Source organism: Gossypium arboreum, chromosome 7 (assembly GCF_025698485.1).
Source record: "Gossypium arboreum isolate Shixiya-1 chromosome 7, ASM2569848v2, whole genome shotgun sequence".
In the NCBI taxonomy this organism is placed as follows: domain Eukaryota; kingdom Viridiplantae; phylum Streptophyta; class Magnoliopsida; order Malvales; family Malvaceae; genus Gossypium; species Gossypium arboreum.
Genome location: NC_069076.1, coordinates 48,024,233 through 48,096,321, shown reverse-complemented (window position 1 = coordinate 48,096,321; position 72,089 = coordinate 48,024,233). Strand labels below are relative to the sequence as shown.

At 35.4% G+C, this 72,089-nt stretch overlaps 1 long non-coding RNA gene across 1 annotated transcript; it reads left to right on the top strand.

The window, feature by feature from the left end:
- The first annotated feature begins 34,266 nt into the window (after positions 1 to 34,266).
- On the top strand, positions 34,267 to 36,189 carry LOC128295204 (uncharacterized). The gene is made up of 2 exons (XR_008285544.1): positions 34,267 to 34,369; positions 36,047 to 36,189. It is a non-coding gene; the product is annotated as an uncharacterized LOC128295204 (long non-coding RNA).
- The last annotated feature ends 35,900 nt before the right edge of the window (positions 36,190 to 72,089 follow it).

Here is a 72,089-nt window from a genome sequence, read left to right as displayed (position 1 = left end):
AAAGGACGGCATATATGATATTATGTTTTAAATATGTGAATGAGAACTTTACAGAGTAAATTGTATAAATCTGCTAAGTACAACAGCAGTAGCGTGTTTTGGAAAAATTACCATAAATTGTGGTAGTTGAGTTAAAGGCTGAATAAATTATGTAATTAAAGCTTGATGCGTCTAGTTTCGTATAAAAGAAATCGTGTAAGTAAAGGGGTTGTCGATAATGAGATTTTCAAAGTTGTGTGAGACAGAGTCAGAACGGCTCCGAAATCCCCTGTTCAGTATTTGGAAAATCATTATAAATCGTACAAAAATGATTATAATATAAAATTATATGTTTAGACTCCTGAATGAGTCTAGTTTCAAACAAAATAAGCGAAAACATATTTTGAATTCTGTACATTGAGAAATTAAATTCTTAGTGAAGAGTAGTCAGAGTAGTCAAGCAGTAAAATAGGGGAAACTTTAAGAAAAATCTGGTATTAATTGGCCAAACCAAAAATTCTGAAAATTTTGTGGATAGAGGATATACGAGTCTATTTTCATGGAAAATTAACGGCACATAATTTTGAATTTTTTAGCCCCAGTTACAAATAATTTAACGACTGTTGCTCAGGAAAACAGCTTGTAGAGAAATTGTGGTTATGTTGTAAACATGGATAAAACTTGTTTTAGTTGCTCATAAGCTATTGATTAAACCCATACGTGAATTCTAAATTGTGATATTATAAAATGATATATGAGTGTTAGATGGATCTTTGATATTAAAATTTGTGAAATTGTAAGTTTATAAGTATTCGAATATGAAATGATAGTATGGCTTGAAATTGAATTATTCATTGGGAAAATGATAGATGTAGATTCAGCCAAGACAAAGTGTATACATGAAAGTATATGTGGTATGTGAAGTATTTTTGGATAATTGTGATGTGAATACATGAAAATTTATATTTTGATTTAGGATTTTATGTGATGAATGTGAATATGCATATATGTGATAAGGCCGAATGGCCAATGTGATGAATGTGAACATGCATATGTGTGATAAGGCCGAATGGCCAATGTGATGAATGTGAATATGCATATATGTGATAAGGCCGAATGGCCAATGTGATGAATGTGAATATGCATATATGTGATAAGGCCGAACGACCAATGTGATGAATGTGAAACATGCATATATGTGATAAGGCCGAACGGCCAATGTGAGGAATGCGAATATGCATATATGTGATAAGGTCGAATGGCCAATGTGATGAATGCGAACATGCATATGTGTGATAAGACCGAGTGGCCAATGTGATGAATGTGAACATGCATATATGTGATAAGGCCGAATGGCCAATGTGACGAATGTGAACATGCATATATGTGATAAGGCCGAATGGCCAATGTGATGAATGTGAACATGCATATGTGTAATAAGGCCGAATGGCCAATGTGATGAATGTGAATATGCATATATGTGATAAGGCCGAATGGCCAATGTGATGAATGTGAACATGCATATATGTGATAAGGCAGAATGGCCAATGTGATGAACGTGGATGTGTATATATGTGGTATAGCCGAATGGCTAATGCGAAATGTGTATGAGATGGATATGAGGTAAAGCCGAATGGCTAATGCGAAACGTGTATGAGATGGATATGAGGTAAATGAATTACAAATATGATAGTCGATGTGAATGTTGTAACATGTGAATAAATATGCATGAAACTCTATGATGTAAACCCAGGATTAAAGACCAGATGACCATATGTGGTGACTATATGCAGGTTAAGACCCATTGACTCGTGTGGAGAATTCATCGAGCTAAAGGTCTCGTGATAATCCGAGTAGAGTTTAAAGCTATAAGACTTCGCAATAAGAATTGCTTATAAATATATTCATTGCGAAAGGTTAAGCAGTATGTACTCCAAGTTTATATGTGAGCTTGATTTGAACTAAATCACAAGGTAATTATGTGATGCATCGTGAGCAATCTATGAGACTATTCCTATGATTATGTGACATCGGATCGGTGTGAGAGGTTATGTGAAATTATACAATATATCTATGTCACATGAGCTCACTTTTATGTGAAAGTTTATCGCCTATCGTATATGATGAGATGTGCATATTCGGTAAAGGGATGGTTTGCCCAAGGAAGAGTGAAATAAAAATACGAACAACTATGTTATAATTTGATTGTTATCTGTTGACCTTGCTTAAAACTTACTAGGCATTGTAATGCTTACTCCGTTTACTTTGTTTCCTCTGTTTTATAGATCTCATTTGGAAGCTACAGACTCGGGGATCGTCAGCAACTAGTCACACTATCACTATCCTTTGCTTGTTACTGTTATGTTTTGAATTATTTTATGGCATGTATAGAATAGACTAGTGGCCAAAGAATATTTTGGTTAATGTATATAAGCCATGCGAAAATGGCATCTTTTGAATGTGTACTTATATAAGTTTAAATTTGTATCCTTGACTGTCTTTAGTATTTATCTAAAGGAATGTTCTCAAAAAAAATTCTGTTACGATATGAGTTTCAAGTGCGGTAATGCCCTTCACCTATTACGGCGGCGGATACGGGATAGGGTGTTACATTTATTTGGTATCGAGCCACGGTTTAGTCGATTCTAGGACTAACGTGCACGCGTGAGTCTATTTATACATGCCATAAAGTGATAAAATGATAGTGTGATGATTTTTGACTATTAAAATGTGTTTGTTGTATTGTAATGAATCTTGATCCCGATCGAGCTGTAGCAAGCTTCTGACTATGAGAATATGCTATATAACTTCACTTGGACATGCTCGAATTATTAAGTTGATCAGGTACATATCATGTACTCGCATTTGAATTTTGATTTGGATTGAATTATAAGGGTATAAGTGATGCAATTTTGAAAGAGTGTTATGACTATAAATGTAATATCCTGATTTTGGGCCTAGTCGGAATAGTGGTTTCGTGACCAAAAAATCCGAGATAGAAATAATTATTTTATGATTATTTTAAGGTCTATGATATGATTGCATGATTGTATGAAAATTTCGTGAAGAAATTTTATGCATAAAGTGCTTAAATTGAAATTAGGGACTAAAACGAATAATTTGCAAAACTTGCATTCTAGAAGTTTCTAGTATGAAATTGTTTTGAAATATTAATTAGGAGGTCTTAAATAGAAATTTTACCAATTTCTAAGTCTATGGACAAAAATTGGACATGGATGGAATTTATGGAAAGTTTAGTAGTAAGGGCATTTTGGTCATTTAGGGTAAAATGAATTAAAATACAAAATTAAAAGCCAATTTTGCTCATCTTCAACCCCATGGCCGAATATAGCAAGGAGAAACCATGGCTAGGGTTTTTCAAGCTTCCAAGCTCGATTGTAAGTCCGTTCTAGCCTCGTTTTTAATGATTTTTAGGTTTTTGGAGTCCCGTTAGCTCGATTTAGCTTATGCTAGCAATAATTTAACCTAGGGTTTATATTTGGAAAAATACCCATAGGTTAAATTTGTGTATTTTGTGTTTTATGATAGAATATGAGGTTTTAAATTATGTTAGACAACTTGTGCTACTCGGTTTTAAGTGAAAAGCGAGCAAAAAACTTAACCTAAAAATACCTAATAGTCATAAGTACATGTTAGAGTGAGAATTTGATGTTGCCATAGAAGGAAAAATGATCAGCATGTCATAAAACATAAGAAAATAGGCTGAAGTTTAATTTACGAGCCTTGGGGAAAAAGTATAAATATGCAAAAGTTTAGGGGCAAAATTGTAATTTTTCCAAAATATGATTTTGGGTCAATTTGAATAATGTGAGTCCTAATTAGACTATATTTTAAATGATAGAGCAAGGAAAACTAAAATTCGGGCTAAAATGGGGAAAATACCAAGTTGTGAACGAAATGGTAAAAGTAGCCATTTTCGCATACGAGGTAAGTTCATGTGTAAATGTAGTAACATAATTGTCATTTTAAGCAATTTAATGTTGTTTATATGATATGATGCTGATTATTGTCATGAAATATTATGCTTCGTGGTTATTGTTGAATAACATGTAATTATGTGAATTACTTGATGAGTATGAACTATCACCGAAGTATCAATTTCGATATTCCGTGGAAGATGGCAAAGATGTGTGATCGAGGAAAACGTCCGTTTGAACCTTAGGAATAGATTAGGATACAAGTGACATGTTACTAGGATGTTTAGGCATCTGAACTCGCTGAGTTGAGTCCGAGTTCACTTATGGATGCAAATGTCCGAACTCGTTGAGTTGAGTCCGAGTTCGTGAGATGTAACTAGGCATCCGAACTCGTTGAGTTGAGTCCGAGTTCACTCATGGATGCGAACGCCCGAGCTCGTTGAGTTGAGTCCGAGTTCGTTTATGGGCGGGTTACATAGTAGCTTGGCTACATATGTGGCACTTATGTGCAAACTTTCCATGTATCCGAATTATATTCCGATGTGTTCAACGGGTAAAGTTCTACTCAAATGGAGGAATACTCAAGATGAAAGGGACGTATTGGTAAGTGTTGTGAAATGACTACTTTGAACAGGTATGTACTTAACCCTCGGGTTGAAAATTTGATATAACAACAATATGGTAAGATGATAAATGAAAATGTGATATGAATGTCTTGGTGATGATTATGCAAATGATGTTTTATGTTTGCTTATATGGTTATGTTACTTGCTATTTGCATGTGAACTTACTAAGCATTTATGCTTACTCCTCCTTTTCATTCCTTGTAGTGTTGACAAGCCATTTCGGAAATCGGGAGCGGTTGGAGGCATGCTCACACTATATCCAGTATACCATCTTGGCATAATGGCTTGCATATTTTGAGTATGGCATGTATAGCATTATAATCATTTTGCATATATGGTCTTATGATATTGTTATTGAGTGGTATGGAAATGCTTGGTAATAATTAGCCATTGGAATGGCTAATCATGATCATATTGGTGTTATGTATGCTAAATTACTAGCTAATCCATGGAAAACATGAAATAGGTAAAATTTACCATAAAATAGATTAGAACAGACAGCAGTGACGTGAGTTTGAAAAAATCACTAAAAATAGTAGAAATGGAATTAAATAATGAAGAAGTTATGGAATCGAAGCTTGATGAGTATATTTTCATATGGAAGAAGCGAAACAGGTATATGAGCTATATTTTATGAGATGTTTAAATTTTTGTGAAACAGGGCTAGAGCAATTTCTGGATCCCCTGTTCTGAATTTGGAAATTCACCATAAATTTTACAAAGATAATTAGAAGTCATACTTTATGTGTACAGATTTCTTATTGAGTCTAGTTTTATTAGAGACAAACGGCATAGTCATTGAAGCTCTGTACAGGAAGATATCTGATTCGTAATACACAGAGGTCAGAGTAGTCGAACCCTGAAACAGGGGAGACTTTAACTAATAAACTGTACTAATTGGCCCGACCAAAAATTCTAGAAAAAAATTAGTAGATAGATATATGAGTCTAGTTTCAGGAAAAATTTACGGAAATGGATTTCGAGTTTTGGAACTCGAGATATGATTTTTAAAGCGACTGTGATGCAGTTAGCCAGCTTGTCTCAAAATTTTAAAATGAATTGTATGAGCTGTTTAATTAATGAATTAAGTCCGTTAACACCTCGTGTTCGACTCCGGCAACGGTCTCGGGTACGGGGCATTACAATAAATGTGATCTTTGTATGTGGTTATGGAACTGAAAGTTGAATGGTCGATAAGCATGTTGTGTTTGTATTCAAGTAATGTAAATGATATACTAATGTGTATTGTTATATATGTATATATACACGAGAATTGAGAGTTATATATATCCGGGCTAAGTCCCGAAGAGCATTCGTGCTAGTGATATATCCGAGCTAAGTTCTGAAGAGCATTCGTGCTAGTGATGTATCCGGGCTAAGTTCCGAAGAGCATTCGTGCTAGTGATGTATCCGGGCTAAGTCCCGAAGAGCATTCGTGCTAGTGATATATCCGGGCTAAGTTCTGAAGAGCATTCGTGCTAGTGATATATCCGGGCTAAGTCCCGAAGAGCATTCGTGCTAGTGATATATCCGGGCTAAGTTTCGAAGAGCATTCGTGCTAGTGATATATCCAAGCTAAGTCCCGAAGAGCATACGTGCTGGTGTTATATCCGGGCTAAGTCTCGAAGAGCATTAGTGCTGGTGTTATATCCGAGCTAAGTCCCGAAGAGCATTCATCTGGTGATGTGTATTAAGACGCCGTGCCTAGTAGGCTTCGTGCTGGTAATTTGAACAAAGTTTAAGTGTTCATTACTATACGAATTCAAAGTTAAATGAAAGGATATGTTTAAAAGTGTACATACATGATGTTTATAGACTTGGTTAAGCCATTTCAATGTGTAACAACAAATGAATAGGGGCACTATGTATGCAAATGATTAGAGGCACTGAGAGTGCAAGTTCATCAACCGAGCACTATGCGTGCGAGATCGGTCAGTAGACATTAAGCGAGTAAAACAAGATTCATGTAAGACCTCGTATGGAACGAAGGCATTGATTTAAGATGGTGGATATGTTGTTAAGAAATGAATTCATGTTATGAATGTGTTATGGATTTAGTTTAGGGGATGCTTGGTATATGAAGTCATATGTGCTACTGCTAAATGACCCTTATTTTTGTTAATCATGTTCAAGAAATTATTTCGATTAAGTTCGACATTTGAAAGTCTGTAAGAATTTTTTATGAGTGCTAATAATTTTGGATATATGGGTTATGTGCTAAAATAAATCCCATGCCGGTATACTATATGAGGCTTTATGCCAAATCGATTGTATACGGGTATCGTTAATGATGATTGAATGTGCTAAATGAATTCAATGTTCGGTATGTGGAAGTTGATTTTACATTGGAAATAGGCTAAGTTGAATAGTGAGATATGGTGGAGTTATAAAGGATATTTATTGGGATGTTTGAGTATATGTGTACTTTCGGTCAGATTACAGCTTATACATGAATGAAAATGTGGGTTACAAATATGTGGGTTGATGATGTGAATTATACATGTTAATATGTGCTTAATATGTGTTTGAAATGCATTTGTGAATTAAATTAAGTGATTATTGCTTATGAAATCAAGAAAATGAGATATAGGTGCATACTTGTAGAAATGTTTATGTATTTGTTGTAAGATAAGAAAATGATTTTATAGATCGATGCGAAATCAGTAATGAATTACAATTGCTATCGATGAGCTAATGTTTATATGGATATAATTCAATAAGAGGACGTTATCCTAAACTATGCATCAGTAGAAATTTTTGGGGACGAAAATCCCTAAAGGGGGGGGAGAGTTGTGACACCCCTAATTTGACCCTAGTCGGAAAGTGGTTTCGGGACCACGAAACCGAGTCATAAAAATAATTAACAGTCATATTCGATGAATATTATATGTGAATATGAATGTGTGGAAGTTTCATACTTTAATTTTATCATTTGTTTGCGAAATTATTAAATAGGACTTATGTGAGAAAATTTAGAAATGTGTTAGGCAAATGTTGAAGTAGCTTATTAATGCATGTTATAAAAAAGCTTGGACTTGCATGTCAAATAACCCTTTTGCTAGTAGTGGCGGCCAAGATGATGGACTCATATTAAAATATGTATTAATTTTAGTTAAATGGTTTTATACTTTAAATAAAAATAAGGAAATTTGGTGATGAAAACAAAGTTCTCTCTTTGTTCAACTTGGCGAATAAAAGAAAGAAAGGAGGAGGAATTTCATCACTTGAATCTTTAGGGAGGTTAGTATATTGTGTTAAATTTGTGAAATGTTTACTTGTTTTAGGTAAATTATCATGGTTCTTGCTTAGCCCATGCTAAAATTTTCAATAATGATGGGTGAATGGAGCATTCGGTTATGGCTATAAAGGAAGGAATTTTGATTGTTTTATTTGAATTTTGATGATGAATGTGTTGAGGAAAGAAATTGGTCATTCTAAAAACATGAATGGTTAATGCTTATACTAGTAATAGCCGAAATAAGATGCTTGATGTCATGAATAAATGTTGTTTATATGTTTTGAATTGAGTAAAATTTGAGGTTTAATCACTTAAGGATTCGGCATTGTTTAAGATAATTTATTAAAATGTGAATTTTGAATATTATGAGTATTGGGATGTAAGTATATGTGTGTGCTCGGTCATAGGAGTTTGCTATGAAATTTTGTTTGGTTGAGTGAAGAATGGTCGAATGAACTATAGGCTAGGGTGGATAAATTTTTGTACATAAGTAGTGGGTGTTAAGGTTAGTAGGTTGGCTTAATTCTTGTATTAGAAATCTATTTGAGAAATTAGATAGGCTTTGAATGGTTGAAGTAATGAAATTAGAAACTCATGAACTTGATTTAAATACTTTAAATTTATGGTAGTTAAATGGAATGGAAAGGATCTATTCGGCCATGGAGGTTAAACACATTGTTAAATTGTTGAATATATGCTTTGGTTGTTAATGAATATTCGGTCTTGGTATGAATCTCATTAATAACATTTAGTTATTAGATTTGGTATAAAATACTAGCTTGTGTGGAAAATTTTGTGTATGTTTTTATGTGCCGAATGTGAGTTAAAAAAAAAATGGAGCTCACTATGTGTATCATGGTTAACCTTTGATAACTAATATGTCTTGATTAAATAAATTGAGTTAAAAGATTATATATGTTCGATCTAGCCTAAGCTAGGCTTGACTTGTAACATAGTAATGATTGATTGAGCGTATATGTGTGAGATAGTGAGGATAATTGTATTTCTTGCTTTGATTAAGTGAAGTTTATGAAGTTGATATACTTAATTTACTCAATTAAGCTTAAGAGCACATAGGGACAACTTCGGATAAGGTGAAAGCTAAAGTGACGAAATAGCCGACCCGTAACTACTCAGAAAGATACTAGGTAAGTTCTTAAGTATTTGAGTTTGATTCCTTTGTAAGTTTTAAGTTTTAAAACGGGATGAATATGAATTATGTATATACGTTAAGGTCAATGACTTTTCTAAAGGACGGCATATATGATATTATGTTTTAAATATGTGAATGAGAACTTTACAGAGTAAATTGTATAAATCTGCTAGGGACAGCAGCAGTAGCGTGTTTTGGAAAAATTACCATAAATTGTGGGAGTTGAGTTAAAGGCTGAATAAATTATGTAATTAAAGCTTGATGCGTCTAGTTTCGTATAAAAGAAATCGTGTAAGTAAAGGGGTTGCCGATAATGAGATTTTCAAAGTTGTGTGAGACAGAGTCAGAACGGCTCCGAAATCCCCTGTTCAGTATTTGGAAAATCATTATAAATCGTAAAAAAATGATTATAAGATAAAATTATATGTTTGGACTCCTGAATGAGTATAGTTTCAAAAAAAATAAACGAAAACATATTTTGAATTCTGTACATTGAGAAATTAAATTCTTAGTGAAGAGTAGTCAGAGTAGTCAAGCAGTAAAATAGGGGAAACTTTAAGAAAAATCTGGTATTGATTGGCCAAACCAAAAATTCTGAAAATTTTTTGGATAGAGGATATACGAGTCTATTTTCATTGAAAATTAACGGCACATAACTTGGAATTTTGTAGCCCCAATTACAAATAATTTAACGACTGTTGCTCAGGAAAACAGCTTGTAGAGAAATTGTGCTTATGTTGTAAACATGGATAAAACTTGTTTTAGTTGCTCATGAGCTATTGATTAAACCCATACGTGAATTCTAAATTGTGATATTATAAAATGATATATGAGTGTTAGATGGATCTTTGATATTAAAATTTGTGAAATTGTAAGTTTATAAGTATTCGAATATGAAATGATAGTATGGCTTGAAATTGAATTATTCATTGGGAAAATGATAGATGTAGATTCAGCCAAGACAAAGTGTATACATAAAAGTATATGTGGTATGTGAAGTATTTTTGGATAATTGTGATGTGAATACATGAAAATTTATATTTTGATTTAGGATTTTATGTGATGAATGTGAACATGCATATATGTGATAAGGCCGAATGGCCAATGTGATGAATGTGAACATGCATATGTGTGATAAGGCCTAATGGCCAATGTGATGAATGTGAATATGCATATATGTGATAAGGCCGAATGGCCAATGTGATGAATGTGAATATGCATATATGTGATAAGGCCGAATGGCCAATGTGATGAATGTGAACATGCATATGTGTGATAAGGTCAAATGGCCAATGTGACGAATGTGAACATGCATAAGTGTGATAAGGCCGAATTCATGCATATATGTGATAAGGCCGAGTGGCCAATGTGATGAATGTGAACATGCATATATGTGATAAAGCCGAGTGGCCAATGTGATGAATGTGAACATGCATATATGTGATAAGGCCGAATGGCCAATGTGATGAATGTGAACATGCATATCTGTGATAAGGCCGAATCGCCAATGTGATGAATGTGAACATGCATATGTGTGATAAGGCCGAATCGCCAATGTGATGAATGTGAACATGCATATGTGTGATAAGGCCGAATGGCCAATGTGATGAATGTGAATATGCATATATGTGATAAGGCCGAATGGCCAATGTGATGAATGTGAACATGCATATATGTGATAAGGCAGAATGGCCAATGTGATGAACGTGGATGTGTATATATGTGGTATAGCCGAATGGCTAATGCAAAATGTGTATGAGATGGATATGAGGTAAAGCCGAATGGCTAATGTGAAATGTGTATGAGATGGATATGAGGTAAATGAATTACAAATATTATAGTCGATGTGAATGTTGTAACATGTGAATAAATATGCATGAAACTCTATGATGTAAACCCAGGATTAAAGACCAGATGACCATATGTGGTGACTATGTCTGGGTTAAGACCCACTGACTCGTGTGGAGAATTCATCTGAGCTAAAGGTCTCGCCGATAATCCGAGTAGAGTTTAAAGCTATAAGACTTCGCAATAAGAATTGCTTATAAATATATTCAATGCGAAAGGTTAAACAGGTATGTACTCCAAGTTTATATGTGAGCTTGATTTGAACTAAATCACAAGGTAATTATGTGATGCATACGTGAGCAATCTATGAGACTATTCCTATGATTATGTGACATCGGATCAGTGTGAGAGGTTATGTGAAATTATACAATATTTCTATGTCACATGAGCTCACTTTTATGTGAAAGTTTATCTGCCTATCATATATGATGAGATGTGCATATTCGGTAAAGGGATGGTTTGCCCGAAGGAAGAGTGAAATAAAAATACGAACAACTATGTTATAATTTGATTGTTATCTGTTGACACTGCTTAAAACTTACTAAGCATTGTAATGCTTACTCCGTTTACATTGTTTCCTCTGTTTTATAGATCTCATTTGGAAGCTACAGACTGGGGATCGTCGACAACTAGTCACACTATCACTATCCATTGCTTATTCTTGTTATGTTTTGAATTATTTTATGGCATGTATAGAATAGACCAAAGGCGAAGAATATTTTGGTTAATGTATATAAGCCATGCGAAAATGGCATCTTTTGAATGTGTACTTATATAAGTTTAAATTTGTATCCTTGACTGTCTTTAGTATTTATCTAAAGGAATGTTCTCAAAAAAAAATTCTTTGTTCGATATGAGTTTCAAGTCTGGTAATGCCCCTTCACCTATTCTGGCGACGGATACGGGATAGGGGTGTTACACTAGATAATAAAAAGAAAGTTGATACTAGTACTTTTAGTTCCTTTGGGTTCGATAATCCGGTCTTGCTAAAACTATACTACTATTCGATAGGTACACTTGCCTTCATCGTGATAATAGTTAGTTTCAAGAATGACTCATTATAAATATTTAAAACCTGTCACAAATATCACGTATCAATATCGTTACTCCACCGTCTTCTTCGTCGCATGCTGCTCAACCCTCCTCCGAGGTTAATAGTGCTATTCTCGATGCTATTCATTACTTGAGCAACAACATTCGAGGTCTTACGAAAGATGTTAACTCTCGTCTCTCGACCTTGGAGATGCACATGACATCTCTCTTAGCTCATTTCCCTTTGATGCCTCCTTTCTCCCCTCATCATGATGATTAGACTAGCTCTAGGCCATACGTTTCATTTTCATGACATTAGCACATTTATTTTTATGCTTATGCCTATAACTTGTTCTTGCACTTTATTGTTTTTTTTTGTATCTTACGATATTTTTTTTAGATGCTCAATTCACTTTTTCTATCTTTTGATGAGCTAACTTTTTTTCTCTTTAAGCTTTATTTGTCTTTTGATATAACAAAAAGGAGGAGAAAAAAATGTAAATGGATTGAGATTATTCTTTGTTCATAACTAAATGCAAATTTTTGTGACCAAATTGTTTTTTTGTAAGAATGAATGCCAATATGAATGAAAAATTTTATTTTGGCCTCAAATTTAAAATGTCTTTTATTAAGGGGAGCAATTATTCAAAAATAAATATACCGAATGTTTTATTATATAAAAAGAGGAGATTGTTAAACTAAGTTTTTTTAATAAAAGATTTTGATATAACAAATTAAAGGTGTTTTTGAATATAAGTTGAATTTAACAAAATAATTTCTAAATTTAAATTCTAAGAAATAATTTTTTAATAGTTATAATAAACTCTTAGAAAATTTTGAAACAATTTTCAAACCATGTGAAAATGTTTTTAACCAAGTCAAAATGACCTTAATTAAGTCAAATCATTTTGATGTGTCAAAATGATTTTAAAACAAGTCAAAAATGCTCTAGGCCAAAAAGTATCGATACCATTTGGCCAAGTATCGATAATTTTTTAAAATAATCGATACCCTTAGTAAAATTCAAACCAAAAAGGCACTCTGACAAAACATTAAAAATTATCGATACCATGTTTTCGATATCGGTCCAGTATAAATACCTATTCTAGGAAGTATCGATAAAATATTTTTGAAGTATCAGTTTTTTCATTCCAATGGTCATTGAATTAGCATTTATGAAAATAAATATCAATACCGTTTTTGTAGGTATCGATACTCGAAGTTGCGGGTGAAATAAATCCTCTAGTTTTGCATCCCAACAGCCATATTAACTTCTCCAACATCATCAACGGCTGGAAATCTATTACGGGATATAAATACCATCTTTTAAAGTCCTACAATGTAACACCCTTAACCCGTATCTGTGGCCGAAGTAGGGTTACAAGGTATTACCGATCAATTCACAACATACAACATACATTTAGCAATCATAAAGCATTCATTCACATAAATCATTCAACATAATCACATTGTCCTTTATAAGGGCCTATGAAGCCTTAAACTTGCTTCAGAAGTGTTTTGGGACTAAATTGATAATATATGAAAATTTTGGAAACTTAGAAAAATTTCAATCATACAGGGGTCACACGCCCGTGTGAACAGGTAGTGTGCCTCACACAGCTCCAGACACTCTCATGTTTTAGGCCATGTGGAAACAGGGCATACATACTGACTTGGGTCACACGACCAACCACACGCCCGTGTGCCTAGCCAGTGAGCCCTTCGAAGTGGCCACACACGCCCTTGTGCCAGGTCGTGTGCTAGGCTGTGCCACAACTGTAGGGTATATTGACTTATGCAAGATGGCCAACTCACATGCCCGTGTGCTAGGCCGTGTGCCAATTAGGGAGTATACTGACTTGTACCACATAGCCAGTCACACGCCCGTGTGTTAGACTGTGTAGAGCATACTGACTTCAATTCAATTTCATCATCAGGGGACACACAATCGTGTAACATGACCGTGTCTCTGACCGTGTGGACAAAAATAGGTCATTTACAAGGCCAATTTTCCACCCTTATTCATGCTCACCTAAACAACCAAAATGGTACCATTTCATCATACAATTAGGTAGCCAAAATCATCAACCAAATGCACAATTCATGCCATTATAATTTCATCTATTCCAAATCTCAAATCACTACCATTTACTTAGCCAAATTCATGCCAAAATAATATCAATCTATATAGTTCACTTACCATAATTCACACTTACATAACTTCCTTATAAATAACCACACAACATCTAAAATCATACCTCATCAAGGCATTTCTCAAGCATTTTATACTCCACAAATCAATTAACCATTTGAGCAACTTAAAACCATAACCACATTCATACCAAACATACCAAAATAAGCCATCACTCATGGCTATATATACAAACCAAAACATATACAATTTACAAGCCAAATCTCATGGCTATAATCACAACCAAAATACCACATCTAGCCTATACATGCCATATGCCAAAAATGTACAATCCAAAAGTACCAACTTAGATGTTTGATAGTGTGATGATATTCCTGATGACTCCCGGATCTGAGCTAGCCTTGATTCACTATAAAACATAGAAAAAATAACACAAAGCAAGCTTTATATCCTAGTAAGTTCGTATGATATAAATCTAACTAATCACAAATACAACATTCATCAATATAAACAATTATCATGTACTTTATGATTACTAACAAACCTTTCAATTGCTTAGTCATAAGCTTATATACAAACTTTGTAACTTCTTTGATTTTAATCTCATAATATACATGTACATACCTGTACCAATCCATAACAAGATTACACATACACGGAATGGCGCCGAATACTCAATGTCTCACACAGTAAATGTCATACTCGATATCTCACACACTAAGTGCCGTACATAGCCGAAGCTATCTCAAATCGCACACTAAGTGCCATATATAGCTGAAGCTATGTCGAATTGCACACTAAGTGCCATATATAGCCGAAGCTATGTCGTATCGCACACTAAGTGCCACAAATAACCGATTTATCGTCGAACATATCTGTAGTCCCGTATATACAATTTATGCAATATCAAAGCAGTAAAGCATATTTTTTATAATGCTTAATACATACAAACTTACCTCGGATGCTAAAACAGCGAATCGAGTCGATTAGTTGATAACTTTATCTTTTTCCTGATCCAAGTCTGTATTACGCTTTTCCTGATCTAATTATATTCAAAATTAACTTATTCAATCATTTATTCATTCAATTTAGTCCAAAATACAATTTAAAACACATTTACACTTTTGCCTCACAAATTTCACATTTTTTACAATTTAGTCCTTATTTCACAAAATCACAAATTAATAAAATTCAAGACTAGCGCATGCTAGGGGAATTACCATAATGCCCCTAGTAACCCATAATCTTCATTTATTCACACTTGTAACCACTACATTTCACATTTTCTCAATTTAACCCTGTTTTGACATTTTTGTCAAAAATCACTTTATAAAAACTATTAATCTAACATTAAACCTTCCAAATCTATCATAGACCATCAAATTACTCAAACATTCAACAATGGAAACATGTTAAATCTTTAACAATTTCAAAATCTAGGGTACAAGCTAGCCAGGATATGAAGCAACGATCTCAAAAACATAGAAATCATTAAAAATGGGACAAAAATCACTCACCAATTTAACAATTAAGTGGCCGAACCAAGGAACCCTAAATATGGTTTCTTCTTGCTTCAATTTCAGTGGATCAATGCATGAAAGAAGATGACTATTTTGCTTTCTATAGTTTACTTAAGTTAATTTATTAATTTACCTTTTTAACCTTTAATTAAAACATTAAAATCAGTTAATAATGTGTCCAAATATGTCCACTCACATTAACCATGGTCTAATTACAACATAAGGACCTTGAATTTAAATATCCATAGCTATTTAATACCTTTAACTAATAGAACTCAAGTTTTACGCTTTATGTGATTTAGTCCTCTTTACCGAATTAACCATTCAAACAGTAAAATTTCTTTACGAAACTTTCACACATACATACTATCATACTGTAAACACTTAAAATAATATTAAAATAAAATTTCAACCTCAAATTTGTGGTCCCAAAACTACTATTTTGATGTGACTAAAAACGAGTTGTAACATACAACATCCAAGAAAAGTACTTCAAGCAAAAATCATCAATCAAACAATTTTAGAGTTTAAATTTTCATATTCTTTTTACATACACTTGTGAGCCTTATTTCCCTTATTTTGCTCAAGTGTATTTCATTGGGTTTGTGCTTCAATTTGCAAACAAACTTAAGATTTGGGGTAGAAATCTTCAAAATTTGTAAGGTTAAACATTGTCCTCAAATGTTGTACAAATTAGTGAATTTGGGGAAAATATTTAGTGGTGGAGAGCTAAGGTAGTAGAGTAGAAAATTGAGGCTTAACCACTCTAAATTCTTTGTGTTCTTTGTTTCATTCTTGCCTTTACTTTCACCAAATTTTTTAAAGGCCAATTCACCCCCCTCTTGGCATTTTCTGTTTGCTTCATTGTGCTTTTAGATTCCATCCTAGAAAAATTAAATTATAAATTATAAATTACTAAATTCACCCTAAAGCATACTATAGGTTTTCAAGTTTTCCAACACGGACTTTTTTTACGGTACCAATTCACATTTTTCATTGCCATTTTTTCGCTGTAGATTTCGTGTTGCTATCACCACCAGCCACTACTGGACCACTACCAACCACTGTCGGACCATTATTTGCCATCATCATCAGGCATTACCATTGATATTCACCTCTGGACCACCATCGGTCTCGCGCCGATTTGTTGAGATCGGATTTTTGCCATCACTATCGGCATATATGCTTATCGATTCTTCGCGTTCCATCAAGAACAATATTGCAAAATTTCTCTGTCCCTATTTGACTCACATATTTTATTCTAGAATAACTAATAAAATAAAACCCTACATGGATAAACCTGAAGTGAAGTCGCCACACTCTGGGATAGACCAATGGAGTGATACAACAAGGGTAAGCGCCACAAACCTTATGGCTTGATAAGTTCGATAGTTCAATCAAGAACTAAGAGGGAAGTATCTCACAAATATGATGTATGTTGAATATAGCCTAACCTTATTGACCGCTTCTAGATGTACGAACAGCCAGAGTGTGAATACTGCAATAAAATATAGAGCAACAAGGCGATATCCAGAAGTATATGGGTCGAGTTGTAATATGGTTTTACAACGAAGTAGGTGAGTACTCTGAGAATCATACCCAAGGGAGGTGAGAACTAGATCAATTTTAACCTAAACATTAAAAGATATAATTAGTACTTTAAATAGATTATACTACGAGAACATAAAATGAAGGTTTTTAAAGTTTTTAGAGTAACAAAATAACATAAAATAAATAAAAATTAAGACATAGAAGAGTAGAGTAAACCAAATCTCGATTAAGGGTGATTAGCTCACTTCAGTAATCCCATCAACTATTACTTTGGGTTCCTTGCTAATCAACTAGTCACTGCCTAGCAGGATCTTCCGATCTTCCATTAACATAACGAGTCAGCAAGAACTACTTATCTTCCAACCTCACTGTCCAGACTGGCTTGGGGTAAAGGTGTTCATAAATGGGCAATACCAATTTTACATACCAATAAAGTAATTAATAGATCATACATCCACTAGCTAACCCCTAGAGAGGGATTAGTTCCTCATGGCTTTCACAAACAACATGGAATAGAGGGAAAAATTAATCATAGTGAATGAATTGAAGTAGAGAGTTTAAGAATTTGATATTAATAATAAGCACAAATCCACAAAAGTTGATCTTCTTCACAAATCAAATCTCTTGAAAGAAAACAAAAAAATAGACTAAACTCTAAAAATACCTAAGAAAAAAAGAAAACAAAACTGAATCTAAGGAAAGAATCTAGCTAATGGAATGGTGTCTATAATAGGTTACAAATGAGGCTATTTATTGCCTTCAGGTTTTTGTTATCCTTAACCCTAAATTAGCTGATATTCTCGAGCTTAATCTTTGATTATGTAGACCAAAACAGCCTTACTTCGTGTTTTATTCCCGTCACAGAGTCGATGTCGCAACACACAAGGGCCTGTGTCGAGACATAGCAGTTAATATACTCATCTGCAGCTATCTTTAAGGGTATGTCGTGACACCCTCAGTCTGTGTCGAGACATTGAAGGTAGTCTCAGGTTTTCTCCTTTCTACTGCTTATGTTATGACATCGAGTCATCCGTGTTGCAACATAGCGACATAGGCACTAGGGGGTGTCACGAATCGGTCCTGTATGGGAAACATTTATGATCTAGGGGTGTTTTAGTTTACACAATAAAAGGTTAAATACAAGAGCATCAGTTGAACTAGGGTTGAGGATGATGAAAACCCTAACTCTATAAATAGGCTCTTAAACACTTGTTAAAGGATAGCTTTTTATATTATTGATTTCCTTTGTAAAAATTTATATTTCAATTTATTTTTCTTTCTTTTAGGGTTTAGGCTTCTTTTCAGTTCTTTTCGTTCATGTTCTTAAGAAAAATTTATTTGTAGATGCAATCAAACGTTTAAGGATTTCATCACTTCATATATCAAATAAAAATAAGATTCTTTAAACTCTACTCTTGTTTTATTCTGTATGCATATATTCAACATCAAGTTTATGATGTTTATTGATTCCATGAGGAACTAATCCTCTTATCGGGGATTAGCGAGTGAAGGTTTGAATAATCAACTGTTTTGTAGGGATTTCCTCACAGATCAGTTGTTCAGGAAAGGAAAAACCTAAACCCTAGGCCTAACAACCCTATGAAGTCATCAAGGTAGGAATTAACCTAAATTTGGTATGGCCTATCCATAAACACCTTAACCCCAAATTGGTCTTGTAACACCCCTAACCCGTTTCCATCACCGGAGTAGGGTTACGAGGTATTACCAATCAATTCACAACATATAGCATACATTTTTCAAACATAAAGCAATCATTCTCATAAATCATTCAACACAATCACATTGTCCCTTATAAGGGCTTACAAGCCTGGGCTTGTGCAAAATTTTGATTTTTGGCTTAAGTAAACCCTGTCTCCTGTTAGTGTGATTTTTAAATTAGTGTGGGTTAAGCATGGCATTGATAGCCTGTTGGTCCAGGGGCTAATGGCATATTTCTATTGTCAAGGGACTCGAGTTCGAGTCTTACTGCATGCAAAAGGGTGTTTTATTTTGCTTATTGCCATGTAGGAATTTGGGTGTCAATGGAACTCTATGGCTTGGTACAATTGAGGAGTTTGAAGTGTGTAGGGGAGTGTATAGCCGAAAGTTAGGAGATGAAGAGGGAATTTGAATGGCAATCAGTTTGAGGATGTGGGGAGAGTTTGTAGGAGGAGTGATGGGTGAGAGGAAGTGTTAGTGTCGTTGGTGGACTCTTGGTACTGAAAAGAATTTGGCTTTGAGTTTGGGGAACTCCTGTTTTTCATTTTCAGTTTTGGAAACTTTTGTTTTGTTTTTCACCTTTGTTTCTAAAGCCATTCTTTGCTTGAATTGCATTTGGGTTTGTTGGTTCATCGGTTCTACTCTTTTCTTTAACCCTAGTGCACTGATTTCTGTTCATCAATTCTTTTTCTCTTTTGGGTAACTTACCCTTTTGGCTGAATATCTTTGGTCCCTTTTCTCTCAAATTCGCTTTGGTTTTTAGCCTTGCTTGGGGAACTGATTCTTTTCTTCTTCGCTCTCTTGCTCTCTATGAACTTGTGTTGATCGATTGCTCTTTGCTTCTACTTTGGCTGAACCCTATCAAAGCCTAGATACTGTTCTTCTCTTCTTCTCTTTTCTGTGCTTGACTGTTCTTGTTGTGGGACTGTCGAAATCCCCTTGTGTACTGGTAAGTGTTCCTTAACCGAACCTTATTCAGTTTTTCTCTTAAAGGTTAGGCTTATGTACCTCTTAGGCCGAATGGCTGCTTTTCCTCTTTTTATCATCAAAAGATATCCTTCTTAACACTTCTCTTTTTGTATGAATGTTGCTAGGGATTCAATCTCTTAAAACAAGGTGTAGAGCCGATTACTTTTCCTTTACAAGTGATAACTCCTTTATTGGTAAGTGTTAAGTTCTGGATGTGTTTGTGTGAGATTACAGATTCTCAAGAATCGATTAACTGTTCTTGTGAAGGGTTAAGTGTTGGGGAGAATACGAGGGGCTACGATTGTTGATTGGTAAGTGGTGATGATTTGGTTAAAACATTTTTATTCAATTGCAATATGGTTTTGTGTTAACGAAGGTGTTAGACTAATGAGAGGTTGTGGTTGATCATAGGTTCTCAATCTTACAGGCATTTCGACTACAACTCTATAACATGTTTGTAATCACACTGTTTCAATCGTTAAAAGGCAAAAGCCAGAAAACCATTACCATCGATGCTCCACGGGTGTGCGTGCACCCGTGTGGTCATTTAAATGCATAAGAGTGAGCACGTGATTGTAGAGACCACCGCGAGTGATCTTGTGGGCATAGGTCATCTTGGGCCACGTTGGGCCGAAATGGGCCGAGTGAGCCCCACGAGCACATGTGCCCATACGGATAAACCATACGAATAGGTGGAGTTTTGTGGGTTGGCTGTATAGTGTACACGACCAAGGCCATTATTTGGGCTTATTAGGCCACATTAGCGTTGGGGCCCACATGGGTCATATTATAGGCTTGGGCCCATTTTTGCTGTTAAACTGTTAAGGTTGCACGGGTCAAACGAGACAACTATGGACCTACTATTGGGTCGATAAGTACACTTAGACACTAATTTATGTTATGACTGTTATACCCCTGTGAGGTAAATGATGAAAATACCCCTATGTGATATGTGAACGTTTGAGCATGCCATCTTTATTGTCTGTACATTTATATTTTGTTGCGTTGCATGGGGTGGGACACATGATATTGGAGGAAGTGTACTGAAAGGCTATAAGCCTATTACTGGCAGCTCTGCTACAATTACTGTTAGTACTAGAACCAGTACTAAATTATGGAGTGTAGAGATAGGTTGGTCGATTTTATCCCCACATGGAGTGTAGGGCTTGATGGAGTGGAGTGTAAAGGATGGATGGGTAGGATCTCTGTAGGCATTTTTGATACTGTATTGAAGTGGGGTAAGGCCCACACTGATACTGTTACTGTATTGGGCTAAGGCCCACACTAATATTGCGACTGATATGGGCCTAGGCCAAGACTATTCAACACTGTATGTTTGACTGTTTGATAAATATGGACTACACACTGAGTTTTCATAAACTCACCTTTTCTGCCTATCTGTGTAGGTAACCCTTAGGAGGGTCGGTGCTATGAGGGACTCAAAGATGGCCACACCACTAATTATGTTTTCGTTTTGAAATTAGTAAAATCAGTTTATATGGGTAAATTTTATGTAATAAGGTCATTTTAAAGTTTCATTTATTTGGGGATTGTAGCACCCCTTACCCGTATCCGAAGCCGAAATAGGGTTCGAGGCATTATCGGACTTATATTTTAATATTCATTCACATTCAAAAGATAAATCTTGCATACAATTTAAAATTTTCACACATTCATTCATACCATGAAGACATATTCCTCAAAAATAAGCTTATACCATGCCTGAATATACACAAACATTAACATCATTAACAAGTCATTCTCGCATGGCTACATATACAAATCAAAATGAACCACATTGAATTTAGCCTATACATGCCACATAACCAAAAACTTAAAGCTTTTAATTACCGAAGTGATAACTAGATAGTGTGATGTGGTCTCCAACGACTTCTAAACCGGGCAAGTCTCCGAAACTCTTAGAACATAGGAAAAACACACAGAGTAAGCTTAAAAAGCTTAGTAATTCATAAGGAAATAAATCATTTAAATGATATTTACAAATCATTATCATTAAAACAAATTTAACAAACATCAATCACTTATACAATCTTGTACTCGTAAATTCATATAACCACATTAAGTACCTTCTCTTATCTTATTTATCAATGTATATATATATATATATATATATATATATCACGTTTTCATATTCAAAAGACAACCGTTGACTCAATCATATAAATCAAGTTTGCACATAATCATTACATGAATAACCAAAACATGTAATGGTTCACTAACCACTTCATATTTAACTTATCCATTTGGCTACATTTCAATTTCATTTATATACAGAGCACATATTCACATTATATTTTCTTACAAATCACATATTATCTTACACATATATATATTACTTTCCATTTCCCAAAACCATGTTTCTCATTTCATAATTCCCATGCTCAAAATATAGGACCACAATTCGTATAACAAGCATATATGTATCACACCATTTATTTATACATTCACATCATTTGATGTCATATATTTCACATATTATCACTTGAAACATAATCACCTTTCATTTCTGAATTTCATAATCGAAACACACGTACCTGAATTATATATCCATAGATCATAATCATATTCACTTTCATTACTCAATTTCATAAACATTGCAATATACCTGAACCGGATGCACATTTATATATTCATTTACTTCTCAGAATACCAGTTGAACCATTCGGAAACAAAGAGGATACTCGATATCTCTGGAAGTTCGTACAATTAAATTTTAAGAAACATACTTTCATATAATGACAGACATCTACCAAATAGGTCATGCTCTTATTCGTAGATATAGTAATCATTCACACATATATATCATTCTTTGATACTAATAATTCACCTTAAAAATCAATTCACATGCGAGTATATAATACATACCTGACTATCATAATGTATCATACATAATCAAAAGTAGTTAACCTCGAACTTTCGAATTCATAATCTTACTTGAATCACCGGCGTTAAGCCTGCTAGGTTTAAAACCCGAATCCAATCACCAGCACAAAACCTGCGGGACTTTAAGCTCGAATATAATACCAGTATTAAGATTGCGGGATTTAACCTGGATATAATACCAGCGCGAAGCCTGCGGGATAAAACCTGGATATAATACCAGCACGAAGCTTGCGGGATAAACTCGGATATACATCAAATATCATGCATATTTAATCATATATTAACACATCTTATTCAACATTTCACATTAGTAGCCATTTGCTACATTCGAATACAAGCTCCATATGAACATCATCATTTACATTTCGGTTGAAAAGTCATACATAAATATCACATATCCATTTCACCATTCAAGCTTAACCCATAGTGACCATTCAACTATATGTCATATACATAAATTATTTATCACACAACTTAATTCAAGTTGAACCAAAAGGTCACAATCCATCTAATGTATACATATCAAGGCGTCATCAATTATATACTAAAGGTGACTACTTAAAACTTACCACGGACGAAGACGAACGAACCGGGATGGCTATTTGAAAAATTTAGATTTTTTTTTCTTCCGGTCCAATTCTGATTTCCTCTTTTCTTGATTAATTAAAGCTTGAAGTTGCCGAACCCTAATGGCTTCCATGAACCTTTTTCTTTTCTCATTTTTGGTTGAAAGAACCATGAAAGATGATAATTTCACTTTTATTTTATTAATATATTAACATATATTCATAAATTACTCAAATAACCTTATTTCAAATTCAATATTTCAATAATGCCAAACCAACATTTCCACTAACTAATTAATGGTCCATTTATCACATGAGGACCCTAACTTTTAAGTTCCATAGCTTTTAGACACTTTTAACTTATAGCATGCTGTAAACACATATTAACTCACATACTGTAAACACCAAGAATAATACTAAAATATTTTGTTTACTCGAATTTGTGGTCCCGAAACCACTTTCCGATTTAGGTCTAAACTGGGCTGTTACAACTCTCCCCCCTTAGGGATTTTCGTCCCTGAAAATCTTACTAGAAAGTAGATTAAGGATTTGCTTCCACATAGTATATTTCAAATACACTCATAGCATTGAATTTCTTATCTCTTTAATCCCACGAGTAAGATTATGATCTGTCTTCTGCTATACATCATACCAACCTGAATATAAGATTATGATCTATCTTCCGCTATACATCATACCAACCTGAATCTTCTTATAACTGTATTAAATTACTTTCATTCTCTGCTTAATTTCTCTGATGATATTAATCCCGTGGATCATTTTCCCAAAAAGCTCGGTCCTGAAACAACGGAGTTTGGTAAATGCAACCATACGATACCTCATACAATGTCATTTTTTTATACACACATGATAGCTTATCAAACAGAAATAGCCTCACTTAGTTGCTTCCAAATTTTAAAACACAGTGACAAATAGATATTTCGAGAATTTCTATATAACTTCGTACTCACAGCTTACTGTAATTTCTCCCAGAATTACCATATAAATTTTAGATTTCTCTCTGAAATAATGATTACTGGCACCATATGCAAACTGACAGCCTCTGAGACGAATAACTCAGCTGATTTATCAAAAGAGAAATCTATGCGTACAGAAGGACTTATTCAGACAGATAACAATAATTCAAATAACATCTAGCTTTTTAATGATAAGAAATAATTCCAATACAAGGTTCATTAAATTTCTATTTCATCATTACTACTTTCTCAGATAGAATTGTTCTGATATATATAATTCAGTATCAAGTCCTCAAGATTACGAATCCTTCTTCCAGGCTATCCTTCAATTCACACATGTACGTTCAAAGTTTATTTGCAATCCGGTGGATAGATTCAAACGCATATAACTCAATTAACTTTTCAATCGAATAATTCAGATCAAACAAAACCATTGAATCAGTCTTTTCAAAGAAATCCTTTCTTCCCATTAAAAAGATAATCCAGACATATCATTATACAGAAGCCACAACCGTAAAAAAAAGAAATCATAATGTCATAATAAGACCGACGTCTTAACCGTAACAATAAATAACACACCGACTATCAATAATGCATTTAAACACAGAAAATAATTCAATATGGTTTAAATAGAAATCAATGCAGAAACACAACTTCTATAACTCTGATGATGGTACCACTATACTCTCACATTTCAAGTCATAAATTATAGTCATAATAGACATAATCATCTCTGTCAAATAAATATCTCTTGCTGTTAATCACATGGAATCATAAGAAAACCAAAATAGTGAAATTTCAATGTCTGAGGCTACACAGAATATCAGAAAATTACAACTTATATAAAATGATATCAATTCCGATGATATCCTAGATAAGTTCTGAAAAGAATAATGTCACTCATAAATACTGGAATCCACAGTAATAGAAGTTATATAATCTTCACGTATTTTCAACAGAACAATAGCCAGTAGAAATAAAGTATTAGAATCATACAAATTTTACCGTTAACTTTCATATTCACACAAGGAAACAATTACCAGAGAAAGACATAACTATGTCGAGTATAACCCAAACAGACCAACGATGCTTCCGTCCATTAATATGTTTAGCTAATGTTCTCATACGATAAGAATTCCTTCATAAATTATACAGTCACACATACTTCTAAGGATAAATATACGCATAGAATGCGCAAAAGGAATCATAGTAACTGTCCGACTATAATTATTGGACTTAGCCATCACTATAATTTAATCATTATTGAACTGTCTAATTCTGTCATAATTTTTTTTTCACATTATCCCTTCACTAATAGAAATCTATTTAGAAAAGCTTCTAGCTAAAATTTTCTTTAGAAAACATACCTGAATAGGTCAATTAATCGGAGTTAATTTCTTTTGTAACAATGACTTTGCATAATCTGAATAGTCTTCAAAACTATCCAATATCTCTTTTAGTGCTGCCTTCATTTGCTGATTCATTCTCTTTTCTGACCACATTAGTAATCTTTCAAACACGGATCTCTGTAACTCGAAACTCATGAGCTTATTCCACCCAAATCTTACAGATTTCATTGTAGCATTCACTAATAAGGGGGGTGAGGTTAATAAAGCCTCTAATTCAACTCACACAGAAATGCACATAACACATAATTAATAAACATTTGCTTGTAATCACTTTTCTTCTTAACACGTAATTCTTATGCCAACTCAAATCACTAATTCACAATCGAAATTCTCATATAGCATCATCACTCAAATGTCATAACTCATATTCTCATTTAATTATAACATTTATCACTAACAAAATGTCATGCAATTTGATCCATACCTTTGTGAGTTTCAACTCATAATCAACACATTTTCACTCAAACATTTGAGTATTTACTTCAGTACTATCAGAATTTGCTTGGTTGGAAAACATAGCTGTCTCATAAAAATAAATTTTTGGTCAGAGTCGGGAGATATCACACTATCACAGGTTAAACATTGCATGTATAGCTAGACTCACATACAGTATGGTAGTCCTAGAACCGACTAAACCATAGCTCTGATACTATAAAATGTAGCACCCCTTACCTGTACTCAAAGCCAAAATAGGGTTCGAGGCATTACCGGACTTATATTGTAATATTCATTCACATTCAAAAGATAAATCTTGCATACAATTTAAAATTTTCGCACATTCATTCATACCATGAAGACATATTTCTCAAAAATAAGCTTATACCATGCCTGAATATACATAAACATTAACATCATTAACAAGTCATTCTCGCATGGCTACATATACGAATCAAAATGAACCACATTGAATTTAGCCTATACATGCCACATAACCAAAAACTTAAAGCTTTTAATTACCGAAGTGATAACTAGATAGTGTGATGTGGTCTCCAATGACTTCCAACCCGAACAAGTCTCCGAAACTCTATGAACATAGGAAAAACACACAGAGTAAGCTTAGAAAGCTTAGTAAGTCATAAGGAAATAAATCATTTCAATGATATTTATAAATCATTATCATTAAACCAAATTTAACAAACATCAATCACTTATACAATCTTGTACTCGTAAATTCATATAACCACATTAAGTAGCTTCTCTTATCTTATTTATCAATGAATATATATATATATATATCACGTTTTCACATTCAAAAGACAACCGTTAACTCAATCATATAAATCAAGTTTGCACATAATCATTACATGAATAACCAAAACATGTAATGGTTCACTAACCACTTCATATTTAACTTATCCATTTGGCTACATTTCAATTTCATTTATATACAGAGCACATATTCACATTATATTTTCTTACAAATCACATATTATCTTACACATATATATATTACTTTCCATTTCCCAAAACCATGTTTCTCATTTCATAATTCCCATGCTCAAAATATAGGACCACAATTCGTATAACAAACATATATGTATCACACCATTTATTTATACATTCACATCATTTGATGTCATATATTTCACATATTATCACTTGAAACATAATCACCTTTCATTTCTGAATTTCATAATCGAAACACACGTACCTGAATTATATATCCATAGATCATAATCATATTCACTTTCATTACTCAATTTCATAAACATTGGAATATACCTGAATTTGGAAACAAAGAGGATACTCGGATATCTCTGGAAGCTCGTTGTAACACCCTGAATTTGGGCCTAAAGGTTTTGGGCCTTGAGCATGGGAGCGGTTGAAGGCAGCTTATAATATTTTGTTGTGCATGTAAATTTCACTAATGAAGGCTTGTTTTAGTGGTTAAGTGTGCTGAAAAGTGTTGGAGAAGTCCTCGGTTCAAACTTGGACTCTAGCAAAAATTTTGGTTTAAGGTGAATCAAACCCTGGGTGTAGTAGGTAGGCCTTAAGAATATTGTTGGAGAAATTGTGACACAAAAAGCCTTGTGGCTTAGTGGCAAGTAGCGTGTGGAGCATTTAAGGGGAGGCATGGGTTCGAATCCCATGGCAAGCAAAGAGCATTTATTTTGCTAACAAGGGGATGCAAGAGTTGGTGTTGAATTTAAACTCTGATGATGGAGGGATCCCATATAGGGAAGCTAACATAAGAGTGGATGCGAAGCTGGCTTTAAATAGAGAGAACCATGAGGAGAGTAAAGGTACCTTTCTTGGCTGAACCCTTTCGCTTTATGGCGTGCTCGTTTGGGTTGGGCATCGGCTAAGAGTGCTCGGAGCGCGGATTATGTAACACCCCGAACCCGAGACCATCGTCGGTGTCGGACACGAGGGGTTAACAAGCCAAGTTCACATGTTTTGCCCACCAATTTGACATTTCCAGTCAGGTTGGAAAACTGCGTCACCGTCGCCTTAAAAATCGTATCTCGAGTTTCAAAACTTGGAAACTGGTTTCGTAAATTTTCCCTGAATTTAGACTCATATATCCATCCATGGATTTATTTCTAGAATTTTTGGAGGGGCCAATTGGTACAGTTTATTAGTTAAAGTCACCCATGTTACAGGGATTGACTGCTCTGACCTTCGCACGTTACAACTTGAATATCTCACTGTACAGGACTTTAATTCTAGTGCCGTTTGTTTCTAATGAAACTAGACTCAAAATGGAATCTGTACATATAAGGCATGACTCCTAATTCTTTCTGGATAATTTATAGAAAATTTTTAAAGTTGCGACAAGGCACCCAGAAACCGTTCTGGCCCTGTCTCACAATAGCCTTAATATCTCTTAACATGTAACTCCTATGACCATTTCGTTTCTTCCATATGAAAATAGACTCATCAAGGTTCATTTACATAGCTTATTCACTATTTAATACCATTCCTACATATTTTGGTGATTTTTCACATTCACGTCACTGCAGCTGGCAGCATCTGTTTTTAAGGTAGGTCTTACCTATTTGGTAGTCTCCATGAACCAACTAGTCTTGCCATACATAGGTTCATATATGATCATTTTAACCATGCCAATGGCTGATCATGTGACCAACATTCCCATTTCCAATCCATAGCCACATCATGACACCAAATATATACATACAAACCACAAATAGTCTAAGTTCATGCTTCCTTTTTCGAGCCATTTTCGCATGGCCGTACATATATACATCACAACATATTTAACCAACAAGGGGTAGTCCTATACATGCCATTTCAAGTTCAACCAAAAATTTATACCAAAATGGAGGCTTGATAGTGTGGATGACTTGACTTCAACGATCCCAAATCCGATTGCTTGACGAAATCTAGAAAACGAGAGCCAAAGCAGCGGGTAAGCATTTTATGCTTAGTAAGTCTCAAGGAATATAATCAACTCTAATTACAGCAATACATTCACATAGCCAAATGCATCATTTCATTAATACACATTCTTACTTCACACTTCATCATTATATAATTTCACAAAGTATCAATCAATTCAATAACTGAAATTCATTAGTCGATTGAGCGAATGTTGCTCAAACATGTCGACTTTCAATGCACATATAGACGTACCTCATTCTTTGGGCTTTTCGAGTGTACTCATTGAATTTATTACAGCAACCAACACTCACCTCCAGCCCAAGATTCTTGAATATAACCGGATATAACCATGTGCACAAATGCCTTGGTCTTAGCCGGATAGAATGTCTCGCACGAATGCCTTGGTCTTAGCCGGATGTAGCCACTAGTACAATTGCCTTCGGTCTTAACCGGATATAATTTCCAGCATAATTGTCTTGAGTTTAGCCGGATATCATTCAATTTCCATGAACACATACATCAATTATCATTGGACATACATATTTCATTTTCGTTACTAAGGCTCAAACGCAATTATAGTCACAAGCATATTCGCCTTGGTCTTAGCCGGGTAGAATTCAAATACTCATGCACACATAATCAATAATCAATACACATCCATACTTTATTTCACATAATTCAAGTGGGGTCACTTCTTGAGGACTTACTTGGATGTTGTCGAACGGCTTTTTTGGCTATTCGATCACTTTCTCCTTCCCTTGTCCAATTGTGGCCCTCTAAGCTCTTGAGCTAATTCAAACAAATTCAATTTATTAAAACCTCATTGTGCTAGCTTATGGCGAATATGACAAGGAGTTTAAATGGTCATATGGCCACCCTTTAGCTTGAATACACAATGGTCATGCACATTTTATTCTACATCAAGCAATTCAATACAATTTATTCGAGCATCAAGGAAATGCTAAGGCCTTCAATAGGCTACCCAAGGCCGAATATTCATGTACATGTTGAGGCCAATTAGGCACTTAATACCTCACAAAAACAGCATGCATTTACTAGTTAATGCTTTGCATATTGTAGCTCAAAACTTATAATATAGCATCAAGCACTCATATGTGTGCTAGGCGAATGTGCTTGCAATTTCACAAGCATTCTTCAACATCTTCTTCTTTAAACAAACATATTCATCACTTACTTCATAGCCCAAAACATAATGTGCAATCATATATATACATATATGAGCATGGCGAATTTCAAGGTGTCCATAGCCATCCAAAATACAAATTTTAACTAACATGCAAGAAGCATGAACCATGCTCATGAATGCATCATGGCGAATATGACAATCATGCCCTTTTCAACTTCAATCATGATTAAACAAAAGAAAACTCAAAATCTTACTCAAGAGTAGACAATCCATCATTGCATGCATCATCATCAAGCTTCACCCTTAGCATGCAATGGCTTTATCACCATAACAACTTTGGCCAAATACCATTTCCATGGCATAACAAAGATTTGAGCCATGGCTAACATGCACATCAAGTTAGCAACCAAAACATGCATGAAACTCCCAACACAACCTCATACATACCTTAATCTTGATGCAAACTTAGCCAAATCTCCTTCTAGATCTCTTCCAACTCAAGCACGAAGCAAAAATCCTCCCCTTTTCCCTTAGTATTTTCGCCAAGAAGATGAGAAAGGATGAACAAATTTTTTCTTTTCTTTCTTTAGGATATTCGCCAAGCCTATGGAGAAAGATGAACACTTTTTTTTTGTTTCTCATCCTACTAACACTAATTTTTTTTCCATACTCTTATTTTATTATTTCTAACATCATCCATTAGTAAAACATGTTGGGAACATGTTTCCCCTTATATAATTTGTCATGGCCGGCCATCCACCTTAGGAAATGGGATAATTGACATGCAACTCCATTTATTTCACTTCATGCATTATTAGGCCACTTAAAAATACACCTATCACATTTTCAAGTCCTAGCACATGGGTCCTTTCTTATAAATTTGCACCTAATTAATAAAAATCGAGACACGAAATATTTACGCATACAAATTCCACATACAATAAGCACGGAATATAACACCTAATTATTCTTGTGACTCGGTTTCGTGGTCCCGAAACCAGTCTCCGACTAGGGTCACATTAGGGGTGTCATAGATTAACTCCAGTCTCCTATCAGGTGTGTATTTCTCACAACTCTAGCTGTAGGATAGCTAGTTCGGGCCGTGATGGGCTGAAAGGGGCCATGTGGGCCCAATGGGCCTACGGGCCCAATTGGATAAGTTGTTTGATTGTGTAGTAAATATTGGACTAGGCTAGGTGAATCTCATATCTGTAGCTAGATTTGGGCTAAAAGGGCCACACGAGCGTGTGGGCCGATTTGGGCTGAGAAAGGGCTTTAGGCCCATTCGTATTGTTATCCCTGTTTAAAATACTTTAGTTTACCAAATTACCAAAATACCACTGGTTTGTAAAATTACTAAAATACCCTGGTTTATAAAATCACCAAAATACTAAAAAATTACCAAAATACCCCTGGTTAGTAAAATTACTAAAATACCCTTAGTTTATAAAATTACCAAAATACCCTTAGTTTGTAAAATTACGAAAATACCCCTAGTTTGTAAAATTATCAAAATACCCCTAGTTTGTAAAATTAACAAAATACCCCTGATTTGTGAAATTACTGAAATACCCTCGACCTGTAAAATTATTGAAATACCCTCGACTTGTAAAATTACCAAAGTACCCTTGATTTACAGAATTACCGTTTTACCCTCGATTTACAAAATTACCGAAATACCCTTGTAGGGTAGAAATGCCGAAATACCCTTGTAGGGTAGAAATACCAAAATGCCCCTGTAGGGTAAAAATACTGAAATACCTCTGTAGGGTAGAATTACTAAAATACCCCTATAGGGTAGAATTACCGAAATACCCTTGTAGGGTAGAAAACCGAAATACCCTTGTAAGGTTGAATTATTAAAATACCCCTGTAGGGTAGAATTACCGAGATACCCTTGTAGGGTAAAATTACCATTTTCCCTCTAGGGTGTTAAATGACTGTTTTGCCCTTGTGGGCAAGTGACTGACTTGGACTATGTGGTTGACAGATTTGATTGTGAATATATGTTGGTGATATGAATAACTTGACTGTGATTGTTTGATTCAAATAAGGACATGATATTCTGATTCTGTATGTTGTATGCCATGACATGTATATTTGTTGCATGGGATATGGGTTATATTAATGGAGGAAGCGTTCTGGCAGCCTCGCTGCAATCTGGTGGCCTCGGCACATATATCTGTTCTAGTGACTTCGTCACAATATCTGGCAGCCTCGTTGCAATCTGGTGGCTTCGCTACATATATATACCTGTTCTGGTGGCCTAGCCACAATATTTGTATCTGGTGACTTTGTCACAATATCTGCCAGCCTCGTTGCAAATTCTGTGGTGTGTAGCGGATAGGTGGGTCGAGTTATCTCCCCACATGGTGTAAGGTTGGTACGGGGGTGTATACGGATGGATTGGGTTGAGTTTGCATTCACATTCGATTCGATTACATTACGACATCGATTCTTATTACCTAATTCTAATTTTGGTTACGATTACGATTACATTGCGATACGTCGATATCGATTCGATTACATTACCTAATTCGATTACGATTACGATTTTGATTCGTCACACCGATTACGATTACGATTCGATTCTCATTTTGATTCTAGTTCTGATAATGTTTCTTATTCTGTAATGGGCTAAGGCCCATCTGGTACTGTCTGTTATAATGGGCTAAGGCCTAATTGATACTGAAACTGTAAGTAGGGCTAGGGCCAACTTTTAATTCTTTTATATGACTGACTGTTCCTTTTATATAGTAGGGGATTTCACACTGAGTTTTCGTAAACTCACCCCGTTTATTAACCTTTTAGGTAATTTCCAGCCTTAAATGGATCGGAGCTGCGAGGGGCTCGGAGGAAGCCGCACACATTATTTATGTTACAATTTTGATTATTACTTTTAAATGTTTTTATGTGGGTTGTAGTAAAGCCGTTGTAATTTTCTGGATTTCAAATTTGGAATTTTATTTATTGTTCTTATAATTGCTAGTATTAGAACATGGTTTTCCAAAGCAACTATTGTTGTTCAAAATATCACGTATCCGCAATTGTTTTTAAATTAAGCTTCCGCAACTACCAAAATTTTTACAAAGTTGTTAAGAATGTTATTTAGTGAAGGTTTTCTAACAAGGTTTAAAAAGGGTATATATAAGTTTTTAATTATTAAGAAGGGTTTTTAATGGAAACATGGTTTTCGAAAAACACTTCATTGTGACATGCCAGATTCGAGCCAAACTTCCACGCTGGGTTTGGGGTGTTACATTTAGTGGTATTAGAGTTGGGTTGCAACAACTCGGCTGTGGATTGGGTTTTCAAAGGTTGAAGTTCAGAAAATTGTTTTCAACCACATGCTCAGTTTGAATTATTTCTCTTAAAAAGTGTGCCACACCGAGTCTTCGGCGCCGAATCCGTAAGTCTTCTGAATACTTTTGTCTGTTTAGAAATTGAAATACTATGGATTTTTTAGATATTGGTCTGAATTTAAATTTGGTATTTATTTTATGTGGATGTGATGTTTGGATATAGAAATTGTATATATGTGTGATAAATATGTGGCTGCTTCTGTCAATAAGTGTTGTATGTATGAGATGTTTCAAGTTCTAGCTGAAGTGTGATGGTGATAGTAGGATCAGAGTGTACAGCAATAGCGTAGTGGGTAGATGTTACACATTAACCTGTTAGATGGAAATTTCGGGGATGAAATTTCTTTAAGGGAGGTAGAGTTGTAACACCCAAAATTTGGGCCTAGAAGTTTTGGGCCTTGAGCATGGGAGCAGTTGAAGGCAGCTTATAATATTCTATTGTGCATGTAAATTTCGTTAATGAAGGCTTGTTTTAGTGGTTAAGTGTCTTTGAGAAGTGTTGGAGAAGTCCCGGTTCAAACACGGACTCTAGCAAAAATTTTGGTTTAAGGTGAATCAAACCACAGGTGTAGTAGGTAGGCCTTAAGAATATTATTGGAGAAATTGTGACACAAAAAGCCTTGTGGCTTAGTGGCAAGTAGCGTGTGGAGCATTTAAGGGGAGGCATGGGTTCGAATCCCATGGCAAGCAAAGAGCATTTATTTTGCTAACAGGGGGTGGCAAGAGTTGGTGTTGAATTTAAACTCTGATGATGGAGGGATCCCACATCGGGAAGCTAACATAAGAGTGGATGCGAAGCTGGCTTTAAATAGAGAGAACCATAAGGAGAGTAAAGGTACCTTTCTTGGCTGATCCCTTTCGCTTTATGGCGTGCTCGTTTGGGTTGGGCGTCGGTTAAGAGTGCTCGGAGCGCGGATTAACTCCAGTCTCCTATCAGGTGTGTATTTCTCACTACTCTAGTTGTAGGATGGCTAGTTCGGGCCGCGATGGGCCGAAAGGGGCCATGTGGGCCCAATGGGCCTATGAGCCCAATTGGATAAGTTGTTTGATTGTGTAGTAAATATTGGACTAGGCTAAGTGAATCTCATATCTATGGCTAGATTTGGGCTAAAAGGGCCACACGAGCATGTGGGCCGATTTCGGCTGAGAAAGGGCTTTAGGCCCATTCGTATTGTTATCCCTGTTTAGAATACTTTAGTTTACCAATTTACCAAAATACCCCTGGTTTGTAAAATTACTAAAATACCCTTGGTTGATTAAATTACCAAAATACCCTTAGTTTGTAAAATTACCAAAGTACCCCTAGTTTGTAAAATTATCAAAATACCCCTAGTTTGTAAAATTAACAAAATACCCCTGATTTGTGAAATTACTGAAATACCCTCGACCTGTAAAATTATTGAAATACCCTCGACTTGTAAAATTACCAAAGTACCCTTGATTTACAGAATTACCGTTTTACCCTCGATTTACAAAATTACCGAAATACCCTTGTAGGGTAGAAATGCCGAAATACCCTTGTAGGGTAGAAATACCAAAATGCCCTGTAGGGTAAAAATACTGAAATACCCCTGTAGGGTAGAATTACTAAAATACCCCTATAGGGTAGAATTACCGAAATACCCTTATAGGGTAGAAAACCGAAATACCCTTGTAAGGTTGAATTATTAAAATACCCCTGTAGGGTAGAATTACCGAGATACCCTTGTAGGGTAAAATTACCATTTTACCTCTAGGGTGTTAAATGACTGTTTTGCCCTTATGGGCAAGTGACTGACTTGGACTGTGTGGTTGACAGATTTGATTGTGAATATATGTTGATGATATGAATAACTTGACTGTGATTGTTTGATTCAAATAAGGACATGATATTCTGATTCTGTATGTTGTATGCCATGACATGTATATTTGTTGCATGGGATATGGGTTATATTAATGGAGGAAGCGTTCTGGCAGCCTCGCTGCAATCTGGTGGCCTCGGCACATATATCTGTTCTGGTGACTTCGTCACAATATCTGGCAGCCTCGTTGCAATCTGGTGGCTTCGCTACATATATATATACCTGTTCTGGTGGCCTAGCCACAATATTTGTATATGGTGACTTCGTTACAATATCTGCCAGCCTCGTTGCAAATTCTGTGGTGTGTAGCGGATAGGTGGGTCGAGTTGTCTCCCCACATGGTGTAAGGTTGGTACGGGGGTGTATACGGATGGATTGGGTTGGGTTTGCATTCACATTCGATTCGATTACATTACGACACGATTACGATTACCTAATTCGATTACGGTTACGATTACGATTACATTCGACGATCGTCTCGATTCGATTACATTACCTAATTCGATTACGATTCGATTTTGATTACGTCACCGATTACGATTACGATTCGATTCTCATTTTGATTCTAGTTCTGATAATGTTTCTTATTCTGGTAATGGGCTAAGGCCCATCTGGTCTGTCTGTTATAATGGGCTAAGGCCTAATTGATACTGAAACTGTAAGTAGGGCTAGGGCCAACTTTTAATTCTTTTATATGGTTGACTGTTCCTTTTATATAGTAGGGGATTTCACACTGAGTTTTCGTAAACTCACCCCGTTTATTAACCTTTCAGGTAATTTCCAGCCTTAAATGGATCGGAGCTGCGAGGGGCTCGGAGGAAGCCGCACACATTGTTTATGTTACAATTTTGATTATTACTTTTAAATGTTTTTATGTGGGTTGTAGTAAAGCCGTTGTAATTTTCTGGATTTCAAATTTGGAATTTTATTTATTGTTCTTATAATTGCTAGTATTAGAACATGGTTTTCCAAAGCAACTATTGTTGTTCAAAACATCACGTATCCGCAATTGTTTTTAAATTAAGCTTCCGCAACTACCAAAATTTTTACAAAGTTGTTAAGAATGTTATTTAGTGAAGGTTTTCTAACAAGGTTTAAAAAGGGTATATATAAGTTTTAATTATTAAGAAGGGTTTTAATGGAAACATGGTTTTGAAAAACACTTCAATGTGACATGCCAGATTCGAGCCAAACTTCCACGCCGGGTTTGGGGTGTTACATTTAGTGGTATTAGAGCTGGGTTGCAACAACTCGGCTGTGGATTGGGTTTTCAAAGGTTGAAGTTCAGAAAATTATTTTCAACCACGTGCTCAGTTTGAATTATTTCTCTTAAAAGTGTGCCACACCGAGTCTTCTTGCACGAATCCGTAAGTCTTCAATACTTTTGTCTGCTTAGAAATTGAAATACTATGGATTTTTAGATATTGGTGCAATTTAAATTTGGTATTTATTTTATGTGGATGTGATGTTTGGATATAGAAATTGTATATATGTGTGATAAATATGTGGCTGCTTCTGTCAATAAGTGTTGTATGTATGAGATGTTTCAAGTTCTAGCTGAAGTGTGATGGTGATAGTAGGATCAGAGTGCACAGCAATAGCGTAGTGGGTAGATGTTACACACTAACCTGTTAGATGGAAATTTCGGGGATGAAATTTCTTTAAGGGAGGTAGAGTTGTAACACCCAAAATTTGGGCCTAGAAGTTTTGGGCCTTGAGCATGGGAGCAGTTGAAGGCAGCTTATAATATTCTATTGTGCATGTAAATTTCGTTAATGAAGGCTTGTTTTAGTGGTTAAGTGTACTGAGAAGTGTTGGAGAAGTCCTGGGTTCAAACCTGGACTCTAGCAAAAATTTTGGTTTAAGGTGAATCAAACACTGGGTGTAGTAGGTAGGCCTTAAGAATATTATTGGAGAAATTGTGACACAAAAAGCCTTGTGGCTTAGTGGCAAGTAGCGTGTGGAGCATTTAAGGGGAGGCATGGGTTCGAATCCCATGGCAAGCAAAGAGCATTTATTTTGCTAACAGGGGGCGGCAAGAGTTGGTGTTGAATTTAAACTCTGATGATGGAGGGATCCCACATCGGAAGCTAACATAAGAGTGGATGCTGGTGGCTTTAAATAGAGACCAATAAGGAGAGTAAAGGTACCTTTCTTGGCTGATCCCTTTCGCTTTATGGCGTGCTCGTTTGGGTTGGGCGTCGGTTAAGAGTTTTCGAAGCGCGGATTAACTCCAGTCTCCTATCAGGTGTGTATTTCTCACTACTCTAGTTGTGGGATGGCTAGTTCGGGCCGCGATGGGCCGAAAGGGGCCATGTGGGCCCAATGGGCCTACGAGCCCAATTGGATAAGTTGTTTGATTGTGTAGTAAATATTGGACTAGGCTAGGTGAATCTCATATCTATGGCTAGATTTGGGCTAAAAGGCCACACGAGCGTGGGCCGATTTAATGAGAAAGGCCTTTAGGCCCATTCGTATTGTTATCCCTGTTTAGAATACTTTAGTTTACCAAATTACCAAAATACCCCTGGTTTGTAAAATTACTAAAATACCCTTGGTTTATAAAATCACCAAAATACCCCTAGTTTGTAAAATTACTAAAATACCATTGGTTTACAAAATTACCAAAATACCCCTAGTTTATAAAATTACCAAAATACCATTAGTTTGTAAAATTACCAAAATACCCCTAGTTTGTAAAATTATCAAAATACCCCTAGTTTGTAAAATTACCAAAATACCCCTGATTTGTAAAATTACTGAAATACCCTTGACTTGTAAAATTATTGAAATACCCTCGACTTGTAAAATTACCAAAGTACCCATGATTTACAGAATTATAATTTTACTCGCGATTTACAAAATTATCGAAATACTTTTGTAAGGTAGAAATACCGAAATACCCCTGTAGGGTAGAAATACCGAAATACCCCTGTAGGGTAGAAATACCGAAATACCCCTGTAGGGTAGAATTATTGAAATACCCCTGTAGCGTAGAATTACCGAGATACCCTTGTGGGGTATAATTGCTATTTTACCCCTAGGGTGTTAAATGACTATTTTGCCCTTATGGGCAAGTGGTGACTTAATTTGTGTGGTTGTGGATTTGATTGTAAATATATGTTGGTGATATGAATGACTTGATGTGATTGTTTGATTCAAATATGGACATGATATTACGATTACGTATGTTGTATGCCATGACATGTTTGTGCATTGCATGGGATATGGGTTATATTGATGGAGGAAGCGTTCGGCGACCTCATTTGCAATCTGTGGCCTCGGCACATATATACGATACGTGACTTTGTCACAATATCCGCACCTCGCTGCAAATTCTGTGGTGTGTAGCGGATGGGTGGGTCGAGTTGTCTCCTCACATAGTGTAAGGTTAGTACGGGGGTGTATATGGATGGATTGGGTTGGGTTTGCATTCACATTTTGATTCTAATTACATTACGACATCGATTTTGATTACATTACCTAATTCGATTACGGTTCGATTCGATTACATTGCGATATCGATTTTGATTCGTAAACTAATTACGATTCGATTCGATTTTGATTACACACCGATTCGATTACGATTACGATTCTCATTTTGATCCTAGTTCTGATAATGTTTCTTATTCTGTAATGGGCTAAGGCCTATCTAGTACTGTCTATTATAATGGGCTAAGGCCTAATTGATACTGAAACTGTAAGTAGGGCTGGGGCCAACTTTTAATTCTTTTATATGACTAACTGTTCCTTTTATATAGTAGTGGATTTCACATTGAGTTTTCGTAAACTCACCCCGTTTATTAACCTTTCAAGTAATTTCTAGCCTTAGATGGATCGGAGCTGCAGGGGCTCAGAGGAAGCCACACACATTGTTTATGTTACAGTTTTGATTATTACTTTTAAATGTTTTTATGTGGGTTGTAGTAAAGCCGTTGTAATTTTCTGGATTTCAAATTTGGAATTTTATTTATTGTTCTTATAATTACTAGTATGAGAACACAGTTTTCCAAAGCAACTATTGTTGTTCAAAACATCACGTATCCGCAATTGTTTTTAAATTAAGCTTCTGCAACTACCAAAATTTTTACAAAGTTGTTAAGAATGTTATTCAACTGAGGTTTTCTAACAAGGTTTAAAAAGGGTATAAGTTTTTAATTATTAAGAAGGGTTTTTAATGGAAACATGGTTTTCGAAAAACACTTCAATATGACATGACAGATTCGAGCCAAACTTCCAGGCCGAGTTTGGGGAGTTACACTCGTACAATTAAATTTTAAGTCACATACTTTCATATAATGACAGACATCGACAGAATAGGTCATGCTCTTATTTGTAGATATAGTAATCATTCACACATATATATCGTTCTTTGATACTAATAATTCACCTCAAAAATCAAGTCACATGCGAGTACATAATACATACCTGACTATCATAATGTATCATGCATAATCAATGGTAGTTTACCTCGAACTTTCGAATTCATAATCTTACTTGAATCACCGGCGATAAGTCTACTAGGTTTAAAACCCGAATCCAGTCACCAGCACAAAACCCGCGGGACTTTAAGCTCGAATATAATACCAGCACTAAGCCTGCAGGATTTAACCCGGATATAATACCAGCTCGAAGCCTGCGAGATAAACCCGGATATAATACCAGCACGAAGCCTGCGGGATAAACCCAGATATACATCAAATATCACGCATATTTAATCATATATTAACACATCTCATTCAACATATCACATTAGTAGTCATTTGCTACATTCAGATACAAGCTCCATATGAACATCATCATTTACATTTCGGTTCAAAAGTCAACATAAATATCACATATCCATTTCACCATTCAAGCTTAACCCATAGTGACCATTCAACTATATGCCATAAACATAAATTATTTATCACACAACTTAATTCAAGTTGAACCAAAAGGTCACAATCCATCTAATGTATACATATCAAGGCATCATCAATTATATACTAAAGGTGACTACTTAAAACTTGCCACGGATGAAGACGAACGCACTGGGACAGCTATTTGAAAAATTTAGATTTTTTTTTCTTCCAATCCAATTCTGATTTCCTCTTTTCTTGATTAATTAAAGCTTGAAGTTGCCGAACCCTAATTGCTTCCATGAACCTTTTTCTTTTCCCATTTTCGGTTCAAAGAACCATGAAAGATGATAATCTAACTTTTATTTTATTAATATATTAACATATATTCATAAATTACTCAAATAACCTTATTTCAAATTCAATATTTCAATAATGCCAAACCAACATCTCCACTAACTAATTAGTGGTCCATTTATCACATGAGGACCCTAACTTTTAAGTTCCATAGCTTTTAGACACTTTTAACGTATAGCATGCTACTTTTACATTTAACGCAATTAAGTCTTTTTATAAAATTGAGCTCACAAACGATAAAATTTTCACATGAAAATTTCACACATATTAACTCACATACTGTAAACACCAAGAATAAAACTAAAATATTTTTTGACTAGGATTTGTAGTCCCGAAACCACTTTCTGATTAAGGTCTAAACTGGGCTGTTACAACTCTCCCCCCCTTAGGGATTTTCGTCCCTGAAAATCTTACTAGAAAGTAGATTAAGGATTTGCTTCCACACAGTATATTTCAAATACACACATAGCTTTGAATTTCTTATCTCTTTAATCCCACGAGTAAGATTATGATCTGTCTTCCGCTATACATCATACCCACGAGTAAGATTATGATCTGTCTTCCACTATACATCATACCAACCTGAATCTTCTTATAACTGTATTAAATTACTTTCATTCTCTGCTTAATTTCTCTGATGATATTAATCCCGTGGATCATTTTCCCACAAAGCTCAGTCCTGAAACGACAGAGTTTGGTAATTGCAACCATACGATACATCATACAATGTCATTTTTTTTATACACACATGATAGCTTATCAAATAGAAATAGCCTCACTTAGTTGCTTCCAAATTTTAAAACACAGTGACAAATAGATATTTCGAGAATTTCAATATAACCAGACTCACGACTTCTCGTAATTTCTCCTGAATTACCATATAAATTTTAGATTTCACTCTGAAATAATGATTACTAGCACCATATGCAAACTGACAGCCTCTGAGACGAATAACTCAGCTGATTTATCAAAAGAGAAATCTATACGTACGGAAGGACTTATTCAGACAGATAACAATAATTCAGATAACATCTAGCTTTTTAATGATAAGAAATAATTCCAATACAAGGTTCATTAAAATTCTATTTCATCATTACTACTTTCTCAGATAGAATTGTTCCGATATATATAATTCAGTATCAAGTCCTCAAGATTACGAATCCATCTTCTAGGCTATCCTTCAATTCACACATGTACGTTCAAAGTTTATTTCCAATCCGGTGGATATATTCAAACGCATATAACTCAATTAACTTTTCAATCGAATAATTCAGATCAAACGAAACCATTGAATTAGTCTTTTCAAAGAAATCCTTTCTTCCCATTAAAAAGATAATCCAGACATATCATTATACAGAAGCCACAACCGTAAAAAAAAGAAATCATAATGTCATAATAAGACCGATGTCTTAACCGTAACAATAAATAACACTCTGACTATCAATAATGCATTTAAACACAGAAAAGAATTCAATATGGTTTAAATAGCAATCAATGCAGAAACACAACTTCTATAACTTTGATGACGGTACCACTGTACTCTCACATTTCAAGTCATAAATTATAGTCATAATAGACATAATCATCTTTGTCAAATAAATATCTCTTGCCGTTAATCACATGGAATCATAAGAAAACCAAAATATTGAAATTTCAATGTCTGAGGCTACACAGAATATCAGAAAATTACAACTTATATAAAATGATATCAATTCCGATGATATCCTAGATAAGTTCTGAAAAGAATAATGTCACTCATAAATACTGGAATCCACAGTAATAAAAGTTATATAATCTTCACGTATTTTCAACAGAACAATAGCCAGTAGAAATAGAGTATTAGAATCATACAAATTTTACCGTTAACTTTCATATTCACACAAGGAAATAATTACCAGAGAAAGACGTAACAATGTCGAGTATAACCCAAACAGACCAACGATGCTTCCGTCCATTATTATGTTTAGCTAATGTTCTCATACGATAAGAATTCCCTCATAAATTATACAGTCACACATACTTCTAAGGATAAATATACGCATAGAATGCCCAGAAGGAATCATAGTAACTACCTGACTATAATTATTGGACTTAGCCATCACTATAATTTAACCATTATTGAACTGTCTAATTCTGTCATAATTTGTTTTTCACATTATCCCTTCACTAATAGAAATCTATTTAGAAAAGCTTCTAGCTAATATTTTCTTTAGATAACATACCTGAATAGGTCAATTAATCAGAGTTAATTTCTTCTGTAACAATGACTTTGCATAATCTGAATAGTCTTCAAAACTATCCAATATCTCTTTTAGTGCTGCCTTCATTTGCTGATTCATTCTCTTTTCTGACCACATTAGTAATCTTTCAAACACGGATCTCTGTAACTCGAAACTAATGAGCTTATTCCACCCAAATCTTACAGATTTCATTGTAACATTCACTAATAAGGGGGGGTGAGGTTAATAAAGCCTCTAATTCAACTCACACATAAACGCACATAACACATATTGTCACAATTAGCCAGTTCATTACTGATTTCACATTCCCAAATCATTAATAAACATTTGCTTGTAATCACTTTTGTTCTTAACACGTAATTCTTATGCCAACTCAAATCACTAATTCACAATCGAAATTCTCATACAGCATCATTACTCAAATGTCATAACTCATATTCTCATATAATTATAACATTTATCACTAACAACATGTCATACAATTTGATCCATACCTTTGTGAGTTTCAACTCATAATCAACACATTTTCACTCAAACATTTGAGTATTTACTTCAGTACTATCAGAATTTGCTTGGTTGGAAAACATAGCTGTCTCATCAAAATAATTTTTTTGTCAGAGTCAGGAGATATCACACTATCACAGGTTAAACATGGCATGTATAACTAGACTCACATACGCTATGGTAGTCCTAGAACCGACTAAACCATAGCTCTGATACCATAAAATGTAGCACCCCTTACCCGTATCCGAAGCCGAAATAGGGTTCGAGGCATTACCGGACTTATATTTTAATATTCATTCACATTCAAAAGATAAATCTTGCATACAATTTAAAATTTTCACACATTCATTCATACCATGAAGACATATTTCTCAGAAATAAGCTTATACCATGCCTGAATATACACAAACATTAACATAATTAACAAGTCATTCTCGCATGGCTACATATACAAATCAAAATGAACCACATTGAATTTAGCCTATACATGCCACATAACCAAAAACTTAAAGCTTTTAATTACCAAAGTGGTAACTAGATAGTGTGATGTGGTCTCCAACAACTTCCAACCGGAGCAAGTCTCCGAAACTCTATGAACATAGGAAAAACACACAGACTAAGCTTAGAAAGCTTAGTAAGTCATAAGCAAATAAATCATTTCAATGATATTTACAAATCATTATCATTAAACCAAATTTAACAAACATCAATCACTTATACAATCTTGTACTCGTAAATTCATATAACCACATTAAGTAGCTTCTTTTATCCTATTTATCAATGAATATATATATATCACATTTTCACATTCGAAAGACAACCGTTAACTCAATCATATAAATAAATTTTGCACATAATCATTACATGAATAACCAAAACATGTAATGGTTCACTAACTACTTCATATTTAACTTATCCATTTGGCTACATTTCAATTTCATATATATATAGAGCACATATTCACATTTCATTTTCCTATAAATCACATATTATCTTACACATATATATTACTCTCCATTTCCCAAAACCATGTTTCTCATTTCATAATTCCCATGCTCAAAATATAGGATCACAATTCGTATAACAAACATATATGTATCACACCACTTATTTATACATTCACATCATTTGATGTCATATATTTCACATATTATCACTTGAAACATAATCACCTTTCATTTCTGAATTTCATAATCAAAACACACGTACCTGAATTATATATCCATAGATCATAATCATATTCACTTTCATTACTCAATTTCATAAACATTGCAATATACCTAAATCGGATGCACATTTATATATTCATTTACTTCTCAGAATACCAGTTGAACCATTCAGAAACAAAGAGGATACTTGGATATCTCTGGAAGCTCGTACAATTAAATTTTAAGTCACATACTTTCATATAATGACAGACATTGACCGAATAGGTCATGCTCTTATTCGTAGATATAGTAATCATTCACACATATATATCGTTCTTTGATACTAATAATTCACCTTAAAAATCAATTCACATGCGAGTACATAATACATACCTGACTATCACAATGTATCATACATAATCAATAGTAGTTTATCTCGAACTTTTGAATTCATAATCTTACTTGAATCACCGGCGTTAAGCCTGCTAGGTTTAAAACCGAATCCAATACCAAAGACAAAACTCGGGACTTTAAGCTCGAATATAATACCAGCACTAAGCCTGTGGGATTTAACCCAGATATAATACCAGCGCGAAGCCTGCGTGATAAAACCCAGATATAATACCAGCACGAAGCCTGCGGGATAAACCCAGATATACATCAAATATCATGCATATTTAATCATATTTTAACACATCTCATTCAACATATCACATTAGTAGACATTTACTACCTTCGGATACAAGCTCCATATGAACATCATCATTTACATTTCAGTTCAAAAGTCATACATAAATATCACATATCCATTTCACCATTCAAGCTTAACCCATAGTGACCATTCAACTATATGTCATATACATAAATTATTTATCGCACAACTTAATTCAAGTAGAACCAAAAGGTCACAATCCATCTAATGTATACATATCAAGGCATCATCAATTATATACTAAAGGTGAATACTTAAAACTTACCACGGACGAAGACGAACGAACCGGGACGGCTATTTGAAAAATTTAGATTTTTTTTCTTCCGATCCAATTCTGATTTCCTCTTTTCTTGATTAATTAAAGCTTGAAGTTGCCGAACCCTAATGGCTTCCATGAACCTTTTTCTTTTCTCATTTTCGGTTCAAAGAACCATGAAAGATGATAATTTAACTTTTATTTTATTAATATATTAACATATATTCATAAATTACTCAAATAACCTTATTTCAAATTCAATATTTCAATAATACCAAACCAACATTTCCACTAACTAATTAATGGTCCATTATTCACATGAGAACCCTAACTTTTAAGTTCCATAGCTTTTAGACACTTTTAGCTTATAGCATGCTACTTTTACATTTAATGCAATTAAGTCTTTTTATAAAATTGAGCTCACAAACGATAAAATTTTCACACGAAAATTTCACACATATTAACTCACATACTGTAAACTCTAAGAATAAAACTAAAATATTTTTTTGACTGAAATTTGTGGTCCCGAAACCACTATTTTGATTAAGGTCTAAACTGGGCTGTTATAGGGATTTATTTAAATTGACTTATAACTCCTAGCAGTAGGACTGAGGTTTTCAAAAGGCAATTGGTTTTCAACTACTATGCCACGTAACTGGTTTCAAAAGGTTCTCCAACGAACAATGTTTAAAGAGTAATAACATTTTTGTACGAGGCATGTTTTGGTTAACGAACATGTAATTTAACAAATAAATTAAATAAGATAGCTTTTCATAAAGATCACAAACAAGGTTTTAACACAAGTAGACTTTTGTAATAAAAATACATTTTTTTCAAAACTCACTCTAACGTAACATCATAGATGCAACCATAACGTCTAGGCTGGGTTTGAGGTGTTACAAGTAAGCTCATATGATATAAACTTAACTAATCACAAATACAACATTCATCAGTCTAAACATATTATCATGTACTTTGTGATTACTAACAAGCCTTCCAACTGCTTATTCATAAGCTTATATACAAACTTTGTAACTTCTTTGATTTTAAGCTCATAATATACATGTACATAGCTATACCAATCCATAACAAGTTCATACATACACAGAATGTCGTTGAATACTCAATGTCTCACACACTATGTAACGCCCTAAATTTTGGGCCTAGATGAATTGGGCTTTGGGCTTTGGGTTTCATAAAATTTTTAAGTGAGTAAGAAAATGACAAAAGACATGTTGGCTTCAAGGGTTTAAGGAATTTAAAGTGTCTAGGTTTGTTGGAGAAGTTCTGGGTTTGAGTTTTGTGGTAGAGGAATTTTAATTTAATTATTAAAAGAATCAGGGTTGGGAGTAGTTGGGCTTTAAATAAAGTTAGGGGAAAATGGAATAAAAAAAAGCCTTGTGGAGAAGTGGCTAATTGACGCCACTTAGGGTGTAGGGAGGTGGCGTTAGTGGCTAGTAAGGAGATCCAAGGTTCGAATCCTAGCATAGGATTTTTTAGGAGTTTAATTTTAGCCTTCTAGAAGGTTGGAAGTGACATGAAGATGGACTCTAAATGGAGTATTCAGAAGAGAAAATTTAGGAAATAGATTGGGGAGTTATCAAGGAGAAAACGAGGAGATGAAAAGGGGAAGTGATGGAGCTGAATTGGGAATTGAGGGTCAGGCAATTTGGCTAGAAGCTATAGATATGTGTTGAGTTTGGGGCCCTAGGCTAATGCCAAATTCTTTATTTTTTTTAGTGCCGATTGGCTTTTCCATCTTTGCTAGCTGATTCTTTTACCATTCTTCCTCTCCTCAAATCTTTTTTGATTTACCCTTTGGGTTAGCCGATTTCTTCTTCTACCCTTCTTCTTTAATTTGTGTCAAATAAACCTTATTCACCATATTAGTTTGAAAGACGAAAAGTCAAATCTCCCTTAGGCCGATTACTCTTTTGGGTAAGACCTTATCTCTTTTTCGGCTAATATTGTTAATACTGATTACTCCCCTCCCTCACTCTTTTTAATCAACTTTGGTAGGGAATTGGTATCGGATCTCGAATTTTAGCTTTCTGCCAAATTGCTCCTTAGGTGTTTTGCGATTTTGGTAAGTATTCCTCTCTTATTGGCTAAGGTGGCCGAATGTTCATAGTTAAGGTAAGGGGACTTGTGTTGGATACGGGTCACCTATTATTCTTGTTTTAATAGTTAAGATTGGTGCAAAACTAGGAGTTGATCGTGGTTAGTGATTTAAAAAGGGGCTATTATACTTATCGCGCAAGGTATGGTTAAGGTGAGGTTTCGGTTTTAGTAAAGATATGTATTAAGCATGTGATTAATTGGAGGGTGATACCATTTGTAGGTTGGTGACTAAGGGAATCGCAGCATGCTTGCTTACCAAGTATGTACATACACTGTACACACAAGTAGATCGGCAAAAGCCGAAAATCCGAAAAGCCAAAATGCCGAAAAGTCAAAAAGAAGAAAGTTTGGCTGTGGTAGTCTTGCGAGTGTGTGAACACTCGTGAGGAAGAAATGATAGGTTACCTGAGGCCCCATGGGCGATTACATGGACTTGGGCTATGATCTGGCCAACCGGGCCAGAATAGGCTTAATGGGCTGTTGGGCCCATAATAGGAAAAATTTGATAATTGATGCTATGTGATAGAAAATTTGTGTGTGAGTATGAATATAAAGGTGATTTGGGCCTAATGGGTCATATGAATATGAATTGGGCCTAGTGGGCCATATGAATATGAATTGGGCCTGATAGGTTATATGAATGAGATTGGGCCAAGTGGGCCATATGCATGTATGCAGGGGTTTTGGGCCTAGTATATGATAACTACATAAAACTTAATTAATACATTGCGACTGTGGACAAGTCATCGGGGTAAGGTGTGGCAACGGGAATATGCATGTCTAGATTGGATCTAGGGAGAGCTTGGTACTTAAGCGGTCTTAATGACTCACCTCCTCTTCTCTGGAATCCTACTGGTGCATAGTATTCGTTCATCTTAGCTCACGAGATTTGATAACGAGTCTGATGGGCCATGTGAACGAGATTGGGCCTAAAGGGGCCAAATGAATAAGTGTAGATCTGTTAGTGTTTAGTAAAGGGGTTGTGGACCTAGTTTTTGGTAGCCACTCAAGCAGATATAAAACTTAAATAATTAATTAATCACGATTGTGGATGAGTCATAAGGTTAAGGTGTGGCAATGGGTATATGCATGTCTAAGATTGGATGTAGAGAGAGCTTGATACTTAAGCGATCTTAATGACTCACCTCCTCTTCTCTGGAATCCTACTTGGTGCATAGTGTCTGTTCACTTTATCCAACGAGGACTTGTTAACGGGCCAAGGTAAGTAATAAATCCATAATAAAGAAAATTTACTGAAATACCCTCGATTTGTAAAATTACCAAAATACCCTTAATTTAGAAAATTACAAAAATACCTCTGCTTTACAAAATTATAGAAATACCCTTGACTTCCAAAAATTACAGAAATACCATTGGTTTGCAAAATTATCGAAATACCCTTGGTTTGTAGATTTACCAAAACACCATTGTAGGGTGAAATGACTAAAATACCCTTAATAGGTAAAAAGATCGTCCTGCCCCTCTAGGGTATATGGCTCACTGATAATACAATTTGATTGATTTGACTATGTTTTGACTGAGAATGTATGACTGTGATTGGACTGTTGTGACTGTGATTTGTATGATTTTGTATGCCGTGTGTATATTTGCTGCATTCATATAATATTATGTTTCACATGGGTGGGGATTATGAAACGGAGGAAGAAATTGAGGATTGCATAGTTGTTTGACGACCTTGGATCCATCGATTAAGGATCGTATGGTTGCTTGATGACCGTGGATCCACCAGTGGCTTTTAAGCCCTATATATGGTTATTGGCGACTCTGTGTCGATCATATTTACCCAAGGCTATGTGTCGACTATATTACCGTCGCTGATGGCTATGTGCCTAACATGATACAGCTACCGATGGCTTAAAGCCAATCATTCTGATTATGGCTTTGTGCCAACCTACATATGGCTCTGTGCCAACCTGATTATGGTTGTGTGCCAAACATATTTGCCTAAGGCTATGTGCCAATGTATGATTATTGACGACTCTATGTTGATCACATTTACCTAGGGCTGTGTGCCGATTATGATACTCTAGTTGATGGCTATGTGCCTAACATAATGCAGTTATCGATGGCTTTATGCCATTGTGCCATTCTGCTTACGGCTTCCAGCCGTCCTATTATCTGGCAGTGTTGCTAAGATGTTTACGGCTATGTGCTGTCTTGTTTACGGCCTTGAGCTATCCTGTTGAGGTAGTACCGCAACTGGGCTGCCATTGATGTGTATCGGATGGGTGGGTCGATATTTATATTCCCACATGATGTGTACCGGGGGACGAAGTTGGTGTGTAGTGGTTGGATTGGGTTGGGTTGCATAACTATTTTATGATTATACTGTTTTGGGCATAGGCCCACACTGTCACTACATAGGGCTAGGCCCAGACTGTACTAGTATTGAATAGGGCTCCAGCCTAGACTGATTCTAAATTCTATCTATTTACTGACTGTTACTCTAGTAAGAGGATTACACAATGAGTTTTCGTAAACGCAACCCGTTTATTAACTGTGCAGGTAATCCCTAGCGTTAGGTGGATCGGTGTCACAGAGGGACTCGGAGACTACCACACAACTGCACATGTTTTTCTATGTCATTTATTTAGATAAGAACTTTGGCTTTTGATTTGAATTGTATTAAGGCATCTTTATTTTTTTAACTTTTTATTTAGTATGCTTAATATCTGTTAGAAGTAGGGCATGATTTTCCAAAACAGTAATTGGTTTTCAAAATATCACGTTTTCGCAACTGTTTAAAATAAGCTTCCGTAGCAAGTAAGGTTTTAATAGAATTAACGTTTCACAAGTTTTAACATGGCCAGAGGTTTTGAGTACTAAGAAGGGTCTTCAATTGGAACATGGTTTTCAAAAAAAACTTCAATGTGATATGCCAGATTCGGGCCTAACTTCTAAATTAGGTTTCGGGTTTTACATTTAGTGGTAACAGAGCCATGTTGCAAAACTCGACTATAGAATGGGTTTTAAAATTGGATTTTCGAAAGAATTGTTTCAAAAAGGTTTCAAAAGATTTGAAGTATTTGAAATATTTTTCTGAATGTTTTTCTAAAAGTATGGTTACCGAGTCTCCGGCACCGAACCCTTAAGTTTTCTGAAAAGATTTGAAGTATTTGAAATATTTGAAATATTTACTCAGTGTATGTTCTGGAAATCAGATTTTTTTCTAGTTAGCAATAATACTGTGATGGATTTCGAAGGCAAGCAAGGTCGCGAGGAGTTGCCCGTCTCCCCGAAAAATGAGATGGTTCAGGAAACTGTAGTGAAGGTAAGTTCGCTAACTTTGGATAACAATAACTCGGAGCTTGGTACGGAGGCACTGATCCGGTTGGTAAGGGAAGTACTGGAAGAAGTGTTCGAGCCAAGAGTTAAGGCGTATGGTGAAACACTTCAGGCTAGGCATTTGGAGTGCAGCGGGAAGAGGGATCACAGTTCCTTTTAAGTCAGGTGTGTTTTGTTTGGATATGATGTTTGAATATAGAAGTTGTAGGCATGTGTGGTAAATATCTGGTTGCTTCTGTGGTTAGATGTTTTGGTTGGGTGTGAGAGGTTTTGAGATTAAGTTAAAAGTTTATTCATGTAGTTTGGAACTAGAGTGCACAGCGGGAGCATAGTGGTGTTCATTGAGCTAAGCGCTTGTTCAGATAGTTTGAAATTTCGAGGACGAAATTTCTTTAAGGGGATAGAATTGTAATGCCCCGAATTTGGGCCTAGAAGTATTAGGCCTTTAGTATGGGTCCGTAAGGAGGTTGCATATAAGCATTTAATTGTACAAGAAAATGACACAATTAAATGTCTACTTTAATGGTTAATGGCCCTGAGAAGTGTTGGAGAAATCTTAGATTCAAACCTGGGCTTTAGCAAAAATTTTGGTAATAAGTGAATAAAACCCTGGGTGAAGGCCTTTTAAATTATTGTGATAAATAAATGACATAAGGAAGCAAGTGGTCTAGTGGTTGTGGCGTCATTAAGGTTGCAAGGGAGCTTGGGTTCAAGTCTTGGCTCTTGCAATTTATTTTGGTTTTTCTTTTAAAGGAACTTGGACTTTGGCCTATAGACCTTATATGTAATTGAGGATAAAATATGACATAGAAGGAGCCTATGGTGGAGTGGCAAGGTGGCATGTTGTGTAACTGTGAGGTCTAAGGTTCAAGTCTTGGGATGCGTAATAAAGTATTTATTTTGCTGTTTGAGCTGTGTAGGAGGTGGAGTTGGACTGGAACTCTGTGGTTGAGGTGGTCATTAGAAAATAAGGAATTTTCCTAATGGTTGAAAGTAATCCCACATCGGGAAGCTAACATGGGACTTGGTGAGAAGCTGGCTTTCAATAGAGCGAACTAGATGAGTTGGTGAAAAAGAAAAAGGTGATTAAGACCCAATGCAGGATGTGCCAAGTTGGTGATCATGGACTTCGGCGCATTCTCATAAACATGTATGTATTCACGCCCTTCTTTGTTAGAAATCGACAAAAGCTAAAAGCTGGGACTGTTCTGGGCCCGTGGGCCCACTTGTGTAAATCTAACTATTAGGTGGGAAGTAGTTAGGCCTGATGGGCCATGTGAACGAGATTGGGCCTAAAGGGGCCAAATGAATAAGTGTGGATTTGTTAGTGTTTAGTAAAGGGGTTGTGGACCTAGTTTTTGGTAACTACTCAAGCAGACATAAAACTTAAATAATTAATTAATTGCGACCGTGGATGAGTCATAAGGTTAAGGTGTGGCAATGGGTATATGCATGTCTAGGATTGGATCTAGGGAGAGCTTGGTACTTAAGCGGTCTTAATGACTCACCTTCTCTTCTCTAGAATCCTACTGGGTGCATAGTATCTGTTCACATTAGCCAACGAGCACTTGCTAACAGGCCAAGGTAAGTAATAAACCCATAATAAAGAGAAATTACTAAAATACCCTCGATTTGTAAAATTACCAAAATACCCTTAATTTGGAAAATTACAAAACTACCCCTAATTTATAAAATTATAGAAATACCATTGACTTTCAAAAATTACAAAAATACTATTGCTTTTCAAAATTACCGAAATACCCTTGGTTTGTAGATTTACCAAAACACCCTTGTAGGTGAAATGACAAAAATACCCTTAATAGGTAAAAAGACCGCTCGCCTCTAGTGTATTTGACTCACCGATAATACAATTTGATTGATTTGACTATGGTTTGACCGAGAATGTATGATTGTTTTTGGACTATTGTGACTGTGATTTATATGATTTTGTATGCCGTGTGTATATTTGCTGCATTCATATAATATTATGTTGCACATGGGTAGGGATTATGAAATGGAGGAAGAAATTGAGGATCGCATGATTGCTTGACGACCGTGGATCCACCGGTGGCTTTTAAGCCCAATATATTATTATTAACGACTCTATGTCGATCATATTTACCCGAGGCTGTGTGCCGACTATATTATCATCGCTGATGGCCTTTTAAAGGAACTTGGACTTTGGCCTATAGACCTTATATGTAATTGAGGATAAAATATGACATAGAAGGAGCCTATGGTGGAGTGGCAAGGTGGCATGTTGTGTAACTGTGAGGTCTAAGGTTCAAGTCTTGGGATGCGTAATGAAGTATTTATTTTGCTGTTTGAGCTGTGTAGGAGGTGGAGTTGGACTGGAACTCTGTGGTTGAGGTGGTCATTAGAAAATAAGGAATTTTCCTAATGGTTGAAAGTAATCCCACATCGGGAAGCTAACATGGGACTTGGTGAGAAGCTGGCTTTCAATAGAGCGAACTAGATGGGTTGGTGAAAAAGAAAAAGGTGATTAAGACCCAATGCAGGATGTGCCAAGTTGGTGATCATGGACTTCGGCGCATTCTCATAAACATGTATGTATTCACGCCCTTCTTTGTTAGAAATCGACAAAAGCTAAAAGCTGGGACTGTTCTGGGCCCGTGGGCCCACTTGTGTAAATCTAACTATTAGGTGGGAAGTAGTTAGGCCTGATGGGCCATGTGAACGAGATTGGGCCTAAAGGGGCCAAATGAATAAGTGTGGATTTGTTAGTGTTTAGTAAAGGGGTTGTGGACCTAGTTTTTGGTAACTACTCAAGCAGACATAAAACTTAAATAATTAATTAATCGCGACCGTGGACGAGTCATAAGGTTAAGGTGTGGCAATGGGTATATGCATGTCTAGGATTGGATCTAGGGAGAGCTTGGTACTTAAGCGGTCTTAATGACTCACCTTCTCTTCTCTAGAATCCTACTAGGTGCATAGTATCTGTTCACTTTAGCCAACGAGCACTTGCTAACAGGCCAAGGTAAGTAATAAACCCATAATAAAGAGAAATTACTAAAATACCCTCGATTTGTAAAATTACCAAAATACCCTTAATTTGGAAAATTACAAAACTACCCCTAATTTATAAAATTATAGAAATACCATTGACTTTCAAAAATTACAAAAATACTATTTCTTTTCAAAATTACCGAAATACCCTTGGTTTGTAGATTTACCAAAACACCCTTATAGGGTGAAATGACAAAAATACCCTTAATAGGTAAAAAGACCGTTCTGCCCCTCTAGTGTATTTGACTCACTGATAATACAATTTGATTGATTTGACTATGGTTTGACTGAGAATGTATGACTGTTTTTGGACTATTGTGACTGTGATTTATATGATTTTGTATGCCGTGTGTATATTTGCTGCATTCATATAATATTATGTTGCACATGGGTAGGGATTATGAAATGGAGAAAGAAATTGAGGATCGCATGATTGCTTGACGACCGTGGATCCACCGGTGGCTTTTAAGCCCAATATATTATTATTAACGACTCTGTGTCGATCATATTTACCCGAGGCTGTGTGCCGACTATATTATCATCGCTGATGGCTATGTGCCTAACATGATATAGCTACCGATAGCTTAAAGCCAATCATTCTGATTATGGCTTTGCGCCAACCTACATATGGCTCTGTGCCAACCTGATTATGGCTGTGTGCCAAACGTATTTGCCTAAGGCTATGTGCCAATATATAATTATTGACGACTCTGTGTCGATCACATTTACCTAGGGCTGTATGAAACCCCTAATGTGACCCTAGTCGGGAAGTGGTTTCTGGACCATAAAACCGAGTCATAAAAATAATTAACCGTCATATTTGATGCTTATTATATGTATATATGCATGTGTGAAAATTTCATATTTGAATTTTATTAATTGTAAGTGAATTTTATTAAATAGGACTTATGTGAGAAAGTTTAGAAATGTACTAGGCAAATGTAAAGTGGCCTATTAATGCATGTTATAAAAATGAAGGGTTTGCATGTCAAATTACCCAAAATTTGAGCTAGTGGCCGGCCATGCTATGGGGTAAAACATATTATAAACCTTTTGTGTTAATATGTTGTAGGAAGAATAATAAAAAAATGAGGGGAGTGGGAGGAGAAACCAAAGTTGTTTCATCCTTGCTCCCCCATTTTGCCGTGACTTGAGGAAGGAAGAAGAGAGGAGTTCTCTTGCTTCATGTTCGGCTTGGAGGAGGTTTGGAAGAGGTAAGTACCTTGAAATTCTTGGAAAATTATGTATAAAGAAGGTGGTTAGTTCAAGTTCTAATCATTCAATGGCTTGTTTATTTTGTTAAGTTCGGTTTCAAGGTTTGATCAAATTATGGTTATATTTGACATGGTTGTTAATGATGGAATATAATCGGCCATGGAAGTAGCTCATTTTGGAAGTATGATTTGTGGTATATTTTTTTTTGTGGTTGATTATAAAATTTGGCTTAAGTGAGGTAATTGGTAAAAGATGTGTTTATGATATAATACATATGCTTTCATAAGCTAAGTTATGTATATGTGATATCTTGCATATTGGTTGTTAAGGTAAGGTTTGAGATATTAACGTATGAATATGTTTTGTATACTATTTGATGTTCATTTAGGTACGGTTATAAATGATGCAATTAGTTTTGATTTAAATTGTGAAATTGGTTGAATTATTAAAGAATAAATTTTATGACCTAATATATGGTTAAAAGGTTGGCCATGCATATGTATTTTGGAAATGGTAAAGGGTTGTATATTTATATTTTGCTATCAACTGGTAAAATATGTTTTACATTCCTATGATATGTTTTGTTTGTGGTTCGCAACTAATGGTTAAGTTGTTAAGTTACATGCTTGAGTTTAAAATGTGCCTTATATGTGGTTTATGAATTTGGTAAATGATAGATTGATATTTTGGATATTTCATTAGTCAAGTGATATTGTAACTATGGTATGATTTGATTCGCACTTATGTGTAAAATTGGTAGTTATTATTTTGGTAAAATGTGCAAAATTTGGTAAGACAAAATTTTATACTTAAGCTTAAGTGAAGTTGTTAATGCTATATATATATATATATATCAACGATTAATAAATCATGTGGTTTGGCTTGACTTAGTAAATAGTGAAGAAATGCATATTTATACATAGTGTTTATGAAAGGTAGTTTTATAAATGTGATATGAGTATTTTGTTTGTAAATGAGTAGTAAATATGTTAAGAATGGTTCTAAAATGTATATGGATGCCGTGTGATTGTGCTTGATTGGGAAGTAAATTGTTTGATTTAGCTTAAGAGCCTAGAGGATCAAAGTCGGATAAGGGAAAAGAGAAAGTAAACGAATAGCCGTGGATATCTAGTCGTCGACCACTTCCGAGGTAAGTTTTAAGTGATTAAACGTTGAGTAAATTCAATCATAATAGGACATGATGAGTTGATTTAATAAGATATGATGTGGCCATGTTATGTTCTAAGCTCAAATGGTAAGTTCTTAAGTGTTTGACCTTGGGAATTTAAGTGTAATTTGAAATAGTCTGCTTAGGACAGCAGCAGTAATGTGACTTTAGAAAATCACCATAAATTTATGGACTTGAATTAGAGGCTGAATGAAACATGAAATTAAAGCTTAATGAGTCTAGTTTCTTATAAAAGAAATCGTGTAAGCAAAGGAATTTCCGATAATGAGATATTTAAAGTTGTGTGAGGCAGTGCAGAATGACACTGTAATCCTCTATTCTGTATTTAGAAAATCATTATAAATTGTACACAAAATTTGTAAAAGACACAATATATATTCTAGATGCCTTAGTGAGTCTAGTTTCAAATGAAATAAACTAGAACATATTTTGAATTTTTTACAATGAGAAATTTGATTCGTAGTGAAGAGTGGTCAGCATAGTCAAATAGTGAAATAATGGAAACTTGAAGAAAAATCTGGCTTTGATTGGCCAAACCAAAAATTCTGAAAATTTGTTGGATAAAATATGTATGAGTCTATTTTCAGGGAAAATTAACGGCACTTCATTTGGAGTTTCGTAGCTCCATTTACTTAATAATTTAATGACTGTTTTCAGAAAAAACAGCTTGTGCTGAATTTGTGATTATGTTGTAAACCTTAATAAAACTATTTGAGTTGCTTATAAGCTATCGATTAAATATTGGTAATCAAAGTACCAAATCCATATTAGAGTGAAGCTATAAGCCGTAAATGACTAGTATACCTAGTCAATTTTGTTATGATGAAATTGATGTACAAGGTGTGTATATGTGATAAGGCCTAATGGCTGATGTGATGAATGTGAAAGTGTATATATGTGATAAGGCCGAATGGCCAATGTGATGAATGTGAAAGTGTGTATATGTGATAAGGCCTAATGGCCGATGTGATGAATGTGAAAGTGTATATATGTGATAAGGCCGAGTGGCCAACGCGATGAATGTGAAAGTGTATATATGTGATAAGGCCGAGTGGCCAATGTGATGAATGTGAAAGTGTCTATATATGATAAGGCCTAATGGCCGATGTGATGAATGTGAAAGTGTCTATATGTGATAAGGCCTAATGGCCGATGTGATGAATGTGAAAGTGTATATATGTGATAAGGCCGAATGGGCAATGTGATGAATGTGAAAGTGTATATATGTGATAAGGCCGAGTGGCCAACGTGATGAATGTGAAAGTGTATATATGTGATAAGGCCGAGTGGCCAACGTGATGAATGTGAAAGTGTATATATGTGATAAGGCCGAGTGGCCAATGTGATGAATGTGAAAGTGTATATATGTGATAAGGCCGAATGGCCAATGTGATGAATGTGAAAGTGTGTATATGTGATAAGGCCTAATGGCCGATGTGATGAATGTGAAAGTGTATATATGTGATAAGGCCGAGTGGCCAACGCGATGAATGTGAAAGTGTATATATGTGATAAGGCCGAGTGGCCAATGTGATGAATGTGAAAGTGTCTATATGTGATAAGGCCTAATGGCCGATGTGATGAATGTGAAAGTGTCTATATGTGATAAGGCCTAATGGCCGATGTGATGAATGTGAAAGTGTATATATGTGATAAGGCCGAATGGGCAATGTGATGAATGTGAAAGTGTATATATGTGATAAGGCCTAAGGCCGAGTGGCCAACGTGATGAATGTGAAAGTGTATATATGCGATAAGGCCGAGTGGCCAACGTGATGAATGTGAAAGTGTATATATGTGATAAGGCCGAGTGGCCAATGTGATGAATGTGAAAGTGTATATATGAGATAAGACCTAATAGCCGATGTGATGGATGTGAAGGTGTATATATGTGATAAGGCCGAATGGCCAATGTGATGGATGTGAAAGTGTATAAATGTGATAAGTCCCGAAGGGCATTTGTGTCAGTATTATATCCGGTTAAAACCCCGCAGCTTTATGCGAGAATATTATCTGATTAATGTCCGTGAGGCTTCGTGCTCGTACTATATCCGAGCTTTAAAAACCCGACGCTAAATGCTAGGATTCAAGTAAGACTTTGGTATTGAGTATCTGCAATAAGTTACCATCAAATAAGTATTATGTATTTAAGATGTTCAGTCGTATTACTTACTCATCGGTGGAGTGATTACGAGGTGAATTATCAAGATCAAAGAGGTAGATAAATGTGATTAACATTATAACTCCAAATATGAGAATGATCTAATTGGTAATGGTATGCTTGTATAATGAAGTATGTGATGAAATATTCTTATGTATTAGTGCATATTCTGCCCAAAAGCCTTATGATTTGAGTATGGGTTGGGTTCACTAGATGTGCCAAGACAAGGTAAGGATTATGTCTTGTAAGCTTACGATATGTGATAAGGAATATGTTTGGTTCTTTATGTGCCTACGGTAATTTAGTACTTGTCATGTTGAAATACTTAAAAATATGGATGTGATTATGAACAAGTGGAAAGGATTATTGAAAGTTGAAAATTGATGAAGAATGTGCTTTGGAAATATTTGACCATCTAGGTCATTATCATTCGAAAGTATATATGTGACACTAAGTGATGCGTTTATTGATATTATAGTTCGAGATGAAGCTCTAGATTAACTTCATCGAGCAGGTTGAAATGAATGACCAATGATAGTGAATGAGAACACTTTGTTTTGCTTAAAACTTACTAAGCTTACAAAAGCTTACTCTGTTCGATCATGTTTTGGTTTATAGGTTGTGGATTCGACTACCGGTTCGGGATCATCAAGACTTCGTCACACTATCTACCATTACGGCAACTATGTAATTAGACTTAGCTTATGGCATGTATAGGATAGACAATATAGTAGAATGATATTTTGACTATTGTATATAAGCCATATGAAAATGGCATCTTTTGGATGTTTACTTATAGAAGTTTACATTTTATCCTGGATGTGTTTAGTGTTTATCCAAATGAATGATCTTAAAAAAAAAGTTTTACTGCTTACATCATGAGTTACAAGTCCAGTAATGCCCCTTACTTATTCCGGCGATGGTTACGGGATAGGGGTGTTACAGGCTGTGTGCCAGTTATGTTACTCTAGTTGATGGCTATGTGCCTAACATAATGCAGTTATCGATGGCTTTGTGCCATTGTGCCATTCTGCTTATGGCTTCCAACTGTCCTATTATCTGGCAGCGTTGCTGCGATGTTTACGGCTATGTGTTGTCCTATTTATGGCCTTGAGTTGTCCTGTTGAGGTAGTACCGCAACCGGGGTACCATTGATGTGTATCGAATGGGTTGGTCGATATTTATATCCCCACATAATGTGTACTGGGGGACGGAATTGGTGTGTAGCGGTTGGATTAGGTTGGGTTGCATAACTATTTTGTGATTATACTGTTTTGGGCATAGGCCCTCACTATCACTACATAGGGCTTAGGCCCAGAATGTACTAGTATTGAATAGGGCTCTGGCCCAGACTGATTCTGAATTATGTCTATTTACTGACTGTTACTCTAGTAAGGGGATTACACATTGAGTTTTTGTAAACTCACCTCATTTATTAACTGTGCAGGTAATCCCCAGCGTTAGGTGGATCGGTGTCGCAGAGGGACTTGGAGATGACCACACAATTACACATGTTTTTCTATTTCGTTTATTTAGTTAAGCACTTTGGTTTTTGATTTGGGTTGTATTAAGGCCTCTTCATTTTCTTAACTTTTTATTTGGGAAATTTATTTAGCATGCTTAATAATTGTTAGAAGTAGGGCACGGTTTTCTAAAACAACAACTAGTTTTCAAAATATCACGTTTCCGCAACTGTTTAAAAGTAAGCTTCTACAACAAGTAAGGTTTTAAGGGAATGAACGTTTCACAAGTTTTAACATGGCCAGAGGTTTTGAGTAGTAAGAAAGGTTTTCAATGAGAACATGGTTTTCGAAAAAAACTTCAATTTGACACGCCAGATTCGGGCCTAACTTCTAGGCTGGGTTTGGGGTGTTACACTTATGGCATCATTTTAGTGATTAAACACTCTTTATTAAGACATATTCATAATATTAACATGTCCTCTTACATGTAATGCATCTACTCACGCAATACCAAGTCTAGATTTTTTAATTCACAATCATAAGACTTGTTTTGATAATCACTTTTATCATTATACTATGGTTACCAACTTATCCATCAAGCACTCATGTTCAGCCATTATCACGTTGTTATAACGTGTAATTACTACATGGCTATGACCACTTCAATTGGTCATAGAGAATACATCCAACACACATGTCATATTACCAACCATGCATGGTAAACAAACATAATCACATCATAAACATTAGGCATGACAAGAATAACTAGGTTTACAAGCCATAATCAATATGAGCCACATCCCATGGCCATATACATATAACTCAATATAAACCAATACATTTGGCCAAAGCATAATAACACATGTCAATAAACTAGATCCCTATACATACCACTCACTTGAAATTCTTATTATATGCTTCATTATTCCAAAGGTAGTGACTTGATAGTGTGATACTGCCTCTGACGATCTCCAACCCTGAGCTAACCTGACAAGCTAAAAGAAATGGAAAGGAGGGAGTAAGCTTCACGCTTAGTAAGTCCATATGAAAATAATAACCAATTTATATGAAAATAATAACCAATTTATCGATATGCTTCCACCAATTCTTACAACATGATCTCAAGGTAATACTATCATAATCGCCTTTTTTCCTATGTTCAGGTCAAGTTGTTTTCTCGAGTCATAGTCACTAAATTATTTATATCTAGAGTTACAGAACTCCAAATTAAGATCTATTAATTTTCCCAGAAACAAGGCTCACATATATTCTTACCATAAAATTTTCAGAATTTTTGTTCAAGCCAATTAGTACAGTTTATTCTTCAAAATCACCCCTATTCTGCTATTTCATAGCTTCAACCTTTCTTTACTAAAAATTAATTATCCCCTCACATGGGATTCAAATGATGTTCCATTTGTTTATTTTGAAAATAGACTCATTACGGATTCTAATCATATAAATTTTAACCCATAATTATTTTTGTACAATATTTAATGATTTTCTCAAATCAGGATAGGGGACTTCAAAATCATTCTGACTCTATCTCACAACAGTTTAATTATTTCATAATATGAAAATCTTTTGCTTACATAATTTCTTCTATGTGAAACTAGACTCATCAAGATTTAATTTCACATTTTATTCAACCTCTAACTCAATTTCCACAATTTTTGGTGGATTTTCAAAGTCGGACTACGGCTGCTGTCCAAAACTGTTTTAGTGTAAATTAATGATAATAAGTTTATCACATCTTATTAATTCATTTTCACCACATTGGTAAAGATACATAATTATACATCATAAGTATAGACCTATAATCACAAGGTCATCACAAATCATTCACATAGGCATGAATTACCTTACCTATGTACATCTTCACCAAATGTGCATCATAAACCAAAATCATTGCTTATGAGCTTGGCATACATACTTGTGTTACTCAACATGCTCATATTCATTCCTTACCAATCATACAGCATGAATTGAATTCACACCTCATCAATTTCATGTAAGTACCTATACCACACACAACATAGTTATAAGCTCTATCATTTCGACTTAAACCTTAAATTTCTCGTTGATCCATTTGGAATACCACAGGATAATCACTAAGTCTCAAACATAAGGTACGACGCAGATGCCATGTTCCAAACATGGTCGTATACTGACTTCCATATATCAAGGCCAATGACATGTCCCAGACAAGTCTTACACTGGCTCTTATCTATCAGTGTCGATGCCATGTCCTAGACAGGTCTTAATCTGGCTTGCATATCTCGAGGCCGATGCATGTCCTAGACATGTCTTACACTATCTCTGATAGTGTGGCTGATGCATGTCCCAGACATGTCTTACACTAGCACACATATCACCCAAATGTTATGGCATGATTATCCAATCTATTCCTAAGGTTCAACCGGGAGTTTATCATGATAAGTCTAATCATATCATTACTCACAGATGCATTCAAGCCTTATATGCGAAATCAAACATTCAATGCATAATAACGATAAAGTTGTAATATTTACGCACAACTTACTTGTTTCAATGAAATGTCATATTCCATCAAATTTCTAATGTATACAATCATCAAAAAAATGTTATTAACATTTGGCATCACTTTCTCATACATAACCCTATCAACATATAATTAAATACAATCATAGCAAAATATATTTCAAGTATATTAACAATAACATGGATAACATGTTTATTTAGTCACACAGGTTTACCTCGAATGCAATTTCGGCTAATTACTTCATTTTAGTCCATACCTTGTACTTTTCAATTTAAGCTCAAATCTCGATTTTCTTGATCTAACATGATGAAATTCACTCATTTAATCATTACATTAATTAAAAAATTCTATAATTCACAATTTGGCAAAATGACGGTTTTGCCTTTAGACTTTACAAAAATTATGATTTTGCCCTAAGGCTCGTAAATCAATTTTTATCGAATTTCCTCCTATACCAAGCCTAGCCAAATTCTTTTTATAACTATAGTAACTCACGATCTCAATTATTTCACACATTTACAACTTATTTTACAACTTTACAAAATAGCCCATTTTAGGTGTTTTCATGCAAACTTCTTTCACAAAAGTTGTTTATTACACAACCATGACTCATTTTATTCCATAGAAATTCAATAAAAAAATATGAGTATTCACATGGAAAAACCCTAGACATTCAACCATTTTGCAAAGTAGTCCCTTCATTAGCTAGATTAAGCTATAAGGGTTCCAAAAACACAAAAAATAACAAAAATGACCATCAAAGTCACTTACTTGCAAGGGTGAAGAGTGGCTGAAATTTTCAAGCTTCTAAAACCCTAAGTTTGCTTATATTTTCAGTGGTGAAAAGATGACCACTTAGTCTTCTTTTTCTTATTTTATTTTTAGTCAAATTAAGTCACCAACTCACCTAACTTTGTCAATTTTGTCAATTCTTGTTCCCTATGGCTGGCCAAGCACCTATTAAAGGTCTATTTGCACTTTAAACACCCTTAATTATAGTTCTCTAGGAATTTGGTATGTCTATCTAGTAAAATAAAACTTTTTCCTTTTATGCGATTTAGTCCTTTTTCGCAATTAACCTGACAAGCTAAAAGAAATGGAAAGGAGGGAGTAAGCTTCACGCTTAGTAAGTCCATATGAAAATAATAAGCAATTTATCAATATGCTTCCACCGATTATTACAACATGATCTCAAGTTAATACTATCATAATTGCTTTTTTTCCTATGTTCAGGTCAAGTTGTTTTCTCAAGTTACAGTCACTAAATTATTTATATCTGGAGTTAGGAACTCCAAATTAAGATCTGTTAATTTTAATAGAAACTAGACTCACATGTATTCTTACCATAAAATTTTCAGAATTTTTGGTTTAGCCAATTAGTACAATTTATTCTTCAAAGTCACCCCTATTCTGCTGCTTGACAGCTCCAACCTTTCTTTACTAAAAGTTAATTATCTCCTCACACGGGATTCGAATGATGTTCCTATTTGTTTCTTTTGAAAATAGACTCATTTGATTCTAATAATATAAATTGTAACCTATAATTATTTTTGTACAATTTTTAATGATTTTCCCAAATCAGGATAGGGGATTTCAAAATCATTCTGACTCTATCTCACAACAATTTAAATATTTCATAATATGAAACACTTTTTCTTACACCATTTCTTCTACATGAAAATAGACTAATTAAGCTTTAATTTAATATTTTATTCAGCCTCTAACCCAATTTTCACAATTTTTGGTGTATTTTCAAATTCTAACTATGGCTAGTGTCCAAAACTGTTTTAGTGGAAATTAATGATACCAAGTTTATCACACCTTATTAATTCATTTTCACCACATTGATAAAGATACATATTTATACATTATAAGTATAGACTTATAATCACAAGGTCATCACAAGTCATTCTCATAGGCATGAATTACCTATTTACATTTTCACCAAATGTGCATCATTACATACCTGTGTTACTCAACATGCTCATATTCATTCCTTACTAATCATACAACATGAATTGAATCCACACCTCATCAATTTCATGTAAGTACCTGTACCACTCACAACATTGCCATAAGCTCTATCATTTCAACTTAAACCTTCAATTTCCCGTTGAACCATTTGGAATATCACAGGATAATCGCTAAGTCTCAAACATAGGGTACGATGCTAATGCCATGTTTCAAACATGGTCTTATATTGACTTCCATATATCGAGGCTGATGCCATGTCCTAGACAAGTCTTACACTGGCTTTCATCTATCGATGTCGATGCCATGTCCGTCTTACACTGACACATGTCAAGCCGATGCCATGTCCCAAACAGGTCTTACACTAGCTTTCATATCTCGAGGCCAATGCATGTCCCAGACATGTCTTACACGGGCTCTCGTCTCAGTGTCGATGCATGTCCTAGACATGTCTTACACTGGCTCTTATAATGTGGCTGATGCATGTCCCAGACATGTCTTACACTAGCACACATATCACCCAAATGTTATGGCATGATTATCCAATCTATTCCCAAGGTTCAACCAGGAGTTTATCATGATAAGTCTCATCATACATTACTCATAGATGCATTCAACCCTTATATGTGAAAATTAAACATTCAATGCATAATAACGATAAAGTTGTAATATTTACGCATGACTTACTTGTTTCAATGGAATGTTATATTCTATCAAATTTCTAATGTATTCAATCATCACAAAAATGTTATTTAACATTTGGCATCACTTTCTCATAAATAACCCCATCAACATATATATAAATACAATCATAGCAAAATAGATTTCAAGTATATTAACAATAATATGGATAACATGTTTATTTAGTCACACGGACTTACCTCGAATACAATTTCGTCTAATTACTCCATTTTAGTCCATAACCTTGTACTTTTCGATTTAAGCTCAAATCTCGATTTTCTTGATCTAACATGATGAAATTCACTCATTTAATCATTACATTAATTAAAAAATTCTATAATTCACAATTTGGCAAAATGACCATTTTACCCTTAGACTTTACAAAAATTATGATTTTACCCTTAGGCTCGTAAGTCAATTTTTATCGAATTTCCTCCTTTACCAAGCCTAGCCGAATTCATTTTATAACTATAGCAACTCACAATTTCAATTAGTTCACACATTTACAGCTTATTTTACAACTTTACAAAATAGCCTTTTTTAGGTGTTTTCATGCAAACTTCTTTCACAAAAGTTGTTTATTACATAATCATGGCTCATTTTCTTCCATAAAAATTCAGTAAACAATATAAGTATTCACATGGCAAAACCTTAGACATTCAACCATTTTGCAAAATAGTCCCCTCATTAGCTAGATTAAGCTTTAAGGGTTCCAAAAACACCAAAAATAACAAAAATGACCATCAAAGTCACTTACTTGCAAGGGTGAAGAGTGGCTGAAATTTTCAAGCTTCTAAAACTCCAAGTTTGCTGATATTTTTTGTGGTAAAGAAGATAACCGCTTAGTGTTCTTTTTCTTATTTTATTTTTAATTAAATTAAGTCACCAGCTCACCTAACTTTGTCAATTTTGTCAATTCTTGTCCCCCATGGCCGGCCAAGCACCTAGTAAAGGTTTATTTGCACTTTAAACACCCCCAATTATAGTTCTCTAAGAATTTGGTATATTTATCTAGTAAAAAAAACTTTTTTCCCTTATGCGATTTAGTTCTTTTTTGCAATTACTGTAACGCCCCGAATTTTGGGCCTAGATGAATTGGGCTTTGGGCTTTGGGCTTCATAATTTTTTTTAAGTGAGCAAGAAAATGACAAAAGACATGTTGGCTTTCAGGGTTTAAGGAATTTGAAATGTCTAGGTTTGTTGGAGAAGTTCTAGGTTCAAGTTTTGTGGTGGAGGAATTTTAATTTAATTATTAAAAGAATTAGGGTTGGGAGTAGTTGGGCTTTTAAATAAAGATAGGGGAAAATGGCATCAAAAAGCCTTGTGAAGGAGTGGCTAAGTGACACCATTTAGGGTGTAGGGAGATGGTGCTAGTGGCTAGCAAGGATATCTGAGGTTCAAATCCTAGCTTAGTATTTTTTGAGGAGTTTAATTTTGGCCTTCTAGAAGGTTGGAAGTGGCGTAAAGATGGACTGTAAGGGGAGTGTTCAGAAGAGAAAATTTGGGAAATAGATTGGGGAGTTATCAGGGAGAAAAATGAGGTGATGAGAAGGGGGAAGTGATGGAGGTTAATTGGGAATTAAGGGTTAGGCAATTTGGCTAGAGGTTATAAATATGTGCTGAGTTTGGGATCCTAGGCTAATGCAAAATTCTTCATTTTTTTTAGTACCGATTGGCTTTTCCATTTTTGCTAGCTGATTCTTGTGACATTCTTTCTCTCCTCAGATCTCTTTTGATTTACCCTTTAGGTTAGCTGATTCCTTCTTCTACTCTTCTTATTTAATCTATACCAAATAAACCTTATTCACCATACTAAGTTTGAAAGCCAAAAAGCTGAATCTTCCAAGGGCCAAATACTCTTTGACTGAGTCTAGTATAAGTGTTTGTTCTTCTAATCGATTTTGATAAGAATCTATTATAATGTTCATTCCTCACTCTTTCTAATCAACTGTGGTAGGGAATTAGTATTGGATCTCGGATCTTAGCTCTCTGCTGAAATTGCTCTTTAGGTGTTTTTGATTTTCGTAATTATTCCTCTCCCATTGGCTAAGGCGGCTGAACGTTCATAGTTAAGGTAAGGGGACTTGTGTTGTATATGAGTCACCTATTATTCTGGTTTTAATAGTTAAGATTGGTGAAGATCTAGGATTTGATTGTGGTCAGTGATTTAAGAATGGGTTGTTATACTTATCGCGCAAGGTAAGGTTAAGGTGAGGTTTCGGTTTTAAGAAAGATACGTATTAAGCATGTGATTAATTGAAGGGTGATATCGTTTGTAGGTTACTGACTAAGGGAATCGCAGCATGCTTGCTTACTAGGTGTGTACATACACTACACACACAAGTAGATCGGCAAAAGCCGACATGCCGAAAAGCTGAAATGTCGAAAAGCCAAAAGTTTGGCTGCGATAGTCTTGCGAGTGGGCAAAGACTCGGGAGGAAGAAATCGATAGGTTGTTTCAGGCCCATGGGCGATTCCATGGACTTGGGCTATGATCTGGCCAACCAGGTCAGAATGGGCTATTGGGCCCAAAATGGGCAAAATTTGATAATTGATGCTATATGATAGAAAATTTGTGTATGAGCATGAATATAAAGGTAATTTGGGCTTAATGGGCCATATGAATATGAATTGGGCATGATGGGCCATATGAATGTGAATTAGGCCTGATTGGCCATGTAAATGAGATTGGGCCAAGTGGGCCATATGCATGTATGTAGGAGTTTTGGGCCTAGTATATGATAACTACATAAAACTTAATTAATATATTGCGATCATGATCAAGTCATAAGGTTAAGGTGTGGCATCTGGTATATGCATGTCTAGGATTGGATCTAGGGAGAGCTTGGTACTTAAGCGGTCTTAATGACTCACCTCTTGTTTTCTGGAATCCTACCTGGTGTATAGTATTCGTTCATCTTAGCTCATGGGATTTGTTAACAGGCCGAGGTAAGTGGAAATCGTATTAAAGAGAAAATTACCGAAATACCCCTAAGGGCAAAAATGACCAAAATACCCTTAGTTGTTGAATGTAAATTTCATGGATGTTACATGCATATCTGCTACATACATATAATATTCTGCTTAGGTTGCATATGGGTTGGGAATTATGGAAAGGAGGAAGTATATGAGGATCGCATGGTTGCTTAACAATCGTGGATCCACCGACGACTTTTAAGCCCAATATGTAAATGAAGGTAGTTTCGTAATTGGGCTACCATTTATGTGTCGGTTGGGTGGGTCGATATTTATATCCTCACATGATGTGACGGGGGACAAAGCTGGTGTGTAGCGGATGGATTATTGGGCTGGGATTGCATTACATGTGTGATGTATGATGATTTTTGAATGCTTAATTTTTGTTGAGGGTTGTACACACTGAGTTTGCGAAAACTCACCTCCTCTTTCATTTTATTTTCCGGTGATTTTCAGTAGGATGTTCGATGTTTAGAGGGGCTCTGGGTGGCCAGTTAGCAAGACAATTTTGACTTCTTTTTCATTTTAAAGCATATAAGTTTCTGATTATTAAGTGATTTTAGACTAGATTGTTATAAGGCCTTCCATTTTGTTATTATTTGGATTATTATTTTTATATGATGTATTTATAAGAAGTTGAACATAGTTTCTTAAACTATAGTATGTCTTTTCTACGTTTTCGCAACTAAATTTTTAAAGTGACTTATTTTCATCAAATCATATGTTTTGAACAAGTGATTGGAAGGAGTTTTTTTTTATAATTAAGATTTTCTTTTATTTTAAGAACTGTTTTCAATGAAAACAGGTTTTCGCTAAAACACTTGAATGTGACATGCCAAATTCGGCTATAATGTCCGACCGAGTTTGGAGTGTTAAATTTAGTAGTATCAGAGCTTGTTTGCAAAACTCAGGCTGTGAAGTGGGCCTTATTATTATTTGGTTTAATTTTCTACTTAAAAAAAATCTTAGGTCACATCGTTTTGGAAAAAAACTCTTGTTGAGCAGCACACCGAGTCTCTGATGTCGAGCCAAGTAAGTTCTTCTGTTCTTAAGCTTGTTTAAAATGTTATACAGTAGATAGTTAGAGGGCTACTTTATATGATATTGTTAGAGTGGAACCGTAGCCTATAGGATCTTGGAACTGTAGAGGATTTTCGAAAACAATCTTCTCTTTAAATATTTTCATAAAACATTGGTTTAATTATTAAACTAACTAAAACCTCATAAAATTTCTAATCTAGATAATACGCGAATTGACAATGAGTGCTAGAAGAGGTTCAACGGCTGTGGCTGAGGCTGCGAAAGTGTTAGGGCTGAATCGTCAGCATCGGGCCATATACTTGATGTTGGAGTAGAAGAGGCTCCGGCCTCACCTGTGGCAAGGAATAGACTGTATGATAGGGCTGCGGGAGAAGATGCATTGTCACAGGCAATGCCGAGAATTTTGGTATGGGTCGCTGGACCCAATAATGGCACAGGGAATCGGGGGACCATTTTAGAGCGACTTCGTGCAAATAGGGCTGAGATCTTTAAGGGCGTGGCTGGTGTGGCTCCTAACGTGACTGAATACTGGTTGGAGGCCACTGAAAGGATAATGGAGGACTTGGACTGTTCACCTGAAGAAAAGCTGAAAGGGACGGTGTCACTACTTAGGGAAGAAGCGTACCAGTGGTGGCTAACAATGAAAGAGGGTACCCAACCTGAGTTGGTCACGTGGGAGTTCTTCAAGGTAGCGTTTCAGGGGAAGTATGGAGGTGTGAGTTACGTGGGCGCTGGGGCACAGGCCTAGGGCTTGGGCTAGAGATAATGGGCCAGTTAGAGCAGCACCCCCTACTGTTAATCTTGGGGTGCCACATTGTACTGATTATGGGAGAAGCCATGGAGGCGAGTGTTGGAAGAGGATGGGAGCTTGTTTAGCTTGTGGGTCTATGGAGCATAGGATCAGGGATTGCCCTAAAATAGTGGGTCGAGTGCCAGTATTAGGTTAAGGTGATGCTTAGCCACCAAGGGGTGGTCAGCTGTCACCAAGGGGTCGTGGGCAGGCTAGGGGCGATAAGGGCAATGGGCGTGGACATGGAGCACCAGGCGAAAATGCGGGCCATGCTAAGGCAAGAGAGCCAGTGTTGGTCTATGCAGCACGTTGTCGAGAGGACGGAGACACTCTAGAGGCAGATATTAGTACGTACTTTATCCATAATGTACTATTTACTTAGTCTGGAATTATAGTGCGCAGCAGGAACATGGTGTGGTAGCCTAAGTCATGCAGCTGTACTAATAGTTGGAAATTTCGAGGACGAAATTTCTTTTAGGGGGTAGATTTGTAACGCCCCGAATTTTGGGCCTAGATGAATTGGGCTTTGGGCTTTGGGTTTCATAATTTTTTTTTAAGTGAGCAAGAAAATGAAAAGACATATTGGCTTTAAGGGTTTAAGGAATTTGAAGTGTCTAGGTTTGTTGGAGAAGTTTTAGGTTCGAGTTTTATGGTGGAGGGATTTTAATTTAATTATTAAAAGAATTATGGTTGGGAGTAGTTGGGCTTTTAAATAAAGATAGGGGAAAATGGCATCAAAAAGCCTTATGGAGGAGTGGCTAAGTGACGCCACTTAGGGTGTAGGGAGTTGGCCTTAGTGGCTATCAAGGATATCCGAGGTTCGAATCCTAGCTTAGTATTTTTTTAGGAGTTTAATTTTGGCCTTCTACAAGGTTGGAAGTGGTGTGAAGATGGACTCAAAGAGGAGTGTTCAGAAGAGAAAATTTAGGAAATAGATTGGGGAGTTATCAGGGAGAAAAATGAGGAGATGAGAAGGGGGAAGTGATGGAACTGAATTGGGAATTGAGGGCCAGGAAATTTGCCTAGAGGCTATAAATATGTGCTAAGTTTGGGATCCTAAGCTAATGACAAATTCTTCATTTTTTGTTATTGCCGATTGGCTTTTCCATCTTTGCTAGCTGATTCTTTTGCCATTCTTTCTCTCCTCAGATCTCTTTTGATTTACCCTTTGGGTTAGTCAATTCCTTCTTCTACTCTTGTTCTTTAATCTGTACCAAGTAAACCTTATTCACCATACTAAGTTTGAAAGCTGAAAAGCTGAATCTTCCAAAGGCCAAATACTCTTCGACCGAATCTAATGTAAGTTTTTGTTCTTCCAATTGATTTTGCTAAGAATCTATTACGATGTTCTTTCCTCACTCTTTCTAATCAACTGTGGTAGGGAATTAGTATCGGATCTCGGATCTTAGCTCTCCACCGAAATTGCTCTTTAGGTGTTTGCAATTTTGGTAAGTATTCCTCTCCCATTGGCTAAGGTGGCCGAATGTTCATAGTTAAGGTAAGGGGACTTGTGTTGGATACGAGTCACCTATTATTCTAGTTTTAATAGTTATGATTGGTGTAGATCTAGGAGTTGATCGTGGTTAGTGATTTAAGAAGGGGCTGTTATACAAATCGCGCAAGGTAAGGTTAAGGTGAGGTTTTGGTTTTAGTAAAGATACGTATTAAGCATGCGATTAATTGAAGGGTGATATCGTTTGTAGGTTGGTGACTAAGGGAATCGCAGCACGCTTGCTTACCAGGTGTGTACATACATTGCACACACGAGTAGATCAGCAAAAGTCGAAATATCGAAAAATCGAAATGCCGAAAAGCCAAAAGTTTGGCTGCGGTAGTCTTGCGAGTGGGCGAACACTCGGGAGGAGGAAACTGATAGGTTGTCTGAGGCCCATGGGTAATTTCATGGACTTGGGCTGTGATCTGGCCAACCGGGTCATAATGGGCTTAATGGGCCCAATGGGTTGTTGGGCCCATAATAGGCAAAATTTGATAATTGATGCTATGTGATAGAAAATTGGTGTGTGAGTATGAATATAAAGGTGATTTGGGCCTACTAGGCTATATGAATATGAATTGGGCTTGATGGGCCATATGAATGTGAATTGGGCCTGATAGGCCTTATAAATGAGATTGGGCCAAGTGGGGCATATGCATGTATGTAGGGGTTTTGGGCCTAGTATATCATAACTACATAAAACCTAATTAATATATTGCGACCGTGATCAAGTCATTGGGTTAAGGTGTGGCAACGGGTATATGCATGTCTAGGATTGGATCTAGGGAGAGCTTGGTA